The 72089-nt window shown below is 40.5% G+C and overlaps 2 protein-coding genes across 2 annotated transcripts; one reads left to right on the forward strand and one right to left on the reverse strand.

Moving 5' to 3' along the window:
* Window positions 1-32113: 32113 nt before the first annotated feature.
* LOC124186683 lies at window positions 32114-33391 on the forward strand. Its single transcript, XM_046578565.1, has 2 exons — window positions 32114-32643; window positions 32695-33391. The coding sequence occupies exons 1-2, from the start codon at window positions 32114-32116 to the stop codon at window positions 33389-33391; spliced, it is 1227 nt and encodes a 408-aa protein (XP_046434521.1).
* A 6694-nt stretch (window positions 33392-40085) lies between these two features.
* LOC124186684 lies at window positions 40086-43076 on the reverse strand. The gene has a single exon (XM_046578566.1). The coding sequence runs from the start codon at window positions 43074-43076 to the stop codon at window positions 40086-40088; it is 2991 nt and encodes a 996-aa protein (XP_046434522.1).
* Between the last annotated feature and the right edge of the window lie 29013 nt (window positions 43077-72089).

The following is a 72089-nucleotide window of genomic DNA, read 5'->3' on the forward strand; positions in this document are numbered from 1 at the left end:
ACTTTGATAATAATGCGCTCTTTTCATGATCTTACCTTCGGCAATACCACAATATGGTTATATATAGGTAAAAAGAATACAAAGGAGTCTTTGATGTTACTGAGGGAGAAATCGATTGCAACATTTGACACCTCTGTGCAGACAGATCCTGTGATCGCTACAGGGGTTGCACCGCCGTGCCACGAGTACAGTAAAATATTAGGTGAGTCGTGGGTTATTCTGGAACAATTAATAATTAATGAGAACAGTAGTGATCGTCAATAGCAACGAATTTTTAGTAAACAGATCACATCATTCACAGTGAACGTTAAAAGTAAAATTGTATACTTAGGCATTCTGTAGCACTAGATGGCCCTAATTTACTTTACGCACCAGATGATCAGTCAATGTGGACAATTTGTTATGCCTTGTACAAGACATTAGTGCCTTTCCATTTGAAAATTACTTGGGACAGATTAAAAAGCTGGTGAGATCACCTAATAAATCGATTGCTCAAATTTGCAGATGACTTTCTGACTTTGTGACTGTTAATTTTTGTAAACGTATTACCATTTGACAAGATCTGATAATCGGGTAGACACGAGGAACGATTCGAAGACAAAGTAGACCACTAGACCAGTTTAGCTGATTCATGATATCCGTGGATCTGTACGTGAAAATTTGGATACACAATTTCGGTGCATGATCGGTTTTATATAGACAATGGATTTGCATACAGCACCTGTACAACCTGTAAAAGAGACGAAAATGATTTGACCTAACAGTAACAATAACAAAACTGGTTATAAAAAAGTACAAAAAAAGTATTGTATAAAATAAAAAAGATTACTTGCCATGAATAATAAATTGTTTTATAATATGATAAATGTATAATTACCATGAGCAGTCAATGAGGCACTTTTTAAAATCACACTCAACAAACGCATACTTTCGCTGACAGAAAAGGTCTTGTGAACAAGATTTCAGTCGTATTATCAGTATTGCACGTGTTTGTCCATTGCAGCTCTTTCTCAGTTGCTCCTGATTTTCAACGTACATAATTTGCTTTGCGTATTAGAAGTTGCCATTCAAAAATTAAGTGGAACACTTAACCTTGACTGCAAATAATACTCGACTAGGAGTTAATCACAGTTCATCCATAATTGTATTAAAAATCAGAAGTTTGAAGGCAGAGTGAAAAAGATATTCTGCACTCGTGGGCCACTACCTGATTGGCGCACGTGATCGTGGCCAGGACTTTGGTCTCATCACACAATTCGTGTTGGACATCATGCATCTAATATTTATCGGCATCGTGAAACGTATAGTTAGGGCATGTCTAACAATAAAATTCTCAAAGTCTCCTCTATGTACACAAAACGAAACCAACAGATCTTTGCTTCTAGGAACGTATGTATCACCAATGCGTTGTATCGCAAGCCACGCAATTCTCCACTGACTGATAGCTTTATTATAACTGGACTTAAACGAAAACGTACCGTATTGAAGGGTTTACCTACAAAAACTATTACTTATCCCGAAAATCACCAAATAACTACGCGATTCTGCCTAACGTTAAAATTCTCAAATTCTCAACAATAGTAAATAATCGAAGGCTAATTATGAACAAGATGAGTATGAAGGAAAATAAATAAAATAACAACGAATAATTAAATGAAAAGAAATAAATAAAACAGTAATGATAAATGAATGAAATGTTGATAAGGGAATTAAATAATAATGAATAAATAAATTGGATAAATTTTTAAAAAATGGCAGTTTGAAGAATGATAAAAACTTACTATACATATCCAGAATTATGTTAATAAATTATGAAAAAGTTTGAACATATTAAAAAACAAAACTATATACAATATATTATGATGAAATATTTTCAGAACGATTCTCTGACCTTGTAATGGAGCTAGAACGCCGCGATATCAAGCAGAACGAAATGTTGACATCAATGAAGGAGATAACTGATGCTGTGACCGAGCTGCGTCAGTGCATTGAATTCGCCAAGTCACCAGAGGTGACGGAGGCTTTGCAAAAGTTCGGAGAAACTTTTGGAAATTGTTTCCCTTTAAAAACCCACTTCGATGTCGTGGAATTTGAGGCGGCGCTCGAAGAAAAAGAGAATTACAAATTATTAGTAAGTTATCAATGGTTACAGGGGTGCTCAAATTTATCTTATCTTGTCACAAGCTGATTTTCTTTTTGGAAGAAAAATTTTAAAATGCTTACTTTGAGAGGAGAATATCGGTCGATGGATTCCGTTCGTTGAGGCTGTATTTTTTCATTTTGAACAAAATGCATACAATGATTATAAAAATTTTTGATAAAATTAAAACTTGAGAAGTATGTAAGACAAATGGCATCGGTATCATTTTGTCAATATGAAGAGATCTTAGTATATCAAGATCTTATTGTTAGTATAACATACTGTATTGTTATGAGGCTGAAGTTAGTAACGTTATTGTAACGATTTACGTTTCGAAAAAATCGTTATTTTAGAATTGCAGAAATATCTGAAATGCAATAAATCATAATAAGACAAAATGTATTCATATTTTGAAAACTTGACCACTGCAAAGTCAATATAAGCTTGCAAAATAGTGATTGCCCCATTTGCCCCCATGTTTCGTTGCGTTAACGTTACTAACTTCAGTCTCATGTATTGTTGTGAATACATCAAACCTCGAAAAGCAGTGTTGACGTGTGAACAGATTCAATCTATAGTCGAGATTTTACTTTGGGCTGTAAAGAAGTAGCGAAAATTATTTAAATATATTGAAATTTTAAGAATAATGAACAACAACGAGTAATGGGGTTGTATATCTCAAATTTGAACAATAATCATACAAATTACGATAAGAATTGATCATAAGTTACTTTCACTTTTGAAATATCAAAAAATCTATTCTTATAGTAAAAAGAAACCATTTCTTACATATTCTGTGAATTTCCTAAAATTTTGAAATAGGAGAAGAAACCTTGAAACTCGATCCAAGTACTGGAGGTCGAATTATATCTGGAACAATACAGTAAAGTTTAACTAAGCAAAATGAACAAAGTTCTAACCACTTATATTGAGCAAACCATATTGCTAGAATTCCTACGCAAAATGATCACTGTAAAACATTTTCAATGTGTTTCGACACAAGTTAAAACTACTTTTGCTACAGTGATTATCTACTAGATTGGGTAATCTCTTAATATAATACATTGTATCTCACGAATTGAAGTAATTTGGTTATAGGATCGTATGGTATACAGAATTTTGTATTGCTAACCGCAGCAGCAGAACTATGATAGTAAGTGTTATTAGAATTGACTTCACTTCACATTAGTTTCTGAGTGCAAGGTTATACATGACATTTGTCCTAATGTGCTACATGATTGAAACAGAAGTTAACTAATCGTATTTTTTCGATCATACTTCTGGATCAGTTTCATGCACGAAGCTATATGGTTAACTAAGTGAACAAATCCTTCATGCTAAGCATGTAACATATTTGGTATACCGCATAATGATTTTGTATCAAGGTTCACTACCTGCTGAAAACTTGTGGAGGCGCTGGAGTCAAAGATTTCATACGCGACGTAATGGAGAAGATCTTCAGTAATGGCCTGACCCTGGAGTACAGCGGGCAAGGAAAGAGGGGAGGCAAAAAAAAATTTCTCGGCCTTGACCACCTACAAAGCGTTGGTCTGTGAGTTTTATTTAATGAATATAATTAAATATAACAAGGGCACCCTCACTAAAACTTCCTTTACAACATTAATCCAGCACATCAGTTAGCGTAACGAACATTTGCCTATCTGTAAATAAGAAAGCATCATGAATTTCCAAGCCTATAGGGACCGTAATGAATTCTAGATTCATGTTTAACACTATTCACTGCGTATCCCTCCCGCAACCGACATTTCACAGAAGGTACTTGACTACTCTGCTCAGATTATGTTAGGTCGAGGTTTCTTCCTCAAAATTAGTTAATTCAAAAATCAACCATCTTCAAATAATACTTGTAATTGAGATAACTTACCTATAAATCACCGTAGATGGCAAATCAGCTATGTTGAATAAAACCACTTGTTGGGTAACCACGTGCTCGTCAAATCTTTGAACTTATCTTGTCAACACTTCATAAGTTTATTCAACAGTTATTATTACGGCGAATATGGAAAATTTATTTTTGTCGGAACATTTTTTCGACACACATGTTTATAATTGTTTTCTAATTATCATCATCCACTTTTTGTAGGTGCAACATTGGAAAAATACGGCGGGCAGAGTGAAAGAGATATTCTGCGCCTCGTGGGCCACTACCTGATTGACGCACGTGATCGTGGCGAAGAACGAAAAAATAGGAACGCGGCGTGCGCCGCGAGAGCGGCAGCAGCAGCACCGGCTAGGGTATGACAGAATAGCTTTTCGTTTAGAATTTTTTCATGAATAAATATCTTATTCTATTCCCTATTCGTCCTTATCCTAATCGACTTCCATTTCCCATTCATCTCTCACTCTTTCATTCTCTTGTACATCCCTGATCCTTTCCAGTTCTCTCATCCAGACTTCTCCCACCCCCTCCTCACCTAACATCTCCCTCACCACCTCATGCCAGCTTTCCCCCCTTCTATCACAGCCCACGCACCTTTCCCATACGTGCTCCCATGTTTCCTCCTCCCCCCCGCACACCGAACACCTTCTCTTTTCCTCTTCTTCCCAGTACCTTGCCTCCTTCATCTCGCTTCCTAATCTAAATCTTACCACCCTTGTCCACCTGCTTTCCCCCCAACCCTTTCCCAGATACCCTGGTATCCCTTCTCCTTTCACTAGCCTGTACCATCTGTTGTACCTCGATTCCCTTATTTTCTCCCACCTCTCTTTTCTCTGTTCTTCCCTCTCTCTCTCTCCTCTATTTTCCTAAAATCCACCTCTCCACTCTCCCTTCTCGCGACTACCTCTCTACTCTCTGCCCCCCTTTCCTCAAAGAAACTTTCCCTTTCTCTTTCCCATCTCGATTCCTGCCTCCCAACTTCTGCCTTTTCCCTTATCTCTCCCCAGCATCTCCTAGTTAGCTCGCTACCCTCCCCTCTCTCCAGCTTCCTTTCAAAATTCCATGCCCTTCTCCCTGCCCTAATCCTTACTTTCTCCCTCTGTAGTTCCTCCCTTACTAAATATCCCGGTGTTCGCCCATTCACTCCTAATGTACATCTCAAAAATCTATCCTGTTCCGCCTCGACCGCCCTCCACTCCCTCCACCCCCATATCTCCGATGCGTACTCTATTACCGTCCATACCGGCCTGTCAAATAACCAAATCCTTTCTTCCCAATCCCTCCCAAACCTTCTTTTTCTTATTTCCCATACCTGCCTCATTACTACCCCTGCCCGCCGTACTCTTTCCTTCACGTGTGCTTCCTGTCCCCCATTGCACTTTACTCTACACCCTAGACAGCTGAACTCTTTAACCTCCTCTATCCTTTTCCCATTCCATCTCCGATCCATTTTTTTCCTTCTGCCACCTCCTTTCCTAAACCTCATAATCCTTGATTTCCCTACATTTACCGTCAGCCTTTTCCTATCCATATACCTTTCCAACTTCTTAATCATTACCTCCATCTCCTCTTCACGTTCCGCTAGTAGCACTATGTCATCAGCATACGCTAACGTACATACCCTGCCGCCGGCCAACTCCACCCCCCCCCCCCAACCCTTCTGCCTCTCCCCATTTCCTCTTCTAAATCCGCCAGCAGCAGGTTGAATACGTGCGGACTGAGCGGACATCCCTGCCTTACCCCCCTGGCCGTCCAGAACGCCACTCCGACCTTTCCCCCGACTCTTTGTTTTCTTGTAAATTTCCTCTATCCTTACCCTTAGCCCTTGCTTCACCCCTCTCCTTTCCGTAGTCTCCCACAGCACCTTCCTGTCCACCGAATCGAACGCCGCTTTTAAGTCCACAAAGAACGCCACCATCTTTCCCTTATCCCTTCCCACCTGTCTATTGATTAAATAGTTGAACACATATACGTTGTCAATTGTACCCATTCCTTTCCTGAAGCCAGTTTTATTTTGCGGTATCATGCCCTCCTCCTCTACCTCTCTTTCTAACCTTTCCGCTAATGCCATCGCATACACCTCATACAGAGTTGGCATCAGCGTCACCCCTCTACCTATACTGTTTAGCCTCACTCGGGCAGCCCGCGCGTCCTCAACAAGTTCCCGAAGCTCCTCCAGCGATAACTCGCATGTTACTTTGGAAAAGCCTGTAATTATTTCTTCCTCTGCCTCCTTATCCTCACCCCAATCAACGATCGGCCACTCATCATCATCATCATCATCATCATTTGAATCATACTCGCGAGTGGGATGAGATGGCAATTTTTCTTTCTAAAATTGATTCGCGATGAAAAATCTGTACAAAGAGCAAACCGAAATGGAAAAAGTTGATGCTGCTGCACTCATCATTCATGTGCATGATAAATCTCCAACCCAAAAAAGTTTTCACCTATTCAAAATGACGGATACAGAGAAAGTATGGAAAATACTAGAATTTTGTTTTAATGTAGTGCTACACACCAATCCTCTTCCGAATAATAGCCCTGATCGTCAGCTCTGCCAAGGTCTTCCATGAGTTAGCGGATGTGATCGAGCCCATCCAGAAGCATACCGAATCGGATGTATACGGCTTCGTAGCCGTCAAAACCGTCCTCGAACTCAACGTCCACTTCTCAGATATTCACCACCACCCACTCACCATCACCATCACCACCATTCCAAACATCCTCCACCTCAGCCTCCTCCTCCTCCTCCTCCTCCTCCTCCTCCTCCTCATCGCCCGATGATGATGCTGATTCGAGATGATGCTCACCAACCAAATTATGTTCAAACTCGTGAACATCTACATCGTAATCATCACCATCATCACCATCGCTATCATCAATACACTGTTCATCGTCGATAACCAGCGTATCAGCGTCGCTATCAACCACATCCTCATCATCCTCCTCCTCATAATCTGCACCTCTACTCACCCGTTTGTATGTTGGTGAAGGTGGTGGTGAAGGGGGTGGGCAGTCCAATGGTCCTCTTTTCCAGCCGTTCATATTTTTTTTTAATATGATTTTATAATTTTTCCCAAATTTTTATGGATATGGTGATAGGGTGTCACGCGCGGAGCGATCTTGCCTGCGACGACTTGACCCTCTAGATTTTCGCAGAGGTTTATTTTAATTTTTTTCGTGGGTAGGTGATCGTCCTCTACAGGGTGATCCCTGGGATGTGAGTTGGAGGATTCAATTATACTGTGATAGAATGTTTACTAGGGAACCAAGTTGTAATAAAGCAAATTGGAATGCAAGAAATCGGTAACGAGGAAGCTTACAATTTTTTTAACCTAATAATTGCATGCATACACCTACTCACTCTTTGGTGGTTTCTACTTCGAATTCTAACTCACTCTCTCGCTCAGTTATGATCACTCTTATCTCTACACAACTTGATTGAGTTCGTGGCACAACTTCAAGCACTTATTACCAACTTCGAAAGACTGACACCGTGACGCGACAAGCCTTCCCGACCGCGTATAGATCAGAGTATTACCCTCTAATCGTCGGTGGCGGAAAAGGACTTACAACCTCTATACGCGATTGCTTCCAAGGAGCCGGGTTCCGTTAAGGTCGTTCTCAGCTGTCTCGAACGGGACTAACTTCACTCGCTCGTCCGACGCCCCATGGAGCGTCGGACAGCGAGCAAGGTTTTTGCTGATCTTACAATTCAGAACAAAGGCTCGCCTCGCGATGATCATTCCTGAAGCGCGTGATCTCGCGCTCGCCTCATCCCGGTGTTAATTACACCTGGGATCTGGCGGGCGCGGGGACGCTGATGTTGCAACGGTCAACTACGCCGGTGCGCTTTGGTCGTGCCACGAACTGTTTTATATAATGGTTCAATTATATGAATATAATGATGAATTTGAGGCTATGCTTCCTCGTCTATTTTAAAAGCGATATTGATAATCAATGACATATTGGTATATAATCACATATTTTGGTGTGCACATATGCGGCGTTCGTGACAAGGGAATACCGAAGAGTTGAAACAAATAGAAAAACTTCGTTAACATACTGATCATATGTGATAATCATTATGGAATTCAAATCGGCATTCACGGTATCGTAAGAGGATTGGTGCAACACCATATATATACTTATATTCTATAAAGTACTCAAAAAAATAGAAACTCGTTGAAGTCTTCGGGTTTTTCAAAAGACACCTTTTTTCACAACTCACTTTACCGAATGCTTGTTTCTACACAAAGGATTTTTCAAAATGCTAAAGAAGTTTCAAACCACTGTACGAATTTATACGAAAGGAACCACACCCGCCCTCCACCGAGCAAAAACCAGCCAGCCAATCATTCGTAGAGCGTGCACCACGTGGCATACAGGCAAAAATTTAACGTAATGAAACCCAAAAACTGCATGTGCACTGTGACTTGGATTTTTCCCGCTCCTTGGTCACTCGAAGAAAATGAACGAGAAATTACTGCGTGCACAATAATTTGGCGTCCACGATGTACCCTTGATCGAAAACAATATTGCAATGTTTTGTTGGGCGCCTGGCGTGATCAACACGCCTCGAAATCATTAATGCGCTACACCTCGGGAATATGCTCGGTAGCTCAGTACCGCGAAGAGGGCAGGGGTAATTTTTGGAGAGAGAGACACACTTGAAAAACACACGCTACTTAACAAAAGAAGTGAAATACAATCTTATATTTCACAATGGCGGTGATACAAAAACAAACAAAAATAATCCAAAAGTCGTTCATTGCGATTCTAAAAATAAACAGAAAATGACACGTAACCTACTTTATTTCTTACTCTACTGAGCTCGCGGCTCCCTAACTAATTTTCACTCAACCCTGACAAAATGGCCATACGTTATTCTCAATTTGCGAATTCGCCATTTCTTCCCCACAGCAATAATTGCTCAAAACCGAAACTAAAACTACTTTCTCGACGGTGCACCGTCGGGCTACCGAACAGACGGCGTCCTCAATTTCACCCGAGATTTCACATGACTCGGAGCTTCGACGCTACCACGAGCTGCCTTAAATCTCAACGTGATAACATAACTCAACCCAATGCTTATTTCAAATAAACAGATCCGCAACGCCACTATATTTCAGACGCAACCAAAACTCAATACTCGAACTTCTCGTCTCAACCGCTGCTCAACGCAACGGCAACTTCGACTATACATCACCTCAACTCGACTGAACACTATCTTAAATAAGCCGCAACCTAACTAAGCGCAAGCACCACTAAATGTCACTTCAACTAAACACAATCTCAAGGCGACACAACTCAATTAACATTATCTTAATTAAAAGGGTACGGAACTAAGCGCAAGCGAAACTAAACGTAACCTAAACTGTACCCTACTGCAACGCATCCGAAATCATACCTTCTCAAAATCCTCCAAAACGTTATTCGCTAACCCGAGCACTCCAATTCAGCACTTCCCGACCCACTCGAGAGGTGACACTGAACAACCCGATAACGCGGCTCGACCCGGTACAGCGGAATTCGGCTATGGGCTATTCCGCGTCAACCGGATCAGTCATCTCTCAGATATTTTTTCAATTAGGCATGTGGATTGTGTGGAGGGAGTTAGATTTTTGTGCCAAAGCGCGAATCTCATAATAAAAAATTCGATTTTTTTATAACAATAACAAATTAGATTCCCATTTTTTTCAAAAATTCATAACTTTGGCAAAAAATTAGATACAATATATTTTTTTTTTGAAATTACGGAAAAAGCTCCATAGAATTCAAAAAAAATACGAAATGGTAAAAAAAAGTTTTCATCAATTGTTTATTTAACAATTAATTTTTCAAAGATTTTTAAAACAGTGACTGAGACGACCAAAAAATTTTCGTTAAATTCTGACATGTTCCTTGAACTGTACTACAACCTGTGAATTAATTCCAGAGGGGTGCTTTTCTTTGTTTTCGAGTAAAAAATCATTAAAGGTGTCGATGCGCATGAAATTGCGACGCGCCGAGTCTCTACGTAATGGCGGGCGGCCGGTTCCCGTCCACCGCTACCCCGCGGTGGCTTCGCAGCGTTATTTTAGAGTCATTTTCACGATATAGGATATGCTTGAAGAATCTGAAAAAAATACTGTACCTTCACAAGGCCTGCTCAAAGCGATAAGTGAAGTTTCAGGAATGTATTTTTCACCGTTTTTTTATTACAGAGATTCAAAATAACGGTTACACACTATGAGAGTGCACATAAATGATAATAATTACATAACTTGCTATTTATTTTGAAATGAAAACACATTCTTGAAACTTCACTTATCGCTTTGAGCAGGCCTTGTGAAGGTACAGTATTTTTTTCACATTCTTCAATCGTGTCCTACATCGTGAAAATGACTAAAATAACGCTGCGACGCCACCGCGGGGTAGCGGTGGACGGCAACTGGTCGCCCGCCATTACGTAGAGACTCGGCGCGCCGTAATTTCATGTGCATCGACATCTTTGATGATTTTTTACTCGAAAACGAAGAAAAACAACCCTCTGGAATTGATTCACAGGTTGTAGTACAGTTCAAGGAACATGTCAGAATTTTAAAAAAATTCTTTGATCGTCCCGGTCACTGTTTTAGAAATCTTTGAAAAATTAATTGTTAAATAAACAATTAATGAAAACTTTTTTTTACCATTTCGTATTTTTTTTTGAATTCTATGGAGCTTTCCGCGTTATTTGGAAAAAAAAATATATTGTATCTAATTTTTTGCCAAAGTTATGAATTTTTGAAAAAAATGGGAGTCTAATTTGTTATTGTTAATAAAAAATCAAATTTTGCATTATGAGATTCGCGCTTTGGTACAGAAATCTTACTCCCCCAACACAATCCACATGCCAAATTGAAAAAATATCTGAGAGATGACTGATCCGGTTGACGCGGAATAGCCTCTATACTTAGTTTCAAAAACGAGAGATACTCAACTTAAACCCGTGACTCTACTCAACTCTCGCAAGATCTCAAAATTTACTCCTCTCTAACATGCGTACTCAGGCTATGGTGATTGAGCGACAGAATCAGCAAAAGAATTTCGTACTTTTCTATATCGCAAATCCAAAACGGTTTTCCGTTACTCGACAAGCCTTTTCGTGATTACGCTCGCAATTCAATCGCGGGGATAGAAGCAGCACTTACCTTCTACATCCGTGGAACCCCCTTTCCATTCCCCTAGAACTAGGGTGGTTTCAAAAACCTACGACCTGCCGAACACGGATCTCGAAACGCCGTCTCATGCGTGACGTCTTACCAACAAGAATACGCAATAATCGATCCGTCTTCGATTTCGTCGATTGCGCAACTCGACGCGCACCTTTAATAGCATCGCGGCGTAGAACTTGACGCTAAATCGCAATCTTGTCCTCCGCGCAACTTCATGACGTCTCGGTGGTGAGCGTGATGCTCCCTCGTCGATAATCAGTCTGTCGCAAGTTCGCTAATCAATTGTTGGCAGAGTGAAGGGAAAGAGGTTGCGGCGCACTGGCCGCGAGCGGGAATCGCGTCCACCTTGAATTCCCGCGATGCGGGGAACTGCGTCGGCTTCCCCTCCGAAGCCTCGACATCCTTCCTTCTCAATTGTCGCTAGTCTGCCACTTCGCGATTTCTTCGAATTCGGTGCCAACTTCTGCCTGATGCCGGTGTGACTCGGAAAATGGAAGAACAAAAACACCTGAAATATATTGCTATTCGCTAAGGTGTCCCCATTTGTAGTTTCGGATGCGTGAGTCTAGTCCTGGCACTCTTTTGCAAAGACTTCGCCACTCAATTTCGTGAATTCCTAAATTTTGGTTCCGCCCAGGGTACAAGGAACCCCTTGTAATGGGCATCAAAAATGCCACGTTACAGCACATACCAGCCAGTAGATATACAAGGCCGGTTCTGCGTAGAAACACCTTCTTTACTGACCAAGCCGACCAATCCGCCTATACGTGCATCCCAGACGCAAGCCCTTGAAAGTTACCCCCACTCTTGTAAGATAGAACGTGCTCTGCCGACCGTTTGTCGGTCAAAAAATCTCCCAAATGACCATGATTGTCAGTAAAAAATCCTCCAAATGACCATGATCGTCGGTAAAAAATGCCTGAAATTGCCGTGGTGTTACCCCTTGTGGGATAAGTTGTGCTCTTTGTCGGTAAAGAAAATCATGTTCATCGAGCGGAATCGATAACTGCATTATCGAGCGCACTCTGTGAATCCTCAGGCGTTCGAGCGGACCCCGTGGATCCTCGAACGTTCGACCAAGAATCTTGGCGTGTGTCAGGTTTTGAGAGCTTCCAGAAGGTTCGAGAAGATTCTCACGGTCTTGAACGAATCTAGACTGACTAAAAATTCGTCCGACGTGTTTCGACTCGACGGTGAGCGGCATGCGGTCAAAGGATTTCGGTGTGACGTTGAATTTTAGACAAACAATTATTGGAATCGTCCGACGAAAACAATACTCAGAATCGTCCGACGAGTTTCGACTCGACGGTGAGCAGCCTGCGGACAACGGATTGCGGTGCGACGTTGAATTCTGGAAGGTTCTGAAATAAAATCTTAACTACCAGGACAGAGGTTCTGAAATAACGGTCGATATTGACGATGCAAAATATTTTATTGAAAAACACAACTCAAGATTACAGTTTTACATGAAATTCATAATGCTGATATATGGGTGTTCTTACTCGACGGTATCGTACCCATGCTTTAGGCAATGAGAATAAATAACTGTTCGAGTAGATACCGATTGTATTTTGTGTTTGAGTAAAAAATTTCGCAGTTACAATACGTTTTGAGCTGCACAGTTTGGACGTAATATAGCGTGATGCGTACAGTTTGAATTCGTGTCTGACATTTTATTCAATTTCCGCAACGACGGACAACCCAAATCTATCAAATCAACGACTTTAACTTTTTCATCCAGAATTTTCTGCAGCCGACTTTTCTTCGACAAACCTTTTACGCAAACTGTTGAAGCATCACGCAGCGACATACATTCGATGGTGAAGTCGAGCTTCTCGAAAGGTGAATCACCACCTTCCCAGGATAGTCCATGATAATTCCGTGACAGCCACAAATTTTCGCTTTTGAATGGAGCGAGTAAATAATTCCAATTGTACAGAGGTTCGAAGAGGAAAATTGACGGGTTGGTATCTTCGTCGAGTGAAACAACTGCCAACTCTTTTGGTGTAAGACCGGGACCCGGTCTTCTGAATCCTTGTACGTCGACTATGAACTCCATCGTGAGAAATACGGAGTCGATTGTCACAACGTTCAAGGTTTCTATACCAATTTTCTCACCCCATCACTCAGCGGGTTATATTCAATTATACGATCATGTAAAATCAAGCAGTAGGCAGATGTACCAGTAGGAAAGTTATTTTCAGCCTCAAATTCAATACGAATATCTATCGGTCCAGATTTCAGAGCCTCGTTTTGTTTTTGAACAGTCGATGAAAATCAGAAGTTCGTACCGTAGAAATTCGCTCTTCGTCAACACAGGCTCGGGTTCTTTGCCGTAATAGGTGGCTTGAAAGTTTGCGTACATCTCGTACAGTAATGCAAAGCGATTGTGACTCATGTCCCAGTTCAGGTTACCGTACGGATAATACTCGGAATTCAAGAAGAGCTTGAAGTCAGTAATGTTACAGTGATCAAGATGACTAGCATTTTTACCGGCTTTGTTGTTTCGATTCGTTTGAAAACCGAGCACGACAAATCGCGGTTCTTCGAAATGGGTGGACGTTTTCACAGTCCAAACGTGTTTCGTGGTTGCCGGTAGCAAAGGATATTCGTACAACTCCCAGCTGCGGAAGCTCATGGAGACTGGTGTATCTTTTTCAATGAAATTCAACAGTGCGATTTTTCGTTGATCCAAGAGCTTCACATAGGGTACTAACCATTCCACCTGATCGATCGCGATTCTGAAGTCTTCGTCTTGATTTTGAACGATGGCATTCAAATCACTCCTTGATCATGTAAAAATCAGCTCGTGTTTCGCGTTAACGATGATCTTGCGACAGTCTTCGGCGAAGCCCAATATCATGCTTAAGGGAATAACTACGTCAAAGTTGCCATCGGCATCAGTCAATTTTTTCGTTTCCTGAACATCGAGCCATCCAGCATTTTCCATAAGCCAACTTTGACCAGGGTTGAGCGAAGCAAAACCTTTCAGGAGGCTGGTCAGACCAACGTTTTCGCATTTATCAATCTCCACAGCGTTGAGTTCGTACAGTACATCTTCGAACAAATGACAGATGGCGTTATTAACAAAAGTTGTGATCGCTGCTGCAGTGTCGTCCGATTTGAGCAATTTTCCAGAGATATGCAGCGAACTCTTGCTCGGTAATACGCATAAATTCTGATGCTGAATGGTGATTCGAATCTCGTCGCTGTTGTTGAAAATTGACGATGCGTACGGTTTGTGTGCGTGTATTTCTTGGTGGGCGATTGATTCGTCAAAGACGACAGGTGTTTGAATGCTCAAGATTTCCTCCTCCATGGTACGTAGCATACAACGTAACAGCAGAATCGCAGTTTTATTTGTTGGAAATTCCTTTTCCAAAAGGTGTCAGCCTTAGACCGGGAGCTATCAGGAACTCCACGTTTCGACGTATTAGCGGATCGGGAATCGATCGATGACTGACTTGATCGAGACATACTGACTGACTGATATAACTCTTTTTGGACAATCTGTTATATACAATACCCATCTTTTATTGCGATTTGATGTGCAGTCTCACAGTTAAAACTTCTCCGCGAAAATTAACCAGATCTCCATCTTGATCGACTAACCAAAGCTGTACGTGATCTATGGTCTTGACGGTGATCGGAAGGTAAATGACGTGCGACGGCACATCCACGATCTTATATCCCGGTGGAACGATAGGGAAAAATTCGTGAATGTTATGCACTTTATGTCCATTGACGTAGGCGCCCGTTGCAATGCTGCATTCGACTCACAACGCGTCAACCTTGAGAATAGTTACAGGCATATCCGAATGGTGAGTTTGATGAGCTGCCAATACGCGCGGTGTGAATCCGAGAAGCTGACCAATAGAATCGTCAGGTTCCAATTTTACCATATGGTTACATTTGATTTTGCTGCATAACGTATTATTGTTAGGCTTTATGCTGATTTCAATGTTGTTATTTTTTAACGCGTCTTGAACATACTTTTCAATATCCTCAATTTTTTAGCTGCCAGTGTATATACTGACTACCTTATCGACTACGTATATTTCATTGTGACCGACATCAACGTTGGGAATGGAATTGAAGGTTAACAGTTCAACGAGACCGAGAACATAATTTTTGTTCAGAGCAAGTTCGATCGGAGGAAAATATTGCGCTTCGAGAATGGAAGACGTTCCCGATATCGTTAATGTAAATAAATCATCCATGACTGCGGGTGCTCGACTAACGTGATTAAATTACGTGTCATGTTTATATAGCTCATCGCTTAGAAATTTCAGACACAAGTGCCGCAATCGAATGTACCGTAATCCTAATACCTTTCGTCGTTGTACTTAACGCTACCAACACCGAGATATTTCACGAGGTCTAACGGCGGTTGAAGATGACCGAAACTGTCAAAGTAAACTACATCGCTGCCGCGTTTCTTGTATGCAACCCAGTCTGACCTAGGGCCATCTTTATCGTCGAGATTGACTACAGCTGTTTCGTTTTTACGCGGCCCGGTTTTGGGCATTTCGTTGCGCATTGAGACACCTCGGAATTATGGAATTTTCATGATTTTTGCATACTTCAACAAATCCCAGTTGGACAACGCTCGGCGTAGTAGCTTCACATTTAGTTTTTTGAAAGATGAAGACCGAAACCCGTTTTATGAGGTTTGAGATGGAGACCTTTATCTAAGGCGATCGCTTCCATCGTTTTGTTATGCCGTTTGCTTTCCTCCAATTCTTGTTTAGCCGCGGTCGCATCGTTTACATGCTCACATCCTTTGCTATACCTGCAGCACCTCCTGCTAACGCATCCGTAGCGCTGAGACCGGCAAAAATAGGTATGAAAAAAGGTAGAAATCCGCCAACTTTTGAGGGTACCGGTAGAAAGCGCGGTGATCGGACATTATGTTTACCACCTTCTTTTTTCACAGCTTCTCGAGCACCTTTGAGTGCAGACTTGATGCTTGTCTTCGCGTCGTAGGTTCGAATCATAGACTGTTTTGCCGCTCGTATGATTTTGTTCAAGGAAACGTTCTTATGTTTTCGACACCCCATGCCTGACTTTGTTTTTACCTTCATCGTGTTGGCTACAGCCCAAGTGGCTGCCTTCTCACCCAAATTTACGTCCTTTGCGAGAACCCGTTTCCAGGCTTTTTCGGCTAATATTTTATCTGCAACGCTTCTAGCTTCAAGATTCTCACGATTTTTCGAATACGCTATATCGTGTTCCTTACCCGCTGCTTCGAGAGGATTGATACCGGAATCGCCTCTCGCGAGTCTTTTCGTTAACTTGGTACCAGGACCGCAGTATTGGTAACCGGGAACATGCAATTCGATCAGGAGTTTGTTGATAATGCTATTTATCAAACCTTTCCCACTTGATCGCTTTTTTGACGATCGCTTACGATCACGTGTGTGCACAATCATGTCTGCTCTGCGACTGAGAGAAAGTTGTTATAAACGATGCATTCATAGAAAATCTAGCTAGTCACGTTTGAGATGAGGTTCGAGACATAACCGACCAAGCTGCCCGTGATGAATTTTGACAAATTCACGCAGCAGAGTACAAAACGGAACATACGTTTCGGCGAATTGTTGCCGAGTAGTGTACGTGCGGTATTGTGCGGACCATCTAACTGTGGCAAAACCAACGCATTATTCGCGCTCATAACGCATCCGAACGGTTTGAGGTTCGAAAATCTGTACGTTTACTCAAAATCTCTCAATCAATCGAAATACAAGTTTCTGAGTCAAGTGCTCGAAAATGTCGACGGTGTTGAGTATTACCCCTTTAATGAGCATGAGCACGTCATTGCACCAAACGAGACGCAACCTAACTTGATCATGATATTCGATGACGTAGCGTGCGAGAAGCAGGAAAACATACGCGCGTACTTTTGTATGGGTAGACATCACGATGTAGACTGTTTCTATCTTTGTCAGACGTACGCTCGAATCCCTAAGCGTCTCGTGCGCGACAACACCAACTTGCTGGTCTTATCCAAACAAGACGAGATGAATCTGGGACATGTGTACAACGATCATGTAAACACCGATATGTCGTACGCAGAGTTTCAAGATTTGTGTGCGGCATGCTGGAACGGTGACAAATATGGGTTCGTAGTGATCGACAAAGATAGAGAGCTCGGTGATGGTCGGTATAGGAGGGGATTTGACAATTTTATAAACATGACAAAAGAATAAAATACACGATCTTTGAAGACGACGAAACAGTAGCTTTCCAGAACTAGTTGTGTCAACATGCAGGAAATTCGTGAGGAAAAAGAAGTCTTGCATCCTATCGCTCGAGCGAGTAATGCGATTCGTCGTAAGCACATAATCCTCAAGACGGAAAAGAGTCGCTACAGGAAACAATGAAGGATGTCTTCAAACCTGTGGTAACCCCGCTGCAAGAATTAGTCAATGTTTCTCGAGGCACGAAACTTGTCAAGGAAGAGGTGAAGGAAGAACTCAAAACTGGAACGAAGGATGAGCCGAAGAATGAAATGGAAGCAGAAGATTCTTTTGCAACTGCAGAGGAAGAGGATCAAACTGTCACGGAATCGTCGGTGAGATCAGAGGATGAATATCTTGAGATGCTCAACGATGAACAAAGACAGCACGAGTTGGATACCGTGTACGGGGTACGGAGTCTTTCTACTGCTGGGCTAATGGTTGGTGACTCACCGATAAGCTTCAAGCGTGATTCCGTTCGCATACATGGCACGGTCTATCCGAAAACTCAGGGACTGCTGGAGCTGCTGTTTAAAAAGATGCTCAGCAGCTCACGTTACCCGCAACGAGAAGGAGAATTACAGAAATATCCTTCTCGCAACAAATGCTCACAGAAAGGACTATAGCGCCACCGAGCCTATCCGAAACGCTCAGAGCGCCAAATTCAAGCATTTGATTGCTGAGCTGCTCAATATTTCTACGCCAGGTAAAGGCGTGTCACCATCGTCACAGATGTCGAAGCGTAGGGGCAGAGGTGTTCTGCTACCTCAGGCTTGCGTTACTCGACAAGGTGTGAAAACAGATTATATTTTCTGGGACGACGCTAACGAGCTGGTGGAACGTCTTCGTTTGCTTATAGCATCTCAAGCGGCTGGGAATACAAGTCACAACAATGAAATTATGTCGATTCTGGAAGAATTGAGGGAAGCCGGAATCATTTATTAGCCAATTCTCGTCGACTCTGCAATCATTTACGAGCTGAGCGTCGACGTGTTTGGACGTCAGCTGAATAAAAACACAGCTGCGAGCACTCGCGGTCCTCCGGGTATCGGGTTTCAAATAACAGCGGACGGGCATTACGATGTACGGAACAAGAGACTGTGCAATGTCGCAGATCCCGCAGAGCCGAACAATGCTGTAAGTTTGAAAACCTTGAGACGAAAATTCAGCGTGCTGCAAAAACAAGTCGACAACCTTGATCAAATGATCAAAGTTTTGGAGATCACCACAGAGAAAGCCTTGGATACCTTCTACACAGACTTCGAAACAGGCAGAGACCTGTCGATTCGAAACGCTGAAATCATTTCTAAATTTGACATCAGACTAAGAGCGTCGGAATATGAATGAGAAAAAGCAAGCACTGGTGACGGAACTGCATAAGCCTGCACGCCGGAATTACCCACGTCGACGTGTAGACGTGCGCGGCATCGACGAGACCTGGCAGGCGAATCTTGTTGATATGACGTCGTACGGTTGACAAAACAAAGGCTACAAGTACATGCTCACAGTCATTGATATCTTTTCAAAGCATGCGTGGGCTATACCGATAAAGAGCAAGTCTGGAGATAATGTTACGAAGGCAATGGAGTCTGTGCTTGTCCAAGGACGGGTATCGAAAATTTTACACGTTGACAGAGGAACAGAATTTTACAACTCGAAATTTGAATCGCTCATGACACGTTATGGAATCAAACTTTACTCCACGTACAGTAATTTGAAGGCTTCAATCGGACGCTAAAAAGTAAAACGTGGACACGGTTCAGCATGGAAGGAAGCTACAAGTGGCTCGATATCTTATCTGACTTGGTTTCGGCTGACAACAACCCCAAACACCGAACCATAAGAATGAAACCATTGGATGTCACCGTTGCAAACGAAAGGTTGTCATTACGTCAGGCGTACGGAGGGCTTCGAGTGATACGCACCATATCGGCAAAATTCAAATTCGGCGACAAAGTTCGAATCAGCATATTCAAAAATGTCTTCCAGGAAGGTTACACTCCCAATTGGACGACTGAAATATTCAGGATAAGTCGAGAGGAAAATACTCATCCTGTGAGGTACAAGCTCAAAGACTACCGAGATCAACCCATCGCTGGTGGTTTCTACGAACAAGAGCTCCTCAAGGTGAAACATCCGGATATCTATCTGGTGGAGAAGGTGCTCAAGAAGCGTGGAAAAAAAATATATGTCAAATGGTTAGGTTTTGACAATACACACAACAGTTGGATAAACGAATCGAACATGTGACATTTGAACAAGTGAATTTTTTTTTAAAAAACGTGTGTGTCTCTCCATTTTATACCTGATACATCACAAGTATGCATCTTTATTTTTTAGACAATCGACAGACATGTGCATCGTCGTACAATTTTTCATATTTCGGAGCGTTCTTACTCACCATCCTACGTAATCATATTTAATACATCATGGTACAGTTGTAACTTAAGTCCTACATAGATTACGACACGGTAATTACAAAGCTAAGGTGCAGGCTTGTAATCCCACGGAAGCGTTTCGGTTGGGTTTTGAAACACGATCCGCTTGTCGTCATTCCAGCTCACTGCCACTTTCTGCTGTTCTACGGTGTATACCTCATGCTTTCGACTCAATATCAAATGCTGATTTGAGGACAAATTTTCACGTTTCAACGCACATTCCAAATCATCGTTGAAAGTTATTTTTCTCAACGCGGATCTTCTAACACCTTTGGCACGTTTATCGTTTTTTTCATCTCTCAAGACTCGGAAGGCGTACAATTTACCTCGTAATCCTACAAATTGCAACATTATTTTCCCGTTATTCTCATCTCTAATCAAGCCGAGAACTTTTTTGTTTGCTCGAGGCATTCCATAAACGTTGTCAAACGGATAATCAGACGTGTCGAATTTATGCAAGTCCTCCTTTATATGTTTGTACATGTCGGGGACGGTTAAATTGTAAATCAAACAGTCGGTATCCGTATACATTAATTTTGCTCGGTTGCCAAATTTCTGATTAATATAATTATGATGAAAATCATAGATCTATGTTTTAGACAGATCCAGGATGGAGAAACCTGCATACAAGGGTTTATTCAATATGACTTTCGTCCTACTCATTTCGACGATAATCATCTCGTTTTCGAAAACGGTGCAGCTGTGAAAATTACGCTTGGCTATGGTAGCTCTAGCACCGTACCGTCCATCCCATTCGGTAATCAATCGAACATCTCTGTACTTTCGCAAGTTTTACATTGTTTTGCCAAAAACTGCGTTGTTCATCAGTTTGTAAAAATTTTACTCGAATTCGTTATGAGATTTTTTCTGCAAATCGGTATTCAAATCTACATATTTTTTGAGCCACGAGGTTTGCCTGAATTTGAGAACTCTGTGAATTTTGAGTAATTTTAAGCCTAATTGTAAGCATTGTTTCAAAACGTTGTGGTGAACAACGTAGTTTTTCTTGGAAAATAGCGTGGGCGTCAATTTTGGCTGTCTATTGTTCGAAATCGGAGGTACATAGTGCTCCAGACACAATGGTAAATCTTTATGAGTCTCATGCAGTTCCGCAGGTTATTCCAAATCTACCTCCAGCATGTAACCAAACTCCGCATCTTTCGAGATGGTAAGAACGTCGCATTGTCTGAAGTCTGATACCCATTCGAAGGAACTGTATGGCAGAGCAAAGCTCATAGCAGCACCGTACAAATTATTAACGTCAAAGTACATGAGATAAGATTCTCAGACCTCAGGATCGAATTCCTCTCCCATATATCTTATATTGGCCTTTGCGTATCAGTTCGAACACTGTGACACACCACCTCGAATACCCTTTTCGATTAACATAACCATGTCTATGTCGGTGAGAAGCTCGAGTTCGATGCCTGTACATTTTAACATTGTATCAAACGACAGACCGGGCGCTGTGTAGTAATGTAATGGGTCCAGTTTGTACGTCGTCCAACAATTCTGTCGAAAATTTTGAACAACGTCAGCCAGTAAAAACATGTCCGTCTGTAAATACAAGTCCGAATACTCTCCCAAAGTTTGGACATTAAAAGTTTGCCATACGTCGCACGCGTGTGCGTAATCGTCGTCTGATATATTCCGGTCATTCGATTTTGAATAAATCTGTTCTTTGGCTGGTAAATGTTTCTCCTTGAGCTTCTCCCAACTGTCTATGTATTCGTACGGGAAGACACCTTTCCTAGTCAATAACCGAAATTTGTTCAAGCTACTGCTGAATTTACGTGTTATTGTTTTTTGACAATCGTCCAGATACGATGATAATTTGTTGAGGCTGTTAGGCATGAAACGGTATGAATCTATGAAACGGAACGTTACATCCGTTCCCCTAACGAATTGAGTCAAGGAAATGTACCTTTCTTCATTAACAGGTGATAGTTTAACAGTACCTTCGAATGACGTTGCCAGGGCTTCGATCAGAAAATGCGATTCGTAGCTCGACAGATTGTGGAATGTCCCTGGGGTAGTGTGCGAATTTTGGTAATTAAGATTACAGCTGCGGTGAGCAGCACCACGGTACTTTCCCTTGAAATGACAGTGATCCCGATGTTTCACGTCTGTTGGTGTAAAAGGTTTTTCACAAATATGACAGATCGCCGATAAATCAAATTCGTTGATCTGATTGAAATTTAGTGGTTCCATCGGTACAATGTAGTATCCCTCTAACGAATGTGTCAATTCCTTTAACTCATTCACAAACCATTGGATGCAAGTTTCTCCGCGATTGATTTCGAATTTTGAAAGCGAATCGTTAAACGCACAATGCGAATACTAAGCTATACTATACGGAAGATGCTTCTGATAAATTGTTTTATTTTCACCAAAACTTTCATGTGTGGGCTGCAGTAAACATTCTAGATCTGCATAAACGAAGAACGGAACGGTTTCTTTGTGTGAAAAATTTTTAAATTTGAGAATCTTGTTGTCTCCTGCTGGTAAGATAACTTTGGCTTTGTCCGAATTCATGCAATCAACTCGGTGCTTCAACAAACATCTTTCGAAATTAAAATGAGACAGACACCTATTGCACAACCACGTCTGATGTGAGCGTTTGGAAATTTGGGAACTTGTCAATCTCGACAGATTTCGAATCCATGCAAAATGATGTGTTACATTCTTTTCAATATTTTACATACTATCATCGTTATCATCGTTCTCAGACTCTATTACTAACAGATGGATTGTAGGCTCATCAGACTTGTTTCGACTTGAATGAATGGGTACAATTTCACTGCGCTTTTGTTTTTCCGCACTATCTATACCATAAACGTTGATTGAAAGTTTGTTAAGTTTCTCAAATTTTGGAATCTGATCCAAAGACATTGGAGAAAGCAAACCGTCGTATTGTAGCACCGAACTGAGATGTGGATATGAAGTGATTTCGCTAGGATTGTTCTTGACTGGAAAGAGGGCTGCGGTGACCGACCAGAGGAAGCAATACGCGTCTGTGTGGGTAGTGGTGTGTATGTGAACACACCGTCTCGCTGTGGCACGTACTTGTTAATATTCACAGTAAAATTGATTATTTCAGTCAGCAACCAACTAGAGTCTCTCTCTTGAAAATCTTCCACCTTGGCCAACCCTTTTTGCTTTACGTTCTCTTCGAACCACCCGTGTATGTTATCTGGCTGAAGGATGATCTGGTTTCTGGTGTTGAAATATTTCATTTTCTCAACAAGTTCAGCGTTTTTCGTCATATTGAATTTACAACACAAGACACAGTTTGCTTTTAAACTTCCCACTTTTCGTAGCATTTTCTTCAGTCTTGCAACGACGAGGTGTTTCGCATCTTCCAAAATCCTGTTCAAATCTTTGTGCCGCAAATTGATAATGGCTCCCGTTCGAATTCGACTCTCGAAAGCTGTCTCCAAATCTTCCCACCGTACTCGATTGCTTCTTCGTCGGCTTCGTAATCTATCACCCACTTTTTTGAAACTGTTGAAATTTGACTGTCAACGATTTCAGTATTCCAATTGTGGTCAAAATTCTTGTCTTCTCCCCGATCGTTGAGGCGTTGTTGCGTAAGATTTAATTCAAAAGCCTGACACTTTGGGTTCCGAATCGAATCCATTTTGCAATCTCTGCCGGTGACGATTTTTTAGATAAAATCTTGAACGCCGTTTCCATGATTTGTATTAATTTTAAACACTTTTTGGAATCCATGTTTCTTCTTCTTTCGATCACACACTTGACAAAGATAGAGTTGCAAATCTTGCTCTAGAATGACCGCTCTACGCTGACATGGTCCCTTTTATGGATAAACAACGACGTGACTCACACATTGCCGAAAATTCGGGAACAACCGTATGCAATATTCTTCAGCGAAAAAAATTTCAAGATATTACTCGAACGAACCTGCAGCGCGTGGAAGATAGGAAGGCAGTTCTTGGAACTTGACGAAGGAGTTTCGCACGCCTCATGTACGAGAGAGAGCTGTGAGAGTAAACTAATCGCTAGAGTTATACATGGAACTGTGATAGGCTTAGTAGATATCGTTCTCCAGGAGCGTTACGGGGAGTGGTGCGGTGAGGAAATCGGTATAAAAACCTTGAACGTTGTGACAATCGATTCAGTATTTTTCAGGATGGAGTTCATAGTCGACGTACAAGGATTCAGAACACCGGGTCCCGGTTTTACACCAAAATAGTTGGCAGTTGTGTCATTCGACGAATATACCAACCCGTCAATTTTTCTCTTCGAACCTCCGTACGATTGGAATTATTTACTCGCTCCATTCAAAAGCGAAAATTTGTGGCTGTCACGGAATTATCATGGACTATCCTGGGAAGGTGGTGATTTACCTTTCGAGAAGCTCGACTTCATCATCGAATGTATGTCGCTGCGTGATGCTTCAACAGTTTGCGTCAAAGGTTTGTCGAAGAAAAGTTGGCTGCAGAAAATTCTGGGTGAAAAAGTTAAAGTCGTTGATTTGATAGATTTGGGTTGTCCGTCGTTGCGGAAATTGAATAAAATGTCAGACACGAATTCAAACTGTACGTATCACGCTATATTACGTCCAAACTGTGCAGCTCAAAACGTATTATAACTGCGAAATTTTTTACTCAAACACAAAATACAATCGGTATCTACTCGAACAGTTATTTATTCTCATTGCCTAAAGCATGGGTACGATACCGTCGAGTAAGAACACCCATATATCAGCATTATGAATTTCATGTAAAACTGTAATCTTGAGTTGTGTTTTTCAATAAAATATTTTGCATCGTCAATATCGACCGTTATTTCAGAACCTCTGTCCTGGTAGTTAAGATTTTATTTCAGAACCTTCCAGAATTCAACGTCGCACCGCAATCCGTTGTCCGCAGGCTGCTCACCGTCGAGTCGAAACTCGTCGGACGATTCCGAGTATTGTTTTCGTCGGACGATTCCGAGAATCTTTCAGGGTCAAAGAAGCTCTTTCTCACGGTCCCGGACCGCTCGCCGTCGAGTCAAAACTTGTCGAACGCATTGTTTGTCAGCCTACATTCGTTCAGGGTCGAAGCAGCCACACACAAATTTCAGAACCTTCCAGAATCCGACGTCGCACCGTAATCCGTTGTCGGCAGGCCACTCGCCGTCGAGTCAAGACTCGTCGGATGATTCCGAGTATTGTTTTCGTCGGCCGATTCCGAGAATCTTTCAGGGTCAAAGAACCTTTTTCTCACGGTCCGGGACCGCTCGTCGTCGAGTCGAAACCTGTCGAACGCATTGTTTGTCAGCCTACATTCGTTCAGGGTCGAAGCAGCCGCATACAAATTTCAGAACCTTCCAGAATTCGACGTCGCACCGTAATCCGTTGTCGGCAGGCCACTCGCCGTCGAGTCAAAACTCGTCGGACGATTTCGAGTATTGTTTTCGTCGGACGATTCCAAGAATTGTTTGTCTAAAATTCAACGTCACACCGAAATCCTTTGACCGCATGCCGCTCATCGTCGAGTCGAAACACGTCGGACTAATTTTTTGTCAGTCTAGATTCGTTCAAGACCGTGAGAATCTTCTCGAACCTTCTGGAAGCTCTCAAAACCTGACACACGCCAAGATTCTCGGTCAAACGTTCGAGGATCCACGGGGTCCGCTCGAACGCCTGAGGATTCACGGAGTGCGCTCGGTAATGCAGTTATCGATCTCGCTCGGTGAGCATGATTTTTTTTACCGACAAAGCGCACAACTTATCCCACAAGGGGTAACACCACGGTAATTTCAGGCATTTTTTACCGACGATCATGGTCATTTGGAGGATTCTACACCGACAATCATGGTTATTTGGGAGATTTTCTTACCGACAAACGGTCGGAAGAGCACGTTCTATCTTACAAGAGTGGAGGTAACTTTCAAGGGTTTGCGTCTGGGATGCACGTATAGGCGGATTGGTCGGATTGGTCAGTAAAGAAGGTGTTTCTACGCAGAAGCGGCCTTGTATGTCTACTCCAGCCGGTCAAGAGTTCGCTAGACAAGATTTTTCCCAGGCCAAACACTGCTCACTACCGGCTTTTCGTTAACCGATTTTTCCCATCACATGCCCCACGCTGATTCGGGATAGGGCGTATACCACGTGTCATGTAGGCAAAAATGTAACGCGAGTAGGGTATAAGCTGAGAAAATTTTCTCAAGATCTCGCTACCCTCTTTCTTGTTGACCGATTTTTTTCTCGTCGCATGTCCCACGCTAATGAGGTTGACGGGGTGTACAGGCCCAGACTTGTTTGCCATAACGAGTAATAAAATCCAAAAACTGCATATGCACATACCAGTCGGTCAAGAGTTGGCTGGACAAGATTTTTCTGACGCCAATCACTGCTCACTACCTGCTTTTCGTTGACCGATTTTTCCCATCGCATGCTCCAGGCTGATTAGAGATGGGGTGTGCAAGTTCAGACCTGTTCGGCATAGGACTTTTTTATTCTTCGATAGTGGGGGTGGTACAAAGCTTGGATCCTTACCACCACACTGAAATTCTTGCGATCTATCGGCATATATATAACCTCAACATATACCATGCAGACTCGTCAGTCTTACACGATACGTGCAAGTCAAAAGTTTTACAAATTTCTGCTTATATCAACATTAAAGTCATGGCCGGTGAAACATGCTCAAATCTCGTTAAAATAATGAAGAATGCGCACAATTTGTTGGGCGAGCTGCATCCTGAGCAGGAGAATGACGGTATCTTGAAACATTGGGTTGACGTTGGAACGGAAAATCTCCAATTGCTGCGTGATGTTGCCAAGCATCCGAGAACGAGCATAGGTGCGAAACTGCAAATTTAACATGCAATCGCACTCGTACAATCCTGGATAGCAAAGATCCAGCGACACCTGCGGCAGCGACAGCAGCAACAGCAGCAGCAGCGGCAGCGGTAGCAGCAGCACGCTGTGGTGATGGGCGCTAATATCGGCAGTCCTGCGGGCGTACAGTGGGGCGATGTTCATAGTGATTTTGCCAGCCGGATCCGAACGGGAGTTGTCACAAATATCCGGCATCAGAATTTGGAAGCCTTTTTGGACGACGCGCAGCGGATCATCGTTGAGCGATTGAGGCTGGTACTGCGCTAGGAGGGAAATGTGAAGGTTAACCTCGCATCATCGTGCAAATTTGAAAACAGAAAGCACGACGGGATTGTGGAAGAAGTTGAAAGCTTCAACACCTCCAACACAGCGATCCTCCCCTCAAGCGATATAGACGCTTGGTTTACACATGTAAGGAACGATCTACTTGTGAAGGTTGAAGATTATGAACAACGCGATTCTGGGTGGAGCATAATCGAGATCCTCAATACTGCCGTAAACATCAACCAGCCTCTCGTCCCAGGGCTTTCGACATTCGTTGAGCTGCCCAAGGATATTCGGTGGAAGAAGGCTGTGGTTAATCTGAAAAACAAAGACGAAAGATGCCTTCTCTAGTCCATCACTGCAGCCCTCTACCCAGTCAACACCCAAACCAATAGGACTCGCCATTATCGTCGGTATATTTCCGAATTGGACTGTACAGGTATTAAATTCCTTGCTACTCTGCACGATGTGAAAAAGTTCGAGAAATTGGATAATTTGCGAATCAATGTATATGTCAGATACGATAATACGTTCCGGGTAACGAATAGGCTTACTTGTCAGGATCTTGTTGAGTGAGTGTTCTCGTACTGGAATCTCCCGCGCCTGAGAGCGCAGGTCTCTGGGAGTGTACGCCATGTTTGGCAGACTGTGTGGAGAGTGAGAGGGCGTGAGAGTCACCGCAGCGGAAGCCGAGTTTAGTCGAGTACTTCTGGATGACGTGTAAGCAACGTGATCTAATAAAGTATTCAAAGAGTTTTTCAATTACATCTGTAGTCATCGTGTCTTTTATTACCCTCGAGAGATTTCCCAAACCTGACCTGCAAAAATAAAATTAACAGAAGATCTCATGACCTGAACGTATGTCACGCGTCTGGTATATAAAAAAATGACAAAAAATAGAAAAACGATGTACTTCACTGAGTGCCACAGTGACACAGCTTACATGCCTTTTATTAAGCTTCGATACAAGAATAATAAAATATAAAATCAAACCACTCGGTAGCAATGCTAGTAGAGTGTATCACGGAGGGCCTGTTCTGATTAAAATGACCATGAAATGACCAAGAAAGTATATCCCGGAGAGCTGTCTCCCACTCCTCATATCTTGGACTCTCCGTGACACAACCCACTCATGGTCCATGCACCACGCATTACCACCGTGGTAGGTTCTTCTAAGAACCCTTATGGATTCCTAGCCGGTCATCATATAAACAGCGCGCGGTGCACGACTCCATCACATGGCACCTGATGATTGAGCTTTAGTAAACATCGGCGAGCGAGAAATCGAGAACGTCATTTTAAAAGCGTGATTTTTACGGCGATGCGACATATATGGGATATAATCTCAAACTTTTCCACATCATGCAAAATCGAATAAAAGCGTCATCGTGTCAATTTATTTGAGTGACCATTTGAGTACCGCGAACATTGACACGATTCATCTTCTAATACTCGAATGTAATAACTATAATACCACGAAAATGATATGGCTCGAGAGTCAACATCAAGATTTCACTTTGTTTGGATCAAAGTTCTTTCACGATTGGTGAGCAAACAATTGTCTGTTCATAATGGTCAACTGTTTTTATGGGACAGATGTTTATGTCACTTGAGCGTGAAACATGCTTACGACAACCATCGACAAGATTGCATTATGTTAAATAAAGTGCGCATGGAATTTTCCAAGTCTAAAGATTTAACATTTTCAAATTTTCAAAACAAAGGTACCGTCCCGTTTGTCGTTTACGCCGATCTCGAATGTATATTAGAGTCTTTACCGGTTGATCAATTCCAAAATCACGTTTCGAACCATAAGACACGTTAATTTCAAGAGCATATCCCGCACAGTGTAGCATACTATGTACATTGCACGTACGACGAGACTTCATCGGAGTTCGACAGTAAACGCGGTACCGATTGCATAAATTGGTTCATGCAGCAGCTTGAAGATTTATCAATTCAAGTAGAGTCCCGAATCAAAAACAGAATTCCGATAGAGTGTCTTATCCAAGTGCAACGCGATCGTCACATGCGCTCAAAGAATCGTTATATTCGCGAAAAGCCGTTTACCCCTGAGGAGAAAAAGTGTCACGATCACTGTCACTTCACGGGTCAATATCTTGGCCCTGCTCATAATCGGTGTAATTTGAATTTCGGAGAGACACATACAATTCTAATAGTTTTTTACAATTTGTCCGGTTACGATTCGCACTTTTTAATAAAATCCCTAGCGTCAACTTTTCCCGGTGAAATATCACTGCTACCCATAAATGAGAAAAAATAGGTATGTCGGCTCTACACATATTCCAAGTTTATCGTTAGCCGTGACGAAGCAGTCGTACTAGTTAGTCGTCAATAATTGATACATTCTCCTCTTCATTTATAGTTAAGCGCTATAAATTGTGACGTGGATTTTTCTGCACCTCGGTTACTCGGAGCAAATAACCGGGAACTTACCGCGTGCACAATAGTTTGGCGTCCACGATGTACCCTGGATCTAAAACAATATCGCAAAGTTTTTGTTGGGCGCCTGGCGTGATTAACACGCCTCGAAATCCTTCATACGCTATTCCTCGGGCATATGCTCGATAGCTCAGTACCGCGGAGAGGGGAGGGGTAATTTTTGGAGAGAGAGAGAGACACTCGAAATACACACGCTATTTAACAAAAGTAAAAGAAAATCTTATATTTCATCATAGCGGTGATACAAACAAAAGAAAAATGTAATTCAAAAATCGCTCATCGCGAGTCTAAAACTAAATAGAAAATTACACGTAACCTACTCTATTTCTTACTCTAATGAGCTCGCGGCTCCCCACCTAAAACGTCACTCGACGATCACAAACATCCTCATACGCAATTCTCAAAACGTCACTCGACGATCGCAGCATCCTCATGTGCAATTCTCAAAACGTCACTCGACGATCGCAACATCCTCATGCGCAATTCTCAAAACGTCACTCGACGATCGCAACATCCTCATACGCAATTCTCAATTCGCAAATTCGCCATTTGTTCTCCATGGCGATGATTGCTCGAAACGAAACTAAAACTAATTATTCAACGGTGCGCCGTCAGGTCTCGCAAACTAAAACACCATGCTCAAACTTCTCGTCTCAACTGCTGCGCAACGCAACGGCAATTTCGACTATACATCGCCTAACCTCGACTAAACACTATCTTAACTAAACGTAAACTTAACTAGGTGCAAGCACCACTATATTTAACTTCAACTAAACACAAGCTCAAAGTAACTCAACGCAACCTACATTATCTTAACTAACGGGTACGGAACTCAATGCAGGCGCAACTAAACGTAACCTAAACTGTACGCAATCGCAACGCATCCGAACGTAATTATTTTCAAAATACTCCAAAACGTTACCCGCTAATCCGAGCACTCCAATTCGGTGCTTCCCGACCTACTCGAGAGGTGACACAAAAGAAAACGATAACGCGGCTCGACCCGATACAGCGAAATTCGGCTATACTTGATTTCACTAACGAGAAAGATTCAACTAAAACCCGTGACGCTACTCAACTTTTTCAGAAACTCAAAATTTACTTTACTCTAACTCGCGGACTCAGGCTACGGTCATCAAGCAAGAGAATCGGCAAAAGAATTTCGAGTACTTTTCTACAACGCAAATCCAAAACGGCTATCCGTTACTCGGCAAGCCTTTTCACAATTATGCTCGAAATTCAATCGCGGGGATAGAAGCAGCGCTTACCTTCTACATCCTTGCAACCCCCTTTTCATTCCCTTCGCGATTTTTGGGCGCCTCCATTGCTTCGCGGAACTCCCCAAAACGCGACTACTAATCACGACCGCCAGAACTAGAGTGGTTTCAAAAACCTACGATCTACCGCAACACGGATCTCGATACGCTATCTCATACGCGACGTCATACCCCGAAGAATACGCCATAATCGATCCGTCATCGATTTCGTCGATCGCGCAACTCGACGCGCACCTTCGATAGCATCGCTGCGCAGAACTTAAAGCTAGCTCGCAATCTCGTCCTCCGCGCAGCTCCATGACGTCTTGGCGGTGAGCGTGTTGCTCCCTCGTCGCTAGTCGGTCCGTCGCAAGTTCGCCGGTCAATTGTTGGCGGGGTGAAGGGGAAGAGGCTGCGGCTCGCCGGCCGCCAGCGGGAATCGCGTCCACCTTGGATTCCCGCGATGCGGGGATCTGCGTCAGCTCCCCCTCCGCAGCCTCGACATCCTTCCTTCGCAATTGTTGCTAGTCCGCCATTTCGCCATTTCTTCGAATTCGGTGTCGACTTCTTGCCTGATGCCGTTGTAGCTCGAAAAATAAAAAAAACAAAAAAAAAACTGAAATATCTTACGCTGGTCGCTAAAGTGTCCCCTCTCGTAGTTTCGGATGCGTGACTCTAGTCCTGGCGCTCTTTTCCAAAAACTTCGCTACTCAATTTTGGAAAATCCTAAATTTTTGGTTCCGCCCAGGGTTCAAGGAGCCCCTTGTAACGGGCATCAAAAATGCCACGTTACAAAATATATATATGTCGCATCACCATATTGTGTCTTTGTTATATTTTGATCACCGGTTGTATGACGTTGATGGAACTTGTTTTGGTTGGATTTGTTTTGTTCTTGTTTAACTTGGTTACTTCTTCTAGAATGATTTTCAAACGATTTGAATAAAGTTGTGTTGTTCCGTGTCTCTGCGGTTTACAATTAAATAAACTGCGTTAAACTCTTTTTATTAAACTCTGTATATCTGACATCAGAAGTGGGATAAAGAACGTTTAAGTGTGTAGAAGTAAAAAACTCAGTAAATTTTCGAGATAGAGATGGAACGAAACGAGAAAGATTTCAGTGTGGCAGAGATGTAGAAGAAAGTGTGAGGAGAAGTGCAAAGAGTGACACAGGCAGAGTAGAAACCTCTCGAAAACGAAAAAGAAATCACCGATCCCCGACGACATCGGAATCTGAACATTCTGATGATTTGCGAAGAAGGAAGCACGGAAGACGTAGGCACAGAAAACGTCAGGCACGATTGGAGGAGGAAAATGTGCGTCTGCTTGCACTGCTTTCCAGACGAGAACGTGTGCCGATGGATCTCATCAAATTTGATCCGAAAACGACTGATGCGACTGGTTGGGTGAAAATGGTTGACGAGTGGATTCGCCGGTATAATCCTGATGATTATGAAATTGTCCAGCATTTGGCGAAAGCATTTAAAGACGAAGCGGCACAGTGGTTCACTGGTGTGGATCCCTCAGGAAAAAGCTGGGTAGAAATAAGTTCTGAGTTTTTAAGTGCGTATGCGAAAAATAAGAACGTTGCGTCGGAGCTGCACACGATTTGGATGGAAGACGCAGAGTTTACACTCGAAAATTTTATGAAGAAAGGAAGAAAATTAAAAGCGTGGCTCAACGAGAGAAAAACGGTGGACGAGACTGCAGCTCAACTTACGGGATTATCCTATTCGGCGCAAAATAGATTTGTTCGCAACATCTTTGTGCGAGAATCTCCTAAAAGCCTACAAGAAGCGATGGCGTACCTTGATGGACGAACGACCGACTTCCATCAACCGCGTGCATCCTCCAGAGCCCCTGGTCCACATACTAAGACTTTGGCGCCGTGAGATGGTAAGTCGCACCGTTTTGACATCGAGTGCTACAATTGTGAAAGAAAAAGACATCGGAAGGCCGAATGTCAATCAGCTCTGCAGACACAGCGTGGCAGTTACTCACGGGTCATCAAGGAACTGGACGGTAGAGGTTTGGGGTCAAAGAAGCCGATAACCTGCTACAACTATAAGGAAGAGGGACACATCGCCCCGAGTTGCCCTAAGAAGAACGAGAAGGTAGTGAGGCTTTGTCATTCTACCTCCACTGAGAATACTCTGAAGCTTGCTGACGGTAAGGTGTTGACGTTCATCTTTGACTCTGGTTCGGACTGTTCTCTTGTAACAGAGAGTTTGGCGGAGAGGTTGCCTGGTAAAAGACAAGTCGTTTGTATGCGTTTGAGGGGCTTAGGAAATGGGTATGTGGATTGCCGTGAGATGATCTCAGTGTGTGCAGAGTTGAATAGCATCAATGTTGAAATTGATTTATATGTAGTACCGGACGAAAGTTTGTCCACAAAAATAATTCTGGGTAAAGAATTGTTAGCAAATGGTATCTCAGTCACATTATATGGAACCATAGTTAACTTTGCAAAATTACACAAATTTGTTGGTGCGTGTGTTGCAACTACTAATTTTGATACTGTAGATTGCGATGTGGAAGAGATGAGAGAATCACTTTTAAAATTGTTAAGACTGCACGCGGAACATATGAGTGTCGATACTCCTAGGATTCGTGTAACACTGGCAGCTTTGAGATGAGAATGAAAGATGAAAATAAAATTGTACAGCGAAGACCTTATAAGCTAGGAATTTTAGAGCGTGAGAGTGTTAGACATATGGTAAATAAAATGCTTGAGGCAGGAATCGTTCGAGAAAGCAGCAGTCCGTTTTCTAGTCCAATTATCTTAGTTAAGAAAAAGGATGGATCAGATAGATTGTGTGTGGATTTTCGGGAGTTGAACGCCAACACAGTAGCAGATCGTTATCCGCTACCGTTGATTCAAGATCAATTAGATCGACTGTGCGGTGCGTACTATTTCTCGTCATTAGATATGACGGCAGGCTTTCATCAGATACCTGTAAAAGAAAATTCAATAGAAAAGCTTGCTTTTATTACACCGGACGGACAGTTTGAATATTTAACAATGCCATTCGGGCTAATGAATGCACCTGCCGTATATCAGAGAGCAATCAATAACGCTTTGGGTGAATTGAGATATTCTTTTGGGATTGTTTATTTGGATGATGTTCTTATACCCGGTAGAACTGCACAGGAAGCTTTGGATAGGTTGGCAGTCGTGATGGCAAAACTTGCGGAGAAAGGATTTTCAGTCAATTTAAAAAAATGTAAATTTTTGAAAACAAAAATTGATTATCTGGGGTATACTGTGTCACATGGAGAGTTGAGGCCCAACCTTCGAAAAATCGAAGCCCTGGTGCAATCACCTATTCCTGAGACACGGACCCAGGTAAGGCAATTGTTAGGGTTAGCATCCTATTTTCGTAGATTTATACCGAGTTTTTCACAAGTGGCTGCTCCTTTATACAAACTTAGTGCAGGTAGTTCCAAAACGATTAGATGGACAGACGAACACACTGACGCCAGGGCCAAGCTTGTCAGTTATTTAACATCAGAACCGTTACTGAGAATTTTCGACCCTAATCTTCCAATCGAACTACATACCGATGCTAGTGCTCTCGGGTATGGTGCCGTATTGTTACAATGTGTTGAAAAAGAAACACATCCCGTCGCTTATTATAGCAAACGTACCATAGACGCTGAAACTCGTTACCATTCTTACGAACTTGAGACTCTTGCAGTTGTTAACGCAATAAAAAATTTTAGACAATATTCAGTAGGACGTAAATTTTTAGTTTTGACTGACTGTAATTCGCTTAAAGCCGCTAGCCTTAAAAAAGATCTTACTCCACGAGTTTATCGCTGGTGGGCATATTTGCAGTCATTTGAATTCGAAATAGAATATCGCGCGGGTGAACGAATGAAGCATGCGGAGTTTTTGTCAAGAAATCCAGTGACAAAAAAAAGTGTACTCAAAATAGTTAAGAAAGATTTGAATAAAATAATTGAATTAGCTGATGACTGGTTGATGGTAGCTCAGCAGAAAGATGACGAAATAAAAACTTTGTACCGTGAGGTAATAGAAGGATCAGAGAGAGTAAAAACATATTCAATTAGAGACAAAATTTTGATGCGGACGATAAACAGAAAATCGAAACAGATAACGTTACCTGTAGTGCCGAGACTGATGGTGTGGTCACTGATACATCACGTACATGAGAATATCTGCCATTTGGGCTGGGAAAAAACTTTAGATAAGTTGTACGAGCTGTATTGGTTTCCTCAAATGTCAAAGCGTGTTAAGAGATTCGTTGAAAATTGTATTCTGTGCCAAACTTGTAAATCGGTGTCAAGACCGACACAAGCTCAGCTGCATCCTATAGAAAAACAAGATATTCCGTGGTATACAATCCACATAGATATATCCGGAAAATTATCAGGTCCTTCTGACAAGAAAGAGTATGTTTTTGTAATTATAAATGAATTTACGAAATTTGTAACGCTAAATTTGATAAGTTGTTTGGATACAGAAACAGCAATCAATCAGTTGGAAAAACATTCGTTTATTTTTGGAGCTCCGAGACGAATCATTTGTGACCAAGGTTCAGGATTTACAAATGCACGGTTTAAGAAATACTGCGATGAAAAGAATATTGTGGTTCACTTCATAGCTTCAGGAACGCCTAGAGCTAACGGTCAAGTTGAAAGAGTTATGTCAACCATCAGGAATATGTTATCAGTATGCAAAGCTCAGGGGAAACAATGGCAGTCCGAGTTAGGTAAAGTACAGCTTGCAATAAATTCAACTGTTCAGAAAACGTTAGGAAAAAGTCCCGCTGAAATTTTATTTGGCACAAAAATAAATTCAATAGATATAGGACGTGTAAAGCATAGGTGTGTAAAGACTGACAATGTAAATTTAACATAGCTCAGGTCAGGGGCTACAAGTAGCATTACAGCAAAAGCCATGAAAGACAAAAAACGGTTTGATAAAAAGAATAAACCAGTTAAACCATTTAAAATTGGGGATTTTGTTATGGTTAGAAACAACGATAGAATTAAGACAAAGTTAGATGCAAAATATCGCGGTCCTTTGGAAGTTGTCATGGAGCTTCCGAATGATGGGTATTTAGTTAAAAAAATAGGCTCTTCTGGATTTAGAGGTCGTAATAGCGTTAAGGTGTCTCACGATAAACCGATCGCAGCTCCTGGATATGGCGCGAGTCAGGACAGCTGTGTCGCAGAAAGTGAAGAAGGTAAGAACAAAGTTCCGAAGTGACTTGTTAACAAACTTAAAACATTAAACAGAAAAAAAATGTTGTAGTGCACAAAGTCATGAGTGCAAACATGTTTTGCTGAGATGAACCATGAAACCTTGTGGGTTAATACAATCGGTTGTTGAAAACAAATGTAGCGATAATTTGCAGAAACATGATTCTGGTTGAGCCGGATTTGGAAGTAGAAATCCGACGAGAGCAGGGGACTCTGTTAATTGGTTTAGCCGGATTTACTTAAAGAAATCCGAAGAGAGCATGAGACTCTGTTGGCTATCGCTGTTTCATTTCGAGAGTGCGACTTTGGCTTTCAAGGCTCGCTGGACTTGATCACCCAGAATCCTTGAACCCAAAGCCTTGATGTAACTTGAGAATGATTCGGCAAGTCACAATAATTAGAACATGTACGGATGCGTAAGGCATGCCTGCAGAGCTATTGTGAATGAAGACAATAGTTAGAACATGTACGGATGCGTGACGCATGCCTGCAGAGCTATTGTGGATGAAGACAATAGTTAGAACATGTACGGATGCGTAACGCATGCCTGCAGAGCTATTGTGGATGAAGACAATAGTTAGAACATGTACGTGTGCGTGACGCATGCCTGCAGAGCTATTGTGGATGAAGACAATAGTTAGAACGTGTACGGATGCATAAGGCATGCCTGCAGAGCTATTAGTGCCTTGGATAAGGAATTTAAGAGAAGTCATGAAACAAATGAAGCAAAGCACATGGTTGCACACATGATGTAGAGATAACAAGGGATTTGACTGAGCAAGGATGCCAGGCTTGTATGATCAGGAAAGCCGAACGAGATTTAATGAAGGTTTCTTCGATGTTTTTCGTTTCAGAAATAAATTAGAAGAATGAAAAACTGGCACTCGAGACGCGTGCTAGTCAGTATGGCCGTGTCGCATCACCATATTGTGTCTTTGTTATATTTTGATCACCGGTTGTATGACGTTGATGGAACTTGTTTTGGTTGGATTTGTTTTGTTCTTGTTTAACTTGGTTACTTCTTTTAGAATGATTTTCAAACGATTTGAATAAAGTTGTGTTGTTTCGTGTCTCTGCGGTTTACAATTAAATAAACTGCGTTAAACTCTTTCTATTAAACTCTGTATATCTGACATATATACTCACAAAAAGCATGAATACATTTAAATATAAAGGTTAAAAATATCACATAAATCATTTTTGTGCTTTTTGTGAGTTAAGTATTGAATTAATTACCAAAAAAAAAAGTTTACAATTTCAGGTTAACAGAATTCAAGTACTTTCACATGAAAAATAATATAAATATGGCATATGATATTTTTTTGTAGTTTTATTGGAAAATATTTGAAATTTGTGATTGGTGTTATTTATGATCGCTGATATCTTTGAAACAGTTGATCTGAGGAATTTTGATCTTTAGACGTTTGTTGTAGAGCATGAAATTTCCTATATATCTCTTTTTTCAGATTGTTGTTACGATAAACCGTTCTGAAGTAATGAAAATTAAGAAAATAAAAAAAAACAAATTTACCGTGTTATTAAAATGGAAACTGAAGAAATGGATAGAGGCAAACCTGACTATTGATATTAACAGCTCATATTGGCGCATAAATTTTTGTTTTTAGGTATACTATCAATTTTTGGACACCATAGGAAAAAAAAATTCGTCGTTTTTTGAAACACCCTAATATATGTATACATATTTATCAATTATCATCAAAATCATTTTGATTAAATAGGAGGATGATAAATAAATTTATTATTTATGTTTTATCCTGATATATATATTTAAGTTATAAGCGTGACTCTTATAACTTAAAAGGGTTGCGGAAATAATAATTCCTGAGTCTCAACGACTTGGGTTGATGTAGAAACGATACTAAAACATCATATTAACACCAATTACAAATAATTACATAAATAATAACAAAAATAATTATAACACTTATAGTCACCTAAATCAACAACAATGTCGGTTTTGACGATCGGGATTATAGGCTTAGTTGACAATGAAAAGAATAAATTTACAATATAATTTACAATATATTTTACTGAGTATCCACTATAACACTAGTGGATGTCTCGAGCGCGTGTCAATCACTCCCCTCTCTCCCGAGGCGATGATTCCGCGATGGTCACTCTTGGTTATCCTTTCCGTAACCCGCTCAGCGTGTTTGTTGTTTTTCAGAGATAAGTTTGGGTAAACAGGCCACAAACTTACATATATATATATATTGTGATGAATTTTAATTTATTGATTATAAGTCAAATATAAAAGAGAGGGAAATAAATAGACAATTACGAGAAATAGTTGTTGACGATCAAAGAGAAAATTATGCACAGGTGCATAAGTTAAGAGATATAAGAGACAATAGTCGAGTAAGAATAAAACAAAATAGTAACAATAACATGAAAACGGACGTTAGAAGTGTATATAGATAAAAACGAGCGGACCAATTATTCGAAGAATTTGAAGGGAGAATGTTTGATGTGGCGAATTTATAATTTTAGAATGATGTGACTTTCTTTATTGTTTCAGTTCGTCGTTATTTATTGAATTTGTTACCTGATCAGGATTTGAGTTGATTTCACATACTTTATGGTTTCCTGACACCTCCATACACAACTCTCTCCTTCTAAAGTCGTAGGCCGACCAATTTGCCGATCTGCTGATCCGCTGATCCGCTGATCCGTCCGAACTTCGGTTCTTACTTTCGTCTATCAAAATATATACATCGTCACAATATATATATATTGTAACGTTCTTTGACGTTACGGAAATAAATATGGATCCGCGAGTTTAATTATCAAGTCAAAAATCAAGAGCGTGAATAAAATGTTGTGAAAAAGCTTTAATTGCGTAATATGTGTTTCTCGTTTAAAGTCTGAAACAAGACTGTTTTTACAATAATGTTGGTTGACGCAGCAACCTTATTCTTTTGAAAGACATAAGAGATTTATAAACGTCTTCTATCTATGATGACTACTAGATCATTAAAACGGGGCAAAACGGGTGATTTCACCCTTTGTAACACTACTCCCCCCCCGAGGAAAAGAGTCGTCCCGACTCGGGAAAGATAAAACAATTATAAAAGTGATCTAGCAGTCAGTGATCAAAGGTGAGTTGGAGCTGTGGCTCTAAAAATTTTAAAAACTCCCTGTTTGCGCTCGGCATCGATGGCGGTAACAGATTTTTTACCAACGAGGGTTGTAAATCCTCGTCAAACCAATCGGGAAAGATTTTCGATGCACTGGCGTCCTTGAGACAATTAGGTTTGCCTCAAAGATTATTCAATGTTAGAAAGTTGAAACAAAAAATATATTTATTGAAAGGCTTGAAGTAAATTGAATACACTATTGATCTAATGTTGTACGAGATTCACGCGGGATAAAGTTAGTGAGAAGAAATTGTGGAAGTTAGAATAAGTGGTCTTCTCTTCACGTTGGTCGAAACGAATCTGATCTTAAAGGTAGTTTTTAAAAATTAACTAAGTTCCGATGGCCAAAAAACTACTGGAAGGGGTAGGATTGTCCCTTGAGAGAAGGGATGAATTTTGCTTGGGAGTGGAAGTGAGCACGTGAGCCAGAAGTAGAAACGTACATTCCCAACGTGAGATGCACGTGCGGGCGTTTTAGGATACACGTCATAAAAAACAAGGAACGAAAAGTGAGGATTAGAGGATTGGTAGGTAGGCAAAGGTATTTGCGAGTAGAAAGTAGAGAAATTGTCGAGATTGCAAGACTGGCTGCCAGATGTGGCAGACATGCGTAAGGATTATTCTTTTTTGCAAATCAGTCGACGAAAGTCGTCAATAAGGGATGGGAACTTCCAGCAGTTGAGTATTTTATGACCTTAAAACGTGACTCAACTGTCCACGCAGAAATTTAGGATTAAAGAATGTTGTGAAAAAGAATGCCGCTAATTTTCAGAGCGGATTCAATATGCTCCCCCGGTTGAGCACACTGTGGTCAAAATTGAATGAATCCGATAATTGAATTCGCTAAAGTATAGTTAATTAAAGATAAGTGTTATAATCTATGGTGTAAAATTATAATCTTAAAATTAGGTCTGGATTGAAAAACATTGGTGCGGATATATGTTTAAGAGATATTCTCTGCTTCTGGAACAATTGGTAATAGAACCAATTTCTTTACGGCCCGATCGACGACCCCTTTCGCTGTTCTGATGGAGACGACGCGGACAACGCCGTCTGCTCCTGGGTGGATTGTTGTTACGCGGCCGATGCGCCACTGAATTGGCGGAAGGTTATCGTCCCTGATGAGAACGAAGGAGCCTTCCTTGATGGCGTGACACCCGGTGGTCCATCTGTAATGGGAGTTGAGTTCCAAAAGATATTCCTTGTGCCATCTATCCCAGAATGACTGTCTCATCCTTTGAATATTTTGCCAGATGAATAGACGATTGGGTGGAATATCCGAGAAATCCTGTTGGGGTAAACTCGTCATCGTGTCACCAATCAGGAAATGTGCAGGAGTGAGAGGGAGAAGGTCGTTAATGTCAGAGGATAGAGGAGTCAATGGGCGAGAATTAAGAATTGCTTCGATTTCGGTTGCAAGAGTAGTCAGTTGTTCGAAAGTGAGGGTTTCAGTGCCAACTACACACAAAAAATCCCGTTTGAACGACTTGACGACGGCTTCCCAGATTCCTCCAAAATACGGTGAATATGGAGGATCAAAGTGCCAAGTGATTTCCTTTTCTGATAAATGTTTTTGCACCTTTCCGTTATGCTCCAATGAACGTATTAGGGTCTGTATTTCTTGAATTTCGTTTTTAGCCCCAACAGAGTTTGTGCCATTGTCTAAGTACATAGAATTACAGCGGCCGCGTCTGGCAGTAAAACGTCGTAGTGCGGCAATAAAGGCATCGGTGGTAAGATCGCTCACTAATTCTATGTGAACTGCTTTTGTGGCTAAACACGTGAAAACAGCTATGGAGGCCTTGACCTTGTTTTGATTTCGTACACGTTTTTCCGTGATGAAGAATGGACCGCAATAATCTACGCTTGAATGAATAAATGGTCTAGCTTCTGATACACGGACGTTTGGCAGTTGACCCATTTTGTAATTAATTGGACGAGGATTCAGTTTGGCACAGGTCACACAGTGTTGGATAACGTTGCTTATTTGTCGTCGTCCATCGATGATCCAGTAGTTTTTTCGGAGGTTGTGAAGTGTAGCTTGAGTACCTGCATGGAGGCCCGAGATGTGTTCCTTCCGGATGATGAGTTCTGTGATCTTGTGGTTTTTTGGTAAAATTATGGGATGCTTCTGATTGTGAGAGAGAGATGAATGATTTAAACGACCGCCGACTCTTATGACTCCGTCTTCATCAATCCCAGGGTCTAGAGGTGTTAGACAACTCTTTGAATTAATTGGACGACCTCGTTGCAGATCGTGTAGCTCAGATGCGGAGCAGATTCTTTGGATCCATGCGATAATCCGTAGAGTAGCTGTTCTTAGTTCTTCTACTATGAGCGGACCTGTTCTCCGGTTTTCAAATCGCAGACAATAAGCGGTGACTCTTTGTGGTTCAGTAAACGTACTGTATCGTTCAAGCATCGAGTCTCCTCCGGCGGTGATAAGGCAGGTTGCATTACGTAATTCTGGAATTTCCTGTGCTACGTTCAGTGTAATCGACGGCCATTGGGTTTCGTCCTCGGTCAGCCAGGCTGGACCGTGCATCCAAAGACTGTTTTTTGTAAATTCGGTCGGCAATTGTCCGCGAGATAAAGCATCGGCGGGATTGTCCTTTGTTCGGACGTGTCTCCATTCTACCGACTTCGCTCGTGATCGGATGCTTGCAACTCGATTTGCCACGAAGGTTTTTAATACATATGGAGATGTATTTAACCAGTTCAACGTAATTGACGAGTCTAACCAGAATATTGTTTTACTGATCGGTACCAAGAGAGTTGATTTGATCATCTCGTACAAGTCGACGAGTAATTGAGCCGCGCATAATTCGAGTCTCGGTATAGATTGTACCGTTTTTATGGGGGCCACTCTTGATTTGGCACAGAACAAGGATACCTGGGTGTTACCATTGTCTGATCGGAGATAAATACAGGCTCCATAAACCTTTTCTGAAGCGTCACAAAAACCATGTACTTGGATATCCTTCGCATTTTTATGAAGAAGGTTTCGATGAAATGATAATTGGTTAAGCAGGTTGAGTTGCCCTGCGAACTCGGTCCATTTGGTATGAAGCCATGTAGGAATGGATTCGTCCCAATCGAGTTTCATTCGCCAAAGTTCTTGCATTATCAGCTTAGTATGAACAATGACTGGATTTACCAATCCTAAGGGATCGAGAATTCGCGCAGTTTCGGAGAAGATTGTCCTTTTTGTAAAGCGCGATGAAAGGTTTATAGGTTTGACGGTGTATATCAAATTATCTGTTTCGGAATTCCAATATACGCCCAGAGTTTTGAGATTCGGATCATCACCGGCTAGAAGTTGTAGATTTACTTTGGTTGCGGGTAAGCCTTCTAACACACGTATGTCGTTCGAAGCGCATTGGCGTAAGTTGAAGCCTCCTCGTTTCAGTAGAGTGACAACTTCGTTCCTCAAGTTAATAGTTTCTTCGATTGTTGGTGCACCTGTTAGCAGATCATCGACATACAGAGCATTTTTTAAGGCCTGGGATGCTGCTGGAAAGTCCTGACCTTCGTCTTCAACTAGTTGAGCTATGGTTCTTATCGCGAAAAATGAGGCTGACGTGAGTCCGAACGTCACAGTGTTGTGCTCGAACGTAGCGATTGAACCGTCGTTTTCCTTCAAGAGAATTCGTAGATATTTCCTATCCTCCGGTCGAACAAGACATTGCCTATACATTTTCTCGATGTCTCCTGTTAAGACGTAATTGTGAAGTCGAAAACGTAGGATTAAGGTAAGAAGATCGTCTTGAATAGTTGGTCCAGTCATGAGACATTCGTTCAGTGATATCCCTGTGGTTGATTTAGCGGAACCATCAGACACTACTCGTACCTTCGTGGTTTGACTGGTTTTCTTGATAACAGCGTGATGTGGGAGATAAAATCCTTCTTCGTCGTTAGCTTGTACCCTTGTCATGTGTCCGAGATTTATATACTCTTCAATGACCTCGGTATATTGTTATTTGAAATGAGCGTCCTTAGCGAAGCGTCGTTCGAGAGTTTGGAGACGTCGAAGAGCGAGATCTTTGGATAATCCGAGCTGGTTTTTCTTTTCGTTGAAAGGTAGGGCTACGACGTAACGTCCGCTAGGATTGCGAGATACATGTTTTGTGAAATGATCTTCACACGATTGTTCTTCTGCGGAGAGATATTTGGTGGTGGGGCCTTCTTCCAGCTCCCAGAACCTGCTCATATCCTCCTGTAGTTTCAACGTGTTGCAGGTAGCGCTGCTTGTTTGCTGATCGATTATTGTATGGGAAGAGATATTACCCACGATGCCCCAACCAAGTGAGTTTTTTTGTAGATAAAGATCTGGGTCCTGAGTTGATGAGAGATGGATTGTCCCCATTGCGAGCGTGGCCACAGAGGGACCTGCGCTCAACAAGATCTGTAGTGGAGCTGGTTTGTCAAAATCAGGATCAGCCATCCGAATGTTTTTTGGAATCACTATAGAGGAGCAATCGACATGTTTTGGAGGCGTCAGTGAGCTAATTTGGGGAACAATGAAGAAGTCGAGTGTCTTCTTGTATCAGGTAATCCGAGATTGGATTGTGGCTTGGATTACGTAATGAGAAATGGTTGACATACCATCTACAGCGCCGATGGGGACGGAGCATGTCCCCTTCTGTAAGTTGAGTTTGTTTGCTTTCGGTTTCTGAAGCTAGTCACGCTGATGTTTCGTTAGATATCGTAGCTGGCTTAGTTTCATGTAAAAAGAGTGATGTCTCTTGTTACAATTTTGGCAATTTCGCGCTGACAAACAGGTTTTTGCCGAATGTTGCCTTTCTAGACAATTCATGCAGAGTTCCGCCTTCGATACAGCTTGGATCCGCTCTTGAGTTGTCATTTTTTGAAAGTTCTCGCAACCATAAACTTTATGAGATTGGTTGCATATGGGGCACGTTGGTTTGGTTGAAGAAGCGTTCGTCGTTGTAACGAAACCTTGACCGCGGAGGTGCGTTCCCTGTCGTTCGCGATGCGCCGTACCTGGCTTAGAGTTTCGAGAGTTTATGGCCCTTGGGTTCGAGGTTGTGGTCTTTGGCGCGGTTAAAGTACGTTCTGAGCAATTCGCTCGAGCTTTAAGGAAATCGAGTAAATCGGTGTATGATTTAACTTCGTTAGTGTTTATCGATAGCTCCCATTCTGTCATCAACGATACGTTGATTTTTGACCGAATGAGATGAATTATGGGGATGCTCCACGTCTTTACGGATTGACCCTTATTTTCGATTGCTCGGAGATGTTGTCGAAAGGCATCCACTAATTCTTCTAAAGATCCGGATGATTCCTTTGCGACACTTGGAAATTCGCTAAGAGCATTCCAGTGTCTTTCAATTACCTGCCGTTTCCGATCATATTTTTCATTCAGCAATGTTAGGGCATCCTCGTAATTTCGTCCGGTTGTTTCTAATGATTCTATAGTTTTGAGAGCTCTTCCTTTAAGTGCAGATCGTAAATATTGGAATTTTTGAACCAAAGTTAGATCTTTGTTCTCGTGAATGAGCGCGGTAAACATGTCGTAAAAAGGCGCCCAGTCTTCATGATTTCCGTCGAAGTTCCTTAGCTGGATTTGTGGTAACCTCACCGGAATATTTGAAGAAATGGGTACCGAGATGCTTGCTTGAGGATCTGATACCGTCGTGGTAGACGAGGTGTCGCGTTGCAAGTCCGGCAATATATTGCTAACCTTCGCGATGATTTGATAATATCTATCTTGCATGTTTAGACCTTCATCTTGTTCTACATCTGTAGGATGAAGTCGTTCTATTTTTTCTTGTATAGGTGAAAATTTGTTCCAATGTTCTTGAAGAGTTTGGAATTGTTTATTGAGATACACGTGATCCGGTTCACCTGTTCCTGTTTCTTCGACGAGCATTTTTTCAAAGTGCGTAAGTCGACGTTTCGTTAGACCTCGCAATTGATGCAATTCTACGAGTTCACTTACTCGATCTCCACCAGAGCCTTGCGTTTCTGGCATTTTTACGGAGTATTTGACAGTTGCGTGGTAATTTAAGAAGGAAAGGGAGACGATTGGTGATTTGATAAGTTAACGAGTTTACCGGTTGTTGAGGTTTGCGTGGCTGCTACGTTGAGTGGCGATGAATTACCTTTGTTGTGGGTGATTTTCTGACGTGGACTTTTTTATGGCAATAGTTCTTGGATAACAATGATAATTCGTTGAAAAAGTCGTTAGTTTTTGTAGTTATCCGGCTCGAGGGACCAAAATGTTTGCGCTCAGCATCGATGGCGGTAAGAGATTTTTTACCAACGAGGGTTGTAAATCCTCGTCAAACCAATCGGGAAAGATTTTCGATGCACTAGCGTCCTTGAGACAATTAGGTTTGCCTCAAAGATGATTCAATGTTAGAAAGTTGAAACAACAAATATATTTATTAAGAGACTTGAAGTAAATTGAATACACTGTTGATCTCCGGTTGTATGAGATTCACGCGGAGTAGTGAGAAGAAGTTGTGGAAGTTAGAATAAGCTGGTCTTCTCTTCGCGTTGGTCGAAACGAATCTGATCTTGAAGGTAGTTTTTAAAAATTAACTAAATTCAGATGGCCAAAAAACTACTGGAAGGGGTAGGATTGTCCCTTGAGAGAAGGGGTGAATTTTGCTTGGGAGTGGGAGTGAGCACGTGAGCCAGAAGTAGAAACGTACATTCCCAACGTGAGATGCACGTGCGGGCGTTTTAGGATACACGTCATAAAAAACAAGAAACGAAAAGTGAGGATTAGAGGATTGGTAGGAAGGCAAAGGTCTTTACGAGTAGAAAGTAGAGAAATTGTCGAGATTGCAAGACTGGCTGCCAGATGTGGCAGACAGGCGTAAGATTATCCTTGTTTGCAAATCAGTCGACGAAAGTCGTCAATAAGGGATGGGAACTTCAGCAGTTGAGTATTTTATGACCTCAAAACGTGACTAAACTGTCCACGCAGAAATTTAGGATTAAAGAATGTAACGTGAAAAAGAATGCCGCTAATTTACAGAGCGGATTCAACACTCCCTTCTTACTATCTGGCATTTGCCCACAGTCTCAAGGTAAACCACAGAAAACCTTGAGCGTATAGTTGAGCGTTAAATAATTTCAAAAATTTATGTGCCTTGTTTTTATAAAGGTAAGTGTTATTGAGTGTTGTGTGGCTTCATGAATTCGAAGTCATCAGCATCGGTCCAGATCGATGTCGAAAAGAAATCCAATCCTCTTCTTGAAGGATTGCCCAAACGAAACAGGTTCGCGTGAAAACATCGAGGCGGCAACCGAAAATCCCAGGACCAGACAGGATAAAAACAGAGTCCTTTTCATATGAAATAAGGGAATAGATGGGTGACTGATCCTAATCTTCTTGAGAAACAGCTTACCCTAGAGTTTTGGAAGGACAAATGTGAGTGATGATATAACAATTCAAATTCACTAAGTGAATTTGGGAGAAAACACGAATAAAATAAATTAATTATGTATTTAAAAGAAAAGAAACGATCTTATCTGAATCATTTCTGCGTCCTTCTTCAAAATAAGACTACCAGTCATCCTTAGGAATCGGGGAACGATTGGATGGGAAAAGGCTGTGTCAAGTAACCTGAAAAAGTACTCACAAAAACTGACACTTAAGGTTAATAAAATGTGAAAATCAAGCAATCGCTCATCGACCTCGAAAAATAATCGTGGCTCTTTTCACATTAATAAACCAAAGCCTATCCGACGCAAAACTCGACTCCAGAGAAGAAGTTTCTAGAAGGAAACAAAACTCTTAGGAATACAAAAAATCATTTCAAAACAAACAACTTCTTAAGGCCTTAATGAAGCAAGTATAGGTTAACTTCAGCATGTCAAGGAAGTACAAAAATCTTTAAAAACTTGATCGGCCGTGGCTTGTGAATTAATAACCAAGACAGGAGCCGATAAATAAGAAAAGGTTTGTTTTACTAGCCAATCTTCATAAACCTCATGAATAGTTCTGAGTAGCTCTAAAGAAATGTTCGATTCCTCCTCACGGGAACGGGAACTAACTCGAGCAAAAGAAGTTTCTGGGGAAACTCGCAAATGAACAATCAAATCTACTCTGAGCTCAGACAAGCGAATGAGAAGATCGAAAATTTTCATCAATAAATGAGATTCGAAATCGCGAAAATTACCTAACCTTCGACGAGCTTCATTTCCCTGACAGGCAATGAAATAGGTTGGGAATGCCTGTCACGCATAACCAAAATAATTCAAAGAAAGAGGTTAACTCCAATGATGTTTTTATATAAAAACGTCTGAAACTAGTTCCTCAAACCAGCCTTAGAAGAAAAGTTAATTTAAGGATTGAGGATTTTCTTCCCCAACCTCTATATCTCTTCTTCGCCAATTATAGGAATCTGAATGCGAGTTTTGTATCATTTCTCTTTGACTCTTCCGAGTGCTCAAAACCTCGTCTTTCTGAGGTGCTTTTGGACACCTCACTCCGACGAAACCGGTTCAACCCAAAATATTGTTTTCTCATTGCCTCCACCTCAAGGGCTATGGCCGTTGCCTCCCGTAGAGAAGTGAGACCCGATGTCCCAACGGCCATTTTGATTTCTGGATCACTGATAGCGTTTGAGAAAGCTTGTGTCGCTAATAAATCACCAGACGGCTTGTGGTCTGGCAAAGCTACACGAGAAAGCCGTTCGATATCTTGGCTAAGTGACGCGAGGTCTTCGTCTCGTCCTTGTCTTCTAGTCTGTAATTGAGCTGTGTACAATTTTGTCAGATGGTCATTTCCGTATCTCAATCTGAGCGCAGAGCTAAGTTTTTCATAATCGGAAATTTCTTCTTCAGATAATGCCGTTGAAACATTCAAAGCCGGCGTTTGAAGACAAGAGGCAAGGCTGTGGGCCCTCATGGCGGAGTCCCACTGGTTATGCTTTGCAATTGTATTAAATTGACGTTCATAATCTGCCCATGGAATCTTTTTATCAAAATTTGGCGGTTTTAAAGGATAAAAGGGTTTCTCGTTGATTTGAGAAGCAACCCCAGGAAATCTTGAATTATTTAATTGACTTAAATGGGAATAACGAGGTTGAACCTGAGGTCGAGGCTCGGAAAAGCCAACCTCATTATTAACTGTTATTCTACCAATTGGGGATTCATCTATTCCCCTAATAAAAAGCACAGACCTTGAGTCTCGTACATCCTGGAACCGTCCTGGATGTTGGACCTCCTGAACAGCGTGAACGGGAACAGGAGAGGGAACAGGAAAGGGAAGCGGAGTAACGACTTTAGACCCTCGAGGGGTGACAGCCGGTTCTCCTGAGCCGTTCACCTGATGGACAGCCTGAAGAGTTGCCACAGTCGTCCGGAACAGTTCATGAAGACTGGTCTCGGATCTTTCTTGAGCTTCTCTATCAAGCCTCCGCTGATCTTGTTGATCAAGAAGCAGCTGAAGAAGTTGCTGTTGTTGACGTTCAGCGGCTTCTTGTTGTTGGAAGATGATCTTTAGCAGATCAATCTGAGAGACCGCCGAAGAAATCGGAAGAGGGTCCACTGAAGGTGATGGAATCGTTTCAGGGACCCGCGGATTCTCCATAATAAAAGGTTCTTCTCCGACACTTTCCCTTCGACGTAAGCGCGTCATACGACTATTGCTCATAATTAAAGTTCGCGCACTGAATTGATTCTATTGAAAAGAAACTCAAGATCCCGCTTCTAACACCAATGTAACGTTCTTTGACGTTACGGAAAATAAATATGGATCCGCGAGTTTAATTATCAAGTCAAAAATCAAGAGCGTGAATAAAATGTTGTGAAAAAGCTTCAATTGCGCAATATGTGTTTCTCGTTTAAAGTCTGAAACAAGACTGTTTTTACAATAATGTTGGTTGACGCAGCAACCTTATTCTTTTGAAAGACAAAAGAGGTTTATAAACGTCTTTTATCTATGATGACAACTAGATCATCAACAGGGGGCAAAACGGGTGATTTCACCCTTTGTAACAATATATATGTTCTATATTCTATATGTATTATTCTATCTGTATATATACAGGGTGTCCCTAAATTAAGGGACGCGGACCAGCCTGCGTGATACCTGACTGAAATGCAACCAAGAATTTCTTCACCGGAAGCTCATCCGACGCATAGATTTGAATTATAAGCGATAGCGTTAGGCCAATCAGAGTGCACCATTTCATCTGGATTTGCCGCCACGGAAATTGCTGTTTTGTTTGTCTGGGTGAATTATTATTATTCGGTTACAAAGTAAATATCGGCACCTCCCCTCTCTCGCTGTTGTACCCCTTCTCGAGCGGTGACCTCGGTATTGTTGCCGCGGCACACGCTGCCGGCCGCATACCCACGGACGCACACTCGTGTGTGTGAAAATAAGCGAATGCCCAGTTACACAATACTACGAAACACACATCTACGAGTGAAAATAAAAATAAATCTCCAAATAAATCAGCGGATTTAAGATTTAATGTTATAAAACACTTCCAATCATCGATGTATGCATAAAACTGGAGATTTCAGATGATTGATATGCCGTTAGGGTTCATAATTAGTCATTCAATCAATCTGAATTATGGTTTCCGAACATTGTTTGTGTCTTTGCAACATAATTTGTTCACTAGTTTTGAATTCATCATTGACATCCGATTTTTCAATAATGCGAGGGAAAAACAACTCGCTGAATTGACGTGTCAATAGGTTTGTAAATCAATACGATTCACCCGAGTTGACACAAAATAACTGAATAAATGAGAATTCACTGAATCACTAAAAATGATAACTGAAATCATAAGAATTATTTGAGATATAACTGAATTAGGAGGAGTTGTAATAAGTCAAGTTACTTTGAATTACTTTACATTTGTGCCAAAATTGTATGTTCAGAGAGAAAAATAGTTAAACTCAAATGAAAAAGTAATTTTAAATCAAGAAGAAGGAAATTCCCAGATACCTGAATTCAAATGAAGAAATTTCAATTTAAATTTGAATCTATCTGAATTTGAAGAAAAATAATTATTGTTATTTTGAATAGAAAAATGAAGTCGAATTACATGAATAAATTCAATTAATTCAACTCAAATAAATATGGTGTCATTCAAATTCCTAGTTATTTCCTCGTCAATTCAATGTGGATCTGGAGTAGCAAGTAACGTTGAAATTGTTGAGATCAATGCTAGTGATGGCCACTTATCTGAGAATAATCGATGTGTCGATTAATCGATTTCAACAGAATAATCGGACACGGCTCGATTGCATTGGTACAAATTAATCAATTTGGTAAATTTCTGCGGGTAGTCTTAATATCAGAAGAGATGTTTTGATAATTCATAGTCTCATTCAAAATATTTTTAAGTTTGATGAATTTTGAGTGATTGATACTTGAATCACATACATTGATACTGTATTGCATCGTTCGTGTGAGTAAACAAGCGGCTCCAGACCCACGTTGTGAATCGACGAGGAAATAACTAGGAATTTGAATTACACCATATTTATTTGAGTTAAATTAATTGAATTTATTCATGTAATTCGACTTCATTTTTCTATTCCAAATGATAATTATTATTTTTCCTCGAATTTAGATAGATTTATGAAATTGAAATTGCTTTATTTGAATTCAGGTATTGGGGAATTTCATTCTTCTTGATTTAAAATTACTTTTTTATTTGAATTTAATTATTTTTCTCTCTGAACATAGAATTTTGGCACGAATATAATTTAATTCAAAGTAACTTGACTTATTACAACTCTTCCTAATTCAGTTATATCTCAAATAATTCTCATGATATCAGTTATCATTTTTAGTGATTCGGTGAAGTCTCATTTATTCAGTTATTTTGTGTCAACTGAGGTGAATCGTAATTGATTTATGAACCTTTTGACACGTCAATTCAGCGAGTTGTTTTTCCCTCGCATTATTGAAAAACCGGATGTCAATGATGAGTTTAGAACTAGTGGAAAAATTATGTTGCAAAGACACAAACAATGTTCGGAAAGCATAATTCTGAAGATCTCAAGCCAGATTGATTGAATGAGTAATCATGAACCGTAACGGCATATTTATCATCTAAAATCTCTAGTTTTATGCATACATCGATGATTGGAAGTGTTTTATAACATTGAATCCTAAATCCGCTGATTTATTTGGAGATTTATTCTTATTTTACTCGTAGATGTGTGTTTCGTAAAATTGTGTGGCCAGGCATTTACTTATGTTTCACATACACGAGTGTGCGTCCGTGGGTGTGCGGCCGGCAGCGTGTGCCGCGGCAACAATACCGAGGTCAGCGCTCGAGAAGGGGTACAACAGGGAGATAGGGGAGGTGCCGATATTTAATTCGTAAACGAATAATAATAATTTACCCAGACGAACAAAATAGCAATTTCCGTGGCGGCAAATCCAGATGAAATGGTACACTCTGATTAGCCTGACGCTATCGCTTATAATTCAAAAACTATGCGTCGGAGGAGCTTGCGGCAAAGAAATTCTCGGTTGGATTTGAGTCAGGTATCACGCTGGCTGGTTCGTGTCCCCCAATTTAGAGACATCCTGTATATGTATCTGTTGAATTTAACGTGCAATAGAATGAGATAGAATACATTACACAGCGTATCCTATACTCGGGGTCTCCTCTTTGTGCCGTGCTCCGTAGTCGCACTGTGTAGTTCACTACCTTCGGTCTGAGAGTTGAATGTGTGCGCATATCTGTACGTGTATGTTGTGTGCCCGCGTGTTACGAAGTTCTGCCGCAACTTGTATACTGCTGCCGAGTACAGGGTACGCATGCTGTATGATGAAACAAAAAAATTATTTGAAAAAATTTGAATCAACTCCACTCTCATATAATAAAGTATACGGACCACGATGAGGTAGCCATCCCCCTCCAAAATCTAGCCGTGCGATAATTTGAGAAGTTTTTGCATGATTTTTGATGGAATTGCGACGGTCTCTCCGATAGCGAAGTCAAAATTTTTTTAAAAACAACCGTTTTTGCGCGCGAAAAAAAAATTTACGATTTCGGAACTGAAAATAGGGTTGAAATTTTTTTTCTGAAAACACGCAAAATACTGAGTGCGGATATCAAAAATTTTCCGGGATTCGTCAAACCAATCACCCAGAAATAAGTCTCAAAATTCGAACTTTTTGTCGAAAATTCGGTACCAACTGGCGGAACAGGTGGAATTGAAATATCTGGCAAAATCGACCAGCGCCAACTTCACCCGAGTCCAGGTAGCGGTATACGATATGTCATTGACGATTCTGCGCGATGGGTTTCGTTGGACTGACTTTCTCTGTTTGCAGCTAGGCGAGCAGTAAGATTAGTAGTTTGAAAATATCTGCATTGAGAGAAGCGTGAAAAAAACTTGTGCATTTAAAATTATCAATGATAATTAACACGAAAGCAGCATAACGGGAGGTTAACAAGCATTTTGTTATCAGCGGTTGCCAGTGACAACCGTTGTAGCGCGGAGGTTAGCGAACGCTCGCGCGTGGCCGATCCGGCCGATCAAGATCCCGCTATGACCGTTTGCCGACGCGGCGACGACGAGATGATGTAGCACAAAAATTGCAATTCTTTCGAAAATGATCATCGAATCAACCCGATTCTGTCAAAGTGCAGCCTTATTGACAAAGGCTTATCACTCTTATTTTACACAAAAATGATTTGAAGAAACGAACAGAATCCACCCGAATTTTGACAGTATATTGCTTGTTCATCGCAAAATTCTAGGTCAGTTTATTTATATTCTGGAGAACGATGCGCGAAAATTGGTTAATTCTGACACCGCGTATTTACTTTCGTACGTCGAAGATTTGCGCGGCAACAAAGCACATGGGTGGCCGGTTTTTCTGTGATTCTAGTAGTAACAATGAGCGCAATATTGCCACGACCCAGCGTTATTTTCACGCAATGATCAAACCGGGGACAGTAAACTACGGTTCGAAATTATTTTTGAGGAAAATATGCCGTTGCATTTTGGAATTTCGTTAATCGTCCGACAAATTGATACGTAATGCGTAAGAACGAAATGACTCGCATTTGTTTAGAACGAAACCCTTGATTTGCTCTTTACTTCGATACGAAAATCATACTATTCTTATCCAGATGACAGAAGTATGTGCGAAGCACGACAGGCTGAGGTATCGTTAAAGTACGGCGGAAGTATGGCCGATGTTATGACAGAACTAGAAGCATGAAGGAATAATCGTCAGGTTATGATTCATCTACCTTTTACCTGTGATTTTTCCATTTCGTGGGCGACAAAGACAGTATTTTTTCGTAACTGCGATCGCCACGCTTCACTTTCCATTTCAATTCAATGACAGTTCGTCAATGACAATAATTAGCAAGATAATACTGAGTTTGTAAACCGATGCAGAGATTTGATACTTAATTCTATACAATTCCTTACAGATATGGTAATACAAATGTTTGATTGGTCTTTACATGTGCAATGAAATATTTTGTTTCATTCAAAATAAGTACAATGCGTGAATTCGGGAATCCGTTATCTTTTGGGATCGCGCATAGTATTGCATAACAGAATTATGCCCCTTCGATACTCCTCGTATGTTAATCCGTCCTCCTCGCTGAAAATTTTTTGAACGAATGCTAAAATTTACAGGGACGCGGGCATAATATTTGCAATGTTGCCCGCTACATTTCATACATTGAATAATGCGTAATTACTTTTCACTGCGTAATAAATATTCTCCGGCATTGCTTCGTGTTTGCCTTTCCCGGCTGGACTCATCTCTGTCAAACTATCGTTGTCTAAGATAGTTTTGAAGAGTGCTCGGTTCGTTTCTTTCCGACTCTTGTACATAATCTCTGTGACAGTGGCCATTTGCACATTGTCAACCCACACGTCGTACCCTATGCTTAACCGTACTTGATGACAATTTACAAATGATAATTATCTTATCGAAATTAGTGACAATTTAGTGTGAAAGTATTACCAACAGATCGTTTTTCGCTACTCGGTGCTGTTACTTTCAAGACAATTTGAAAAGTGTTGCATGAACTCGTTTCATTAACGCATTTATTCGTTTCTTTGTTTTCATCGCGACTGTAGTCGCAGTTTCATAATGTAGCTACACAACATTTTGTTGGAGACATTGAATTGACGCATTATTTACTAAAAATCTAATGCATTATGAAACGGTCGTAGCATTATTGTAAATGGTGTATTTTTTCACAGATCACGAGTGCACCACCTCGACATACAAGTTTAAATTTCTGAATCGACGTGATCTGAGATACTGTATTCGTGCGTGTACATATAATTATTTTTAATCATTTTATTTATTTATTCATTCATTCATTCATTTGATTATTCATTGATTCATTCATTTAATCATTCATTTATTTATTTATTTATTTATTCATTTATTTATTTTTTTTTTTTTTTTTGGTATGGCCAAATCGGTGGGAAAATCCTTTATGGACCACACTAGGAAGGGTACCGTCACTCCCAGTAGTATGGGACTCGCCTCACGGAATACCCACTAAAACCACCACCAAAAACCGTTCCTTGCTGTCGTCCACACCCCACGGAACTGTCGTCGTACCTGTTTCTGAGAATCAAATATCACGATTAGAACAATACGAGGCAAATATTTTGATAAAATTAAATCTAGCAAACGGATGTGAACTAGACTTTTCACCATTTTCGTGACACCATTCTCGCATCACAGAAACGCTAAAACTCAGGTTTGTTCGCAATAAGATTCATTAGAGTTTAGTAGCATTCAATACGAGCCTTTAGTAAAAAGGAACTCATCTTGCGTTTGATTTCTGGTCTGGTTCTGTGTTATCGTCCGCGAAAAGCCATTCCTTGCTGTCGTCCACACGAAACGGAACTGTCGTCGCATCTGTTTTTGAGAATCAAATATGAGGATTAGAAAAATACGAGGCACGTATTTTGATAAAATTAGATTTAACATTTATGAAACTACAAATGCACTTTAACGTGCATCAAAATCGAAGGAATGTGCACCCGACTTTTTACGATTTTCGTGACACCATTCTCGCAATACAGAAACGTTGAAGCTCAAATTTACTCGCAATAAGAATCAATTATTAGAGTTTCGTAGTGTTTAATACGAGCGTTTAATAAAAAGAATCTTGTCTTGCGTTTCATTTCTGGTCTCGTTCTGTGTTATCGTCCGCGAAAAGCCATTCCTTGCTGTCGTCCACACACACGGAACTGTCGTCGCATCTGGTATTGAGAAACAAATATGAGGATTAGAAAAATACGAGGCGCATATTTTGATAAAATTAAATTTAATATTTTTGAAACTACAGATGCAGTTTAACGTGTGTCAAAAACAAACGTATGTGCACTCGACTTTTCACGATTCTCGTGACACCATTCTCGCATTACAAAAACGCTGAAGCTCAAATTTATTTGCAATAAGAATTAATCATTAGAGTTTTGAAGTGTTCAGTATGAGCGTTCCATAAAAAGAAACTTGTCTTGCGTTTCACGTCTGATTTTGCCAGCTCTTCGTGTCCGTCGATAGCCATACCTTGTTCATCCTCGAGACCCCACGGGACCATCGTCTTACCCATTTCCAATACTAAACAGCACAATAAGAAGAATACGAGGTGCCTTTTTGATGATAACGATTCCTATGTTATTCAAACATCAGATGCAGTTCTGTGTGCGGTAGCAAACAAAGAGAGTTTTGACGTCCCACCACTTCTGTTATATTATTTTCACACATCTGAAGATTTTTTTTTTTAACCCTCCAAATCACAATAATAATAATTCACGACAGTTTCGCGTTGTCAATCATTGAAGATTTGTAAAAAGAATCATATCTCACATTTCATTCCTGGTTTCGTTGCCTGAGGAGATGCTCGATGTGCCCTCCGTTCTGCTGGACAGTGAGTGCGAGCCGTTTCCGGATCGACCCTCGCACCCGTTGCATCTCCCTAATAGGAATAGCGGCACACGCTTCGGCGATGCGGTGGCGTATGTCGTGTTTCGTTGTGGGGGCCCGTTCATATACGATTTCCTTGATTCTACTCCAGAACCAGAAATCACAGACGGTAAGATTTGGTGAGCGCGCTAGCCACCTAACCGGACCTCTCGTACCGATACAGCGCTCCGGAAACATGGCGTCCAGGATGCCTTGTTCGCCTTACTGTTGTGGGCAGGGGCCCCGTCCTGCTGCCATCAAACCTGGTCCATACGGATACGGTTTCCGACCATCAGGCGGGGGAGTTTCTCGGTGAGTACGGTCCTGTACTTGTCAGACGTCAGATTTCCGTCGAGGAAAATGGGCCCGAGGATCCTGTCCTGTTATACTCCAACCCAGACGTGGAGCTTCCAATGGTGCTGGTTGTCCTGTTCGACGATCCTGTGTGGGTTTTCCGGAGCCCACCAACGACAGTTCTGCTTGTTGACGAGTTCGAGGTTCGTGAACAGCGCTTCGTTCGTGAAGCACACGTTCCTGATGAAATCGGGATCCTCCTGCAGACGCTCCAGTCCCCAGCGACAGTACGTCAGTCTTCGTTCGGCATCACCTGAGCACAGCTTTTGCACCGGCTGGTACTTGAACGGACGGTTCAGCTCACCTGCGCTTTTTCTCACAGATTCTCGATGAACCTCTGTAGGGGATTAATTATTTCTTTTAGAATGCACGAAGAGACAATTATCGCATTGACCCCTAAATATACGTTGAATTCGTGTCCAGAATTGTCTCGTCTCTAATAAATCTCACCCAACAGAACGAGGTATGACTTGATAATAAAATTTCGCATCAAACCGACGGGGAAATATCTCGTTGAACTTACGTGTCAATGGATTTGCGGCTTAATTACAATTCACCTGAATGAATGTAAAATCACCCGATTAATGAGAATCAACTGAATCAATTTTTTTCCAGTAAGAAACCGATGCTTGTGAAATTTTGCAACAATGTATGATTCGAGTATGCGAAACTTCATCTATAGGCCGGCGGCAACGGAGCAGGAGCACGGCGTGCTGAAGCGGGCCCGAGAGCAGCGCATCAAGCCGGTGCGGGATGGCCCTGTCCGAGCAGCGGTGGAACACGCCGTCCAGGAAAACGGAAGACAGAGCCTCAGACGCCTCGCGAGGACACTGCGTATGTGTCTTTTTTCATCTTAGTTATATTTTTTCTCAATTTAATTTATTCCAAGATGTACGTATGGGGCATTCTGTGCCAAATTCGCTAATTTCAACACTCTCTACTATTGGTTTTCTTGAATTTTTTTGACGCAATAGTGTCTATAAAATTGCCAATTGCTGTGCAACATTTTTCTGTGTATCCGCTTCGGGGTGAAGAATATTCAAACCTTTTCCAGGATCTGTGAGAACGCTAAAAAATTCAATTTCGTGTTTTCATCAATTTCGGATTGACCCCGTGATTAGATGATTTTTTAAATATTGCTTCCGGCGTTTCCAGAAATTCCCAACTGACCAGAATCAACCGTATTTCAGTCATTCACATTAAAATCAATGGTGCGCGAGCAACCTGAACTGTTCATTTCATGCGGGGGGGAAATGATTCGAGATTTGAGTGACACGGTAATTGTTTAAGGTGAATTAATCTGAATAAATTGATGTCGTTTAACTTAATTTTCTTATTTAAAATCAATTCTTTTAAGTGAGGTAGATTCATATAATTCAACTTGATTCGTTTCAATTCATAAATTTCAATTCTTGATAATTCACGATGATTCAAGTAAGGTTGAAAAGTTTTGAATTCATTTTATCGCATTTCCAATTAATTCAAATTATTTTTCTTAACTCTACTTGATTACACATTTTTATTTGATTTTTACTCTCTGTAAACATATAATTCTGGCACGAACCCAAAGTAATTCGAATATACTTGATTTAATTTTCCGTAATTCAGTTGTGTCTCAGTTAATTTTCAACATTTCAGTTGAATTTAGTGATTCGGTTAATTCTCAATAATCGGGTGATTTTACATTCATTCAGGTGAATTGTAATTAAGCCGCAAATCCATTGACACGTAAGTTCAACGAGATATTTCCCCGTCGGTTTGATGCGAAATTTTATTATCAAGTCATACCTCGTTCTGTTGGGTGAGATTTATTAGAGACGAGACAATTCTGGACACGAATTCAACGTATATTTAGGGGTCAATGCGATAATTGTCTCTTCGTGCATTCTAAAAGAAATAATTAATCCCCTACAGAGGTTCATCGAGAATCTGTGAGAAAAAGCGCAGGTGAGCTGAACCGTCCGTTCAAGTACCAGCCGGTGCAAAAGCTGTGCTCAGGTGATGCCGAACGAAGACTGACGTACTGTCGCTGGGGACTGGAGCGTCTGCAGGAGGATCCCGATTTCATCAGGAACGTGTGCTTCACGAACGAAGCGCTGTTCACGAACCTCGAACTCGTCAACAAGCAGAACTGTCGTTGGTGGGCTCCGGAAAACCCACACAGGATCGTCGAACAGGACAACCAGCACCATTGGAAGCTCCACGTCTGGGTTGGAGTATAACAGGACAGGATCCTCGGGCCCATTTTCCTCGACGGAAATCTGACGTCTGACAAGTACAGGACCGTACTCACCGAGAAACTCCCCCGCCTGATGGTCGGAAACCGTATCCGTATGGACCAGGTTTGATGGCAGCAGGACGGGGCCCCTGCCCACAACAGTAAGGCGAACAAGGCATCCTGGACGCCATGTTTCCGGAGCGCTGTATCGGTACGAGAGGTCCGGTTAGGTGGCTAGCGCGCTCACCAAATCTTACCGTCTGTGATTTCTGGTTCTGGAGTAGAATCAAGGAAATCGTATATGAACGGGCCCCCACAACGAAACACGACATACGCCACCGCATCGCCGAAGCGTGTGCCGCTATTCCTATTAGGGAGATGCAACGGGTGCGAGGGTCGATCCGGAAACGGCTCGCACTCACTGTCCAGCAGAACGGAGGGCACATCGAGCATCTCCTCAGGCAACGAAACCAGGAATGAAATGTGAGATATGATTCTTTTTACAAATCTTCAATGATTGACAACGCGAAACTGTCGTGAATTATTATTATTGTGATTTGGAGGGTTAAAAAAAAAAATCTTCAGATGTGTGAAAATAATATAACAGAAGTGGTGGGACGTCAAAACTCTCTTTGTTTGCTACCGCACACAGAACTGCATCTGATGTTTGAATAACATAGGAATCGTTATCATCAAAAAGGCACCTCGTATTCTTCTTATTGTGCTGTTTAGTATTGGAAATGGGTAAGACGATGGTCCCGTGGGGTCTCGAGGATGAACAAGGTATGGCTATCGACGGACACGAAGAGCTGGCAAAATCAGACGTGAAACGCAAGACAAGTTTCTTTTTATGGAACGCTCATACTGAACACTTCAAAACTCTAATGATTAATTCTTATTGCAAATAAATTTGAGCTTCAGCGTTTTTGTAATGCGAGAATGGTGTCACGAGAATCGTGAAAAGTCGAGTGCACATACGTTTGTTTTTGACACACGTTAAACTGCATCTGTAGTTTCAAAAATATTAAATTTAATTTTATCAAAATATGCGCCTCGTATTTTTCTAATCCTCATATTTGTTTCTCAATACCAGATGCGACGACAGTTCCGTGTGTGTGGACGACAGCAAGGAATGGCTTTTCGCGGACGATAACACAGAACGAGACCAGAAATGAAACGCAAGACAAGATTCTTTTTATTAAACGCTCGTATTAAACACTACGAAACTCTAATAATTGATTCTTATTGCGAGTAAATTTGAGCTTCAACGTTTCTGTATTGCGAGAATGGTGTCACGAAAATCGTAAAAAGTCGGGTGCACATTCCTTCGATTTTGATGCACGTTAAAGTGCATTTGTAGTTTCATAAATGTTAAATCTAATTTTATCAAAATACGTGCCTCGTATTTTTCTAATCCTCATATTTGATTCTCAAAAACAGATGCGACGACAGTTCCGTTTCGTGTGGACGACAGCAAGGAATGGCTTTTCGCGGACGATAACACAGAACCAGACCAGAAATCAAACGCAAGATGAGTTCCTTTTTACTAAAGGCTCGTATTGAATGCTACTAAACTCTAATGAATCTTATTGCGAACAAACCTGAGTTTTAGCGTTTCTGTGATGCGAGAATGGTGTCACGAAAATGGTGAAAAGTCTAGTTCACATCCGTTTGCTAGATTTAATTTTATCAAAATATTTGCCTCGTATTGTTCTAATCGTGATATTTGATTCTCAGAAACAGGTACGACGACAGTTCCGTGGGGTGTGGACGACAGCAAGGAACGGTTTTTGGTGGTGGTTTTAGTGGGTATTCCGTGAGGCGAGTCCCATACTACTGGGAGTGACGGTACCCTTCCTAGTGTGGTCCATAAAGGATTTTCCCACCGATTTGGCCATACCAAAAAAAAAAAAAAAAATAAATAAATGAATAAATAAATAAATAAATAAATGAATGATTAAATGAATGAATCAATGAATAATCAAATGAATGAATGAATGAATAAATAAATAAAATGATTAAAAATAATTATATGTACACGCACGAATACAGTATCTCAGATCACGTCGATTCAGAAATTTAAACTTGTATGTCGAGGTGGTGCACTCGTGATCTGTGAAAAAATACACCATTTACAATAATGCTACGACCGTTTCATAATGCATTAGATTTTTAGTAAATAATGCGTCAATTCAATGTCTCCAACAAAATGTTGTGTAGCTACATTATGAAACTGCGACTACAGTCGCGATGAAAACAAAGAAACGAATAAATGCGTTAATGAAACGAGTTCATGCAACACTTTTCAAATTGTCTTGAAAGTAACAGCACCGAGTAGCGAAAAACGATCTGTTGGTAATACTTTCACACTAAATTGTCACTAATTTCGATAAGATAATTATCATTTGTAAATTGTCATCAAGTACGGTTAAGCATAGGGTACGACGTGTGGGTTGACAATGTGCAAATGGCCACTGTCACAGAGATTATGTACAAGAGTCGGAAAGAAACGAACCGAGCACTCTTCAAAACTATCTTAGACAACGATAGTTTGACAGAGATGAGTCCAGCCGGGAAAGGCAAACACGAAGCAATGCCGGAGAATATTTATTACGCAGTGAAAAGTAATTACGCATTATTCAATGTATGAAATGTAGCGGGCAACATTGCAAATATTATGCCCGCGTCCCTGTAAATTTTAGCATTCGTTCAAAAAATTTTCAGCGAGGAGGACGGATTAACATACGAGGAGTATCGAAGGGGCATAATTCTGTTATGCAATACTATGCGCGATCCCAAAAGATAACGGATTCCCGAATTCACGCATTGTACTTATTTTGAATGAAACAAAATATTTCATTGCACATGTAAAGACCAATCAAACATTTGTATTACCATATCTGTAAGGAATTGTATAGAATTAAGTATCAAATCTCTGCATCGGTTTACAAACTCAGTATTATCTTGCTAATTATTGTCATTGACGAACTGTCATTGAATTGAAATGGAAAGTGAAGCGTGGCGATCGCAGTTACGAAAAAATACTGTCTTTGTCGCCCACGAAATGGAAAAATCACAGGTAAAAGGTAGATGAATCATAACCTGACGATTATTCCTTCATGCTTCTAGTTCTGTCATAACATCGGCCATACTTCCGCCGTACTTTAACGATACCTCAGCCTGTCGTGCTTCGCACATACTTCTGTCATCTGGATAAGAATAGTATGATTTTCGTATCGAAGTAAAGAGCAAATCAAGGGTTTCGTTCTAAACAAATGCGAGTCATTTCGTTCTTACGCATTACGTATCAATTTGTCGGACGATTAACGAAATTCCAAAATGCAACGGCATATTTTCCTCAAAAATAATTTCGAACCGTAGTTTACTGTCCCCGGTTTGATCATTGCGTGAAAATAACGCTGGGTCGTGGCAATATTGCGCTCATTGTTACTACTAGAATCACAGAAAAACCGGCCACCCATGTGCTTTGTTGCCGCGCAAATCTTCGACGTACGAAAGTAAATACGCGGTGTCAGAATTAACCAATTTTCGCGCATCGTTCTCCAGAATATAAATAAACTGACCTAGAATTTTGCGATGAACAAGCAATATACTGTCAAAATTCGGGTGGATTCTGTTCGTTTCTTCAAATCATTTTTGTGTAAAATAAGAGTGATAAGCCTTTGTCAATAAGGCTGCACTTTGACAGAATCGGGTTGATTCGATGATCATTTTCGAAAGAATTGCAATTTTTGTGCTACATCATCTCGTCGTCGCCGCGTCGGCAAACGGTCATAGCGGGATCTTGATCGGCCGGATCGGCCACGCGCGAGCGTTCGCTAACCTCCGCGCTACAACGGTTGTCACTGGCAACCGCTGATAACAAAATGCTTGTTAACCTCCCGTTATGCTGCTTTCGTGTTAATTATCATTGATAATTTTAAATGCACAAGTTTTTTTCACGCTTCTCTCAATGCAGATATTTTCAAACTACTAATCTTACTGCTCGCCTAGCTGCAAACAGAGAAAGTCAGTCCAACGAAACCCATCGCGCAGAATCGTCAATGACATATCGTATACCGCTACCTGGACTCGGGTGAAGTTGGCGCTGGTCGATTTTGCCAGATATTTCAATTCCACCTGTTCCGCCAGTTGGTACCGAATTTTCGACAAAAAGTTCGAATTTTGAGACTTATTTCTGGGTGATTGGTTTGACGAATCCCGGAAAATTTTTGATATCCGCACTCAGTATTTTGCGTGTTTTCAGAAAAAAAATTTCAACCCTATTTTCAGTTCCGAAATCGTAAATTTTTTTTTCGCGCGCAAAAACGGTTGTTTTTAAAAAAATTTTGACTTCGCTATCGGAGAGACCGTCGCAATTCCATCAAAAATCATGCAAAAACTTCTCAAATTATCGCACGGCTAGATTTTGGAGGGGGGTGGCCACCTTATCGTGGTCACCCTGTATATAGTCTTCTACATATCCTTTACAAAAAGTTGTAAAGTAAATTGATAACATCCGAAGCATGTGTCGCCCAGCACATGTGGTTTGCCGATCTAACGTCATTTATTTTTTCAATCATATAGTCAATATCGAGCTGAGGTGCTTCAATTCAAAAACGCGAACATCTTATTCGATGTAAAAAATGTAAATGATGTAATCATAAAAATAGAAAGTATTAAGAGAGTTCAGCTTTTTCTCGAAACCATAGAATAATACATATAAAATGTATTAACGAAAATGAAATGAAATAAAAATAAAAATAGTAGAATTTAAATTTATAAAAAAAAAAGAAATCATAACAAATCAAACAAAAACAAAAAAAAGTATTCGGCGCGACTAGCAACTGTTAGTTTATACATTAATGTATAAACTTCACTTCATACTAAGGCAGTCGCGCCAAGTATTTTTTTTCGTTTTTGTATTGTTACGTTATAATTTTTTTTTTTCTCTTTCAATTGGTTTTAATTTCACAATTTTCATTTTTATTCTATTCCATTATCTATTATACATTTTATATCTATTATTTTATGGTTTAGGGAAAAAGCTCAACTCTCTTGATGCTTTTTATTTTTTTGGATTACATTTTTTACAGTTCTCGCATCGAATAAGATGTTCGCGTTCTTGAAATAAAGCACCTCAGCTCAATAACTGCTATATGATTGAAAAAATGAATGACTTTAAATCAGCAAACCACATGTGCTTGGCGACACATGCTTCGGATGTTATCAATTTACTTGACAACTTTTTGTAAAAGATATGTAGAAGACTATATATACTTCATTATATGAGAGCGGACTTGATTTAAATTTTTGTACATAATTTTTGTGTGTATTTTTAGAGTTTCATTATACATTTTTTTTGTGGGAATATAGATGAAGCTACCTACGGAAATGTACTTGTGTCCAGTTTTTTACACCATTTTTGGTGTTTCTAGGGTTCATTTAACGAATTTTTGCAATGTACTGCCATTTTTGATATTCAAAATCGCCGGAAATTCTAAAAAAAAAATTCATACGTATTCTGAAAAATCAATCATTTCATTTCATATGAAATAAAAGAAATTACTAGAGCTCTGTTGAACAAATTTTTGCCTAAACAATTTATTACTTGGATAATGGAAAAGAATGAATAGCAATTAAAGAAAAAACAAAATTCGTTTGTATTGTATAGAATGGGGCTCTGTTAAATTTTCCCTATTGAATCTTCATTCATATATTTCTTTTTATTCCGCTCATTATTTTACTCACTACGAGCCTACGTACGAAATCCAGAGGCCAAAACATTTCATATTCATTCGTTATCGTATTGATATAATGTTCCATATAAATCATCATATCATACGATAACGAATGGATATGTTGAATTTGTATAGAATGCCCCATATATACACCTGATCCACCCAGTGTGTGTTGGAACGTTGAGGTTAGCCGCTCGTGGCCGACGGTGTGTGGTGTGCGTGCGTCCGTGAGCCAAGCGTTTTGCCTTGTGGGTATACCCGCGCAATTACATTTTAACTCACCTACAAGCACCGCACACACGCAAACACAGAGAACGTGCGATCTGTATTATCCACCAAGATCATATCACGGAAACAAAGTCGGGCGAACGACTGCCCTAGCACGAATTGTTGCAACGCCACCGCGCCTTTGGTATGTATGATGTGTTACGGAAGGGCAGGCCCCCTTCGTATCAGGCGAGCTTCGCAGCTAAAATGTCGGGTCGACTGGGCACCCGACGGCTACGGCCACGAATCCAAAAACACCGAGCGTGCACCGAGAATTGCTATTTTGTTCGTCTTGGTGAATTATTATTATTCGTTTACGAATTAAAAATCGGCACCTTTCCTCTCTCGCTGCTGTACCCCTTACGCTTGAGAATGCGCTTCTGTTCACACACACAAGTGTGCGCCCATGGATGTGCGGCCGGCAACGTGTGCCGCGGTAACAATACCGAGGTCAGCGCCCGAGAAGGGGTACAGCAGCGAGAGAGAGGAGGTGCCGTATTTAATTAGTAAAGGAATAATAATAATTCACCCAGACGAACAAAACACCAATATCCGTGGCGGCAAATCTGAATGAAATGATGCGCTCTGATTGGCCTAGCGCTATCGCTTATAATTCAAAAACTATGCGTCGGACGAGCTTCCAGAAAAGAAATTCTCGGTTGGATTTTAACGAGGTATCATGCTGGCTAGTCCGTGGAAGGCAATTTAGGGACACCCTATATACAGACTTTTGACTACAGTGATTATGGTATGAAAAGCTTATCGACGTGAATTCCTTTCTGAAAAAATATGACTCCCTTTATCTCAGTGACCTAATGACGTGTAAGTATATATTCGAATGAAATTTTTTTTTTTTAACTTGTCGTCGAGACACTGCTGTGTCTCTTGATACAATGCATTATTACACGCCGATGCGTTTTGTATTGTTCTAAATGCATTTGCATATTATACATAACCTCTACATGATTGTAATAACATCTTCACCAACATATAAGTTAATAAAAATTGGCTTTTTGTGCATGCCTAATGCTTCTTTTCCTGTAGAACGTATAAGTTTTCAACCAATTTATATGTAATACGAGTTCGTTTAGGTTATACACACGCATGTATCCTTGTGCTCTAACTTGTCACGAAAGATTGAAATTTTCACAGGTCCATTCATTTTCGTATTAGAATATATTTTTGGATAATATATCTGAAGGATAACCGAAAAAGAATCTTTATTTCATTCTCTTCAATGCATTATCTGTTATCTATTATTTATGGATTATTCATTTCCTGCTTATATTACGTAAATTTTAAAAAACTGACACAAATCGCATAGTGTCTAAGCTTTTCTTTCAACCTGATTTTTTAGCTTTTTCGATTTTATCAAATTTTATTATCATTTCCTGAGTTAAAAAAAAAAAAAAAATCGTGGACCTTCCATTATGATTCGATAAATTTACGGTGTATTGATCTGCACTTCAATTTTGTTTTTCTCTTATCGAAAAGTCTGAAAATCAGGTTTAAGGAAATGTTTGGCCATAATGTAGTTGGTCAAAATTTTGTATATCTGACAGTGACTTTTTGAGAATTTTCTCAGATCTTTCGATCATGGCCATTTATTGATGTCTGAAAAAAATACTTTGTGAATTCCGCACGTGCTATGATTTATTTAGAAAAATCTGAAAAAATTATACTTGATATTTACAATTAGAGTATAAATAATAATACAAAAAATCGGTGACCTGATCTGAGAGGTTGAGGGTCATAATTCTGAATGTTTTCATAGGAAAAACTCTTTCGAGCCCGCCCTTCTATACATATATTCTTGGCCATAATTGATGAGGGAAAAATGTTGGTCGGGTTTACAATATTTTCTCCCAATAAAGAGTTGGAGTATATCCAACCTACACAATTGAATATTTCCTTACCTCGCATGACTCATCATGGTGCATCACAAGTTAGTTCTTATATAATTTCAATTCAATCATAATTTACGTCAATGTGTTTATTTTTCGTCATGCATCATTTTCCTCATGGGTATCAGCGAATGGTGTGGAGGATGAGCAATTCATGGCATTAGACAATGCGCGAAATTTGGAAATTTTGGGAGACCAGCCACAAGCCACAGTGCTTGATTTCGTTTCAAAGTTAAACTTTGAGAAAGGGTTAACGATGCATAATAGTAATGAAAGTAAAGGTACTCCAGCGGAGCCGATGAATGTAACAGAAATAGTCGACTCAGAAAACTTGATACCGAATCAAAATGGCCCCACCGCTACTAGCGAAATTATCGTAGAAGAAGCGAGTGAGATGGAAAAAGTTATACGAATATTCAAGTTTGGTTGCAAAGCTAAAAATACGCCTAATGTTTGACATTAGTGGAATTTTATCCCTTATTGTGGTTCGTTCTGACAAGTTAATGGACTTAATATTTATAGATACGTTCAGTTATAAGGAGAACAAACTTTTCCATCTCCTAAACAGTACCTCAGAAGGTAGGATAGTCGTAGGAAAGTATCGGCAGATATCTAGAGAAGTCGATTATTGTAAGCTCAAAAATATAGTGATCTTGCATACATTAAAAGAAGAAAGTCGACACTACAAGTAAGTTTTATTATATTCATTCCCAAAAAGAAGCAAGGAAACTAAAATTCTAATCAATAATCATTCATTTGAAGTCGGACTATATTACTCTCAACTAATTTCTGTACTTATTTCATGCACATAGCATTATAGTGATTATAAGGTTTCGACTATATACTTTCATTATTGTTTTATTCCATGTATTACAATTGCACAAGTCTATGGAGTTATTCAATCTGCACATCATGATCCTACAGGTTTGTTGATTATGTCGTACATGCATGCTGAAGCGTGAAGAGTCGCAATGTTCTTTTTACTTCTCACGCAACATTATTTATGTGTAATATTTGCATAGACCTCATTGAATATACAAGCAAAGTTTAATTTTGCTGGACGTGTCGTGTATTATGTTGTCTGCGCTACTCTTACGTATCATAATTTTCTATTTCCATAGGATGAACCCTCGAGATTTCATCCGTCTCCGAGACCAAATAGTCGAATTATTTCCCACAGAAGATCCGGAGTTGTTCTACGTGCCTTATTACAAAAACGAAGAAGGACAGTGTGTCAGTGCTAAAGGTCTCGTGTATAATCATTATAAATATTTCAGAAAAGAATTGACACTAGCCGGTATCTTGACCTTCGATCCTGAAAATGATGACACTTTCGAAGCAAATGTCAGCGTTGGAGGTACATTATATTTGCCAGGAAATATTTCACATTCGGAGTATCTTTGAAAATCATTGGTTCTGCGATTCATCATTCTCACGTCATTTCCTTTTCAAACATCAGATGAACAGCCGACTATAGGTCCAGCAGTACTCGGAGTTCTGTGCGATACAAATCGAGCACCTTATTCACCGGCAGATTTCATTCGAGAATGGGGCAACTCATATCCCGAGAGGGTGAAAGTATTCATTGCAAGCATAAAAAAAAGAGGACACACTGAAAAAGTATTTCAGCAGCTTTCCCTGTTTGGGACATCCACTTGGGATAAACTTAGTAAGTAAGCAATCATTTCTTTCCTATATTTATACAATGCACAAACAACTCTTGCAATGACTCTGTTTGAATTCTGGAAGCTTTGAAATCCCACATATTAATTGTATTGGTGACACTAGCGCTCTCCGTAGAAGAACTGTAGAACCTTTGAATTTGTATGATTTGAAATTAAAGCTTGTCTTTCATACGCGCTGATACGGAAAATATTGCCCACGTATCACGTACATTTACGTAGTCAAATTATAATAAATATACATGATTGTTATCTCCAATTCCATACACAGCTGGAATCCGACTTTGAAAGAATTGTGAAGACCTTCAGAAGCACGGAAAACCTCACGAAGCGAACGATCTTGAAGCACAATGCTCCACATTGTTTAGCAGCACGTGGGCGGAATTGAGTACAAAATTGATTGCTCATTTTCAAAAATCAAAAATCAAGGAAGTGAAGGAATTTTTTAAAATCCATGAGAAATTGATTATTGACGGTATGCACTGCTTTTATAGTGGAATATAATGAAGCATTCCATGCCAACGCAATCAGTGTCAAGCCCCGACCATCTCGAAATTATTCCACGTATTCTTATAACATTCTACCCAACGAAAAACGAAACCTCAATTATTTGGAGATTTTCAAATTTTTGTAGATCAACCTCGTTAACTTGTAAAAAATGGATTAGCAAATCTAGTGAATATATAATATATTCAGGAAGCGTTTTTCATGGAGTAGAATGTTATAAAAAAAAAGAAACTGAAATGATTTCGAGATGGTCGGGGTCTTACACTGGTTGAGTTGGCTTGGAATGTCTCAATAAAATAACCGACAAGATTGATAGTTACTTCATGTTACAATTACATTTATTGTTGGATTCAATGCGTTTTTTTGAATCTGCAAGTTTAACTGAAAATTTAAAGTCTCTCTCTCTCCTCCTCTCTGTCTGTCTCTCTTTCTCCCCCTCTCTCTCTCGCTTTCTGTTTACCTCACTCTCCCTCACACTCTCCCTCCCCCTCTATCCATATCTAGATACTTCAAATTATTAATATTATCCCAATTATAAAATAGATAATTAATTACCGTAATTACTTTAACACGAACTCACAACACCGTATTGGCATTGTCGCTATTACCAATTTGCATCTCTATAAACAAGTCGTTTATAGATTCCGACTCAAAACCGGTTTATATTTCCAAAACGGAGATTTCAAAATCTTTCATTCTGCATGTGTAGGTACTAACACAAAATATTTTACTTTTGAATGTACTAAGTCCATTATTGCGAATATATCACATTATTGTCGTTGTTCTATGGAAGGAGTATGAAATGTAGAACGGGAAAAGGAAGAGTTTGAAAACTTGTTGAAGAAGCATAATCAGCCTGTGCTACCTTACGTCATCTTCTGTGGCAAGATTGAGAGGATATACCAAACGTACGTGATCCTGAATAATGACAAGTATGAGTATGAACATCCCGTAAAAGCTATGGAGGCTTGTTTGAAATGTTCAACAGCACTGAAGAAGTGGCCATACTTGTGCGACTACGTGTAGGGCTTCATAAAAAAGTTCGTACTCAAAATCGATCCGAATAAAAATTACGGGGCAATAACGAAACTTATCGTTCAGTTAAAGAAGGAGTAATCAACACTTGCGGTTATCATAACTGAACCATTATAATTCGAATTCCGTCCTATAAAGCGTGAATCATAAAACTTATGTATGTTTATAAATATAGGTTCGGAAATTTAATATAACTGTTCAAATATGGACCCTACATTACCGTATCATATTTTAGCACTAATTTCAGCGTTGTACGGTGATTCGAGTCTTCCAAGGAAAATCGTTCAAGTTGTAATAGACTATCTGGACAGTTTCATTAGGAATGCGTATTTGCCATTACTCAGGGGTGACGTTATTGCGGCTTTAGAGCAAAACGGTGTTTCGGCTGCGTCTTTGAAAGCTGTCGAGGAATATTTTCATAAATACACTTCAGTTTTTGAAGATGTATCAACGGAAACCAAGCGATTTAATCTGTTGAAGAAAAGGGGGTTTATCGATCAGGAATTATTCAGTATTGGTAAAACTTTTGTGGATAAAATCGTTGGTAATGATTCAGTTTCCGTACCAGAATATTTGTATGCTATCCATGTCCCACTGCGAAAAACATTGAGACTCTTTCTAGAAATATCAGGGACGTTTAAGCAAATCTCAGAACATATTCAAGTATTACGCAAGGAATCTTACATTATTTCCAATATAATGCAAGCTAATTTGTGGCTTCAAAGGTATTCAGAAGCAGTTTATTGTATCGTTCTACCGCTTTTTTCATTCTATGACGATTTGGAAACGGGAAATGCTTTAGGAATCAACAAATTCGGTGCCATTCACGCTTCTCTTGCATGTCTTCCACCGCACATTGCATCACGATTGAACAGTATATTCTTCACAACTTTGGTTCGTACTTCGGACAAACAAAATAGCACAAACAAACATGTTTTCGGAAAAATCATTGCAGAAGTAAATTATCTCAAAAGCACGGGAATCTATATCAAGGTGGATGGAATTATGAAAATCGTGAAATTTCAATTGGTGTTAATAGTAGGTGACAATATAGGTCTTAACAGCATATTTGGTCTAGTGGAATCGTTCATGGCTAGTTATTGCTGTCGAATTTGCAAAGTATCCTCACAAGAATTTGGAAAGTTGACAGTAGAAGACGAGTCTAAGTTGAGAATCCGGGAAGATTACAAAAAAGATGTAGCGGAAGCAGATGCATCGAAATCTGGCATTGAAGAGTCATGCGCAATTCACAAAATTAGAGATTTTCATATCACACAAAATTTGAGCGTAGGTATAATGCACGATCTATTAGAGGGTGTGTGCGTGTACGTTATGGCAGCAATAATCAAAAAGCTTATTTTCGAATACAAGTATTTTACGTGTTAAGAAATTTTCGTCTCTTCAAGCACCAGTAAGAATATAATGTGTAAGTGAAATGTTTACATTTAAAATTCTTGCTTCTTGATGGGAAGCCACGTAAGACCAGCAAAGCCGTCTAATGAATGATATGCGGATGTGCAAATCATTTTTTTACGAGAAGAATATTGTTGAAAGAATGTAAAATTCGGAAATTAACGAAAACAGAGTCAGGGCGGCTGGGTAGTCTAGTGGAGTAAGTCTCCTGTAAAGCATCTCTAGATACCAGGTTCGATTTCTGGCTCCGTCGTTAATTTTTCGAAATTACCAATTTTTTAAATTTATATCTCCCAACAATGAATTTTCTCGTAACTAATGATACTGCACATCCGCATATGACTTATTTGACGGCTCTGGCCGGCTTGCGTGTGTTTCTCATCCGAAGCGTAAGATTCCAACATGTAAACATTCGTCTACATACATTCTTACATCGGATGCTCAAGAGACGAAAACTTTCTATTTAAAGTAAAATTATCTCCGTCAACCAGATTTCTTCCAAATAAATCTCCGAACTTCCGCTCGATATTCCAAAATTTTTGGTTGAACTTTTCAAAAAATCTGGCGAACTTTTAGATCCATCTCAACAACAAAAACAGAAACAATTCTTTGTAAAATTTCAAAATAATTTTGCAAAAAATTCACACGATTTAGGCAGATATCGACGAAGTAAACATAAAATTATTTTAGAAACGTCTCACCCTGTTAAACAAAATCCTCGAAGAATCCCTTTTCATTATCCAGATAAAGTTGCCACTTTATTAAATGAAATGGAAACTTTAGGGGTTATTGAGCCCAGTTGTAGCCCTTGGACTTTTCAAATCGATTCTCCTCACTTTTGTGATGATTATCGTCCCTTGAATAACATTACCAAGAAAGATTTAATGCCTCTTCCTCGCGATGAC

Source organism: Neodiprion fabricii, chromosome 7 (assembly GCF_021155785.1).
Source record: "Neodiprion fabricii isolate iyNeoFabr1 chromosome 7, iyNeoFabr1.1, whole genome shotgun sequence".
Taxonomy (NCBI): Eukaryota; Metazoa; Arthropoda; class Insecta; order Hymenoptera; family Diprionidae; genus Neodiprion; species Neodiprion fabricii.

Coding starts and splice junctions, on each gene's coding strand:
- LOC124186683 (XM_046578565.1), top strand. CDS start 32,114: ATGGATCTCATCAAATTTGATCCGAAAACGACTGATGCGACTGGTTGG. Junction 32,644..32,694: donor CATACTAAGACTTTGGCGCC/GTGAGATGGTAA, acceptor CAATTGTGAAAG/AAAAAGACATCGGAAGGCCG.
- LOC124186684 (XM_046578566.1), bottom strand. CDS start 43,076: ATGACAAGGGTACAAGCTAACGACGAAGAAGGATTTTATCTCCCACAT.